This window comes from Hoplias malabaricus, chromosome 1, assembly GCF_029633855.1.
Source record: "Hoplias malabaricus isolate fHopMal1 chromosome 1, fHopMal1.hap1, whole genome shotgun sequence".
In the NCBI taxonomy this organism is placed as follows: domain Eukaryota; kingdom Metazoa; phylum Chordata; class Actinopteri; order Characiformes; family Erythrinidae; genus Hoplias; species Hoplias malabaricus.
Window position 1 is genome coordinate 87091902 of NC_089800.1, and position 62500 is coordinate 87154401.

Here is a 62500-nt window from a genome sequence, read left to right on the forward strand (position 1 = left end):
ACTGCTGGATTTTATATCATTTTATATCATTTAAATAAAATAAAATAAAATCAGAACTACAAACACCATAACATGTCTCAGATTCTACATAAGCTCACCAGATAGCAACCAGAGTTACAATTCTCTGCAAGAACTTCACATCACCCCCACCCTCAATAAGTAAAACTTAACATTGTAAAGGAATTCTCCATTAATTGTCCATATATTGCTACTGATGGGGGAAGGTGGGGGGCACATGACAAAACACCAAAATTAATACAAATATTCCATGTCATTAACATTTGAAATCAAATAATACTGAAATCTATAAAGAATCAGAACGTAATAAATGACTGGAAGCAAGACTCAGGAAACCACATGTTTGTGTGAAGATAAGTGAACAAAATACGCTCTCGTGTCTAGGTTTCATTTCTACCTTGACTTACCTCCTGAACTAGCGTGGCTGAAAGATTCAGATTCAGATTAATGATGTGAGCGCTGCTGTGTAAAATGAACAATGACATACTTCTAGCTAACAACCAAGCGGAGATGACTACACATCACTGATATTGCGATTTACTCCTTATCTTTATGAGGTCTGCCATTTTGTAAGTGTGAATCTATAAAGGAAAGAGCAGCCACATTTAACCAAAACGACTGGCCGTGGAAGCCAAACATAGTTGGTTTCTCCTACTGTGAACAGTGACAGACGTTGAACAAAAGCCCTAAAGCGCTAACAGGTGTGAAAACATACGTACATTATGTGGATAAAAGTTTTGAACACAGTTCATAATCATTGAATTTAAGTATTTTGTTAATTCCCTTGTCAAATGTGTGTATATTATTATTAATAAATAGTGTGCAACTGTAAGATGATGCCACTATTGCAACTAATCAGTTTATGAAATTTCTTTGATATTCCACAATCAACTGTGAATGGTATTACTGAAAAGTGGAAGCATTTAGCAACCACAGCAACTCGGCTACAAAATAGACAACATAAGGTTACGGGTTGGGGGTTGGGTCATCAAGTGCTGAGGCACAAATTCTGACTCAATAACTGCAGAATTCAAACATCCACTGGCATTAACATCAGAACAAATATGTGTGCAAGGGGCTTCATGACATGGTTGTCCAAGCAGGTAAATAAAAGCCTTAGGTCACCAAGCACAATTGCAAGCATTGGATGGAGTGGTGTAAACTCCCCACCACTGGACCCTGGAACAGTGAAAACATTTTTGTGGCAGAATGAATCACACTTCTCTGTCTGGCAGTCTGAAGGATGAGTCTGGGTATGGTGGATGCCAGGAGAAAGTTACCTGTCCGGCTGCACTGTGCCAAATATCAAGGTTGGTGGAAGAGGTATAAAACTATGGGATTGATTTTAGGGGTTGGCCTATACCCCTTAGTTTCAGTGAAGGGAAATGTTAAAGCTTCAATATACAATTGTCCAAGATGTCTTGGTATGTTTCTAACATTGTGTAACAGTTTGGGGAAGGCCCTTTCCTGTTCCAGCAGGACTATGCCCCAGTGCACAAAGCAAGGTCCATCTCCGGTAGATGTAATATATAGGCGTCTCGTATTTTGTAAATATATTGTCCATAAGTGGAAAAACTACTGCTCATCTTACTTATAGTACATGAGAATTGGTCCTTGGCAAACGACATGAACAGCAGTCAGTGCACTGTGAACTTTGCTAGCATTGTATATGCTTTCTGTATATAAGTTTATAGTAAAGAAAACATCTGATCAGAAGATGAGATGATGTCACTTAGCAAAATAGTTTTAGTCAAATAGCCTAAAAAGTATTTCTACTGCATTTTTTAAATATGCAAATTAGTGGGTGGGGCTTTATCAAAGACAAACTAGACAAGCGAGAGAGAGGATGTAAATACTTGTGGTTATGGGGTACTGACATTTGAAATTTGAACACCCACACATCGGTAGAGAGAAAGTTCCACACTGTATCATCATGAATTGAGGTGTAGCTACAAATTCAGCTCCAATAAATTTCAGTGTTTGCAGGAAAACAAACGTTTGTTGCTGTATTATTTTTTAATTAGTAGCTCCACAGTGCCTCCTCCAAAATCACCATTCAGGCAAGATTAGGAACTTCAGGTAGGTGGATTTAAAAGGGACAAAGTGCCTCAGCTGTAGACGTAAGGAATCACTAAATTGCAGCAAAAATTGCACAAAATCGAGCCCAGAGACTCACCTTCTTAGTTTGGACGCATGCTCAGTGAGTAAAGACAGAAACAGACCGGCAAGCTGTGTCCACATTTTCAAAAAGCTGTTCACACAACCGCAGTGGAAACAGGTTTCAAAAGACACTCTCCACTGAGCTCCTAAAAACACCATCTTCATGTGGATGGGAGACCAGAACAATGATGATAAAAATATCCACATTGGTGTTGATGGGGACGGCTTAAACTGCTGCAGGCCAAAAAGGTTGATATATAAATAAATGTGGTTTTATGACATCACAACACCAAATTCAAAACAGGATGTTTTTGCAGCTTAGAACATCTCTACCTCATAGCTCTCCATCACTCCAGAGAATGCAGTTCTATGGTTCCACAACCTAACGTCCAGGCATTTTATACACCTCTAGCCCACTCTTGGCACTGGTCATTAGGAACAAACGCTCATGTGCAGCTGCTCCAGAGCCTCCCATCTCATGCATTTCTATGGAGATTACACAAATTGTGTAAAGGGCTCTCTACGAACTTTGGTCCTTTTTGTGTACAATTTGGAACGTCCCACTAAAGCATGAATGTATTTTCAGCTTGTGACTGCTTTTACTCAACACAGGAAGCATGTTACACCCTGCAGTGAACAAAAAAAAAAAAGACACCTGTGTACATCTCACAGAAAAGAAACCACAAACACCTCCACCCTCACGGTTTAACTTTTATCACACCCTAAAAACCTCGCTGAAATCAGGGAAATTACATCTCGATTTAGACTGTGATAAAACGTCTGTTTAACACCATGGATTTAATGCCATCAAAATGTAATGAGGGACTGAGGGAAGAGTGAGCTCCTGAAACTGCAGACAAATAAAACCAGATTATTTAGAACGAATACTCTTCGAAACACAGCTCTAAACCTCTCGACATTCGAGGTCTCCACTCCCATCTCTCATTTCAAATCAATATCACTGCTGCTCATATTACTGACTGCACACTTGATACAACCCGAGGAGAACAGTCTTGGGTTAATCAGTTACAGGGCAACTCCATCCAATATTTTAAAATAATCTGCATGATTTAAACATTGAGATTATTTAAACATTAAACATGGTGAGAAATGTGCTATTCCTGATAAACTGGCTGCAATTTCTTTATATCGGTGGCGATATGAACCAGACATCTACATGTCTACATCACAAATATCCTCCAAAATGTCCCGAGTGTTATTGATATAATGCTGAAGATTGTAAAACATGGGTAATACGGTAGAAAATTTATTTCATACATTGAAAACAATGTGGCAGATATGGCAGGAATGGCTCAGATACCAGGCGACACATTTATAATCGTTTCATTCATTCATTGTCTGTAACCCTTATTCAGTTTAGGGTCACGGTGGGTCCAGGGCCTACCTGGAATCATTGGGTGCAAGGCAGGAACACACCCTGGAGGGTGCGCCAGTCCTTCACAGGGTGACACACACACTCACACCAACGGACACTTTTGAGTCGCCAATCCACCTACCAACATGTGTTTTTGGACTGTGGGAGGAAACCGGAGCACCCGGAGGAAACCCACACAGACACAGGGAGAACACACCACACTCCTCACAGACAGTCACCCGGAGGAAACCCACGCAGACACAGGGAGAACACACCACACTCCTCACAGACAGTCACCCGGAGGAAACCCACGCAGACACAGAGAGAACACACCACACTCCTCACAGACAGTCACCCGGAGGAAACCCACGTGGACACAGGGAGAACACACCACACTCCTCACAGACAGTCACCCGGAGGAAACCCACGTGGACACAGGGAGAACACACCACACTCCTCACAGACAGTCACCCGGAGGAAACCCACGCAGACACAGGGAGAACACACCACACTCCTCACAGACAGTCACCTGAAGCGGGACTCGCACCCACAACCTCCAGCTCCCTGGAGCTGTGTGACTACGACACCTACCTGCTGCACCACCGTTCGGGCCCTTAATCATTTCATATCACACTTTTTTGTTGTGATGACCTTGTATAAATATTACAATCCTCACGTGTGGTTCCTATTATAACTGTGAATGGAAACTGAACTGCAATAAAAGACAGAGTTTTGCACACCCAACTCTCAATGACTTGGTATTTTACACAGACATTGTGCATAATCAGTGGGATTCCCCTTGAAGGCCTTTAATACGTGGCGTTATACATTTTAGATTACAGTGATGTTCCATATGAAACTAAAAAAATCCACTATATAACATTTTCAGTATGAGACAGCAGAACTTCCCCAGGACAGTAAAATAGTTCTGGCCCACATCCCTGATTTTCACTGGCCCACTTGCCACTTAGACTGAGAGCACTTGAGCAGACAGCTACCATTCACCACAAGGGCCACACAGCCCCAGATTCGGGACACATTTACAGAAGTCAGTCTTTGGGACAGTTTCAGCTGACATCAGCAATGATAGTTTTGTGACACGCAGTGCTGGGCGATATGAGCGCAAATCAATTTCACGATTAATTGTACATTTGTCCATGATTACAATTAATGAGCAATTATTTTGTTGTTGTATTTGTGACCCTCGTCGTTCAGTGACGAGGCTTGTGCTGTAAATATGCTCCAGTGTTAAAGCTGGGATATTTTTTCTAATGTCACTGGGAGCTCGTTCCCCTCTTGATCACTAAAACTGATTTTTCTCAGCGTTTACATTTGACTTCTGTTTGTTCGGTGTCGTCTTAATTAAAGTCAAAACGCAGCACGTCCAAACCACAGACGCTGTGTTTATCTTTGGTACGAGCTCGAGTCGCTCGGTCGGCCTCAGTGTTTAGGTTCTCCTCCATGTGGCAGATAGGGGGCAGAATCACGTGACTACAGCTTGGTAGCGTGGTTTTAAAGAGACAGTACATGAACACACAGTGGGGACATAACAGAATAAAAATAGTCGATATAGACAAGATTATGTAGAATAGAAGTTCGGAATTTTGATTCATTTTCAATTAATTGCCCAGCCCTATGCTCCAGAATAAAAGGATATTAGCTTCTAATGTTGCTGTTGGGAGTCTCTTTTTTTTCTGAGCAAAGCACTGTTCATATTTGGTGTGATTGTGCGTCACATGTTGACACAGACAGGTGGGATTGGTCACTGAAACTGTTGTCAGTGTTTACATTTGACTTCTTTATGTTCAGTGTCATGTTCTCTCTGTGTCTGTGTAGGTTTCCTCCGGGTGACTGTCTGTGAGGAGTGTGGTGTGTTCTCTCTGTGTCTGTGAGGGTTTCCTCTGGGTGACTGTCTGTGAGGAGTGTTGTGTGTTCTCCCTGTGTCTGCGTGGGTTTCCTCCGGGTGACTGTCTGTTAGGAGTGTGGTGTGTTCTCCCTGTGTCTGCGTGGGTTTCCTCCGGGTGCTCCGGTTTCCTCCCACAGTCCAAAAACACACATTGGTAGGTGGATTGCCGACTCAAAAGTGTCCATAAGTGTGAATGTGTGAGTGTGTGTGTGAGTGTGTGTGTTGCCCTGTGAAGGACTGGCGCCCCCTCCAGGGTGTATTACTGCCTTGCGCTCAAGGATTCTAGGCATTCTCTGGACCCACCTCGACCCTGAACTGGATAAGCGGTTACAGACAATGAATGAATGAACAGAATTAAAAGAAATACCAATATAACTCTTATAGGTAAAATTAAGTTGATTAGAAGTTCTGAACGTCACATTGTATATAATGTCTGACCTGTGGCTCAAGTAATGTGTCCAATACGACCAGCACCTCGGCTGTTTGTGTGTAATTATTATAAACCTTGCCTGGTACCAGCAAAGTATAAGCAGATAAGTGCTAAGTGCTGAAAGGCATGTTTATACGAGCCGTTTCTTTGATGAGTGCATGCATTAATAAATCAGCTCAAACTATGTGGATTAGCTTCAACATCATTTCCCACTTAATTCCTTTAAAATATGGCGAGACTGGTGCAAGAACTTCCCCATGAAGTGTTTCTGAAGATGCAGCAGACATAACAATCCACATAATTAGAGAAATTAAACAACCCAATTAAGTAACTCCACTCAAATCACTACCTATCAGACAAGCAGCGACGTTTCTCAGAACTACCATTTACAGTTTATTAACACAGGAAATGAAGTAAATTAAGCAAAGCACACAATGATTGGAGACAACACTCACTGATGAAGGACTAGAGGACGAGCGACACACACTGTGCAGCGACAGATGAGCTACTGTCTCTGACTCTACATCTACAAGGTGGACCAACGAGGGAGGAGTGTCTCACAGAGTGGACAGAGAGTGGACACAGGGTTTAAAAACTCCAGCAGCACTGCTGTGTCTGATCCACTCTACACCAGCACAACACACACTAACACACCACCACCACAGCTCTGAGAATGATGCACTGCCCAAATAATAGGCTGCCTGCGCCATGTGGGTCCTGACCATTCAACAACAGGGTGAAAAGCAGCTAATAAACGTATGCAGAACAACAGATGGACCACAGTCTGTAACTATAGAGTTATTCCCGTACGGTCAGTGGAGCTATAAAAGCAAGGAGCTCATCTTTAATTTGAGGTGTGCAGGTGTTATTTACACGATCAGTTTAAACGATGTAGGAATGACACTCTCCTCAATGCCTTCAACTTGTGGCACAGTCAAATTCGCATTAGCACAGACCTACGCCAGAAAACTGTTGTCCATTTAACATCAGAGATGTCAAGGGTTTCCCAAAGGATCTAAGGACGTTTTCTGAACTCCTGCAAATCTTTTTAAATTCACATTTACACGCGTTTCATCTCAATACGTCTCTGAAAATGTCCTTAGACACCAGAGGGCTAAAAAAGAGAGAGATTTCCAAACAACAAACCAATGCAGACCGTAATAACAGACACAGAAAGAGGAACGTTTAGCAGCTTGGTTACAACACCCCCATTCAGTTCAATCATTCTCAAGAAAAGAGTGGACAACGAGACAATATTGGTGCATGGGTGTCTTCAGAAATGATTTCCAAGCCATTAAAATAATAATAATAATAAGGAAAGCATTAAGCAAAACACACAAATCTAGCCTTTCTAGGAAACATTGACCCTGTAATCAGTGACCACACATGGGTGTGTGACCTGTGGCTCCACTAATGTGACCATTATGACCTTCTACTCCTCTGTGGGTAATAATAGTCAGCCTTCAGTCCTCAGTGTTACTGAAGCATGAAGGAGAAGTGGAGAATTCAGTACATATTCAGCATGCATTAACTGCTCTCTGTGTAAACAGTCTGCCTCTGCTCCTGAACCGCACTGAGAGCATGAAGAGCACAAAAGCTCACTCACCCAAACTTTCTCTTCTTCCCACACGGTCGAGGCTCAGGCAGCTGCCTTCACATGGTGTGTGTGTGTGTGTGTGTGTGTGTGGGAGAGAGAGAGAGAGAGTGAGTGGGTGTTTCTCTTTTTCTTTCTTTCTCTCTCTCTCTCTCTCTGTATGTCTTTATCCTGTTAGTGTGTGAGAAGCAGCTGTGTCTCTATGTTCTCTCTCTCTCTCTCTGTGTGTGTGTGTGTGTGTGTATGAATCTCTCACTCACATAAAGCTAAGCTCTACTCTGCAGCGCCTTCACACCGCTAAGTGTTGACACTGGCGGGTGACGTCACCAGAGCCATGCAGGAGAAGGGAAAAAAAACAAGCCATTCACCTTTATATAAACCTCTCAGCCACAAAATTAAAACCACGGACAGGTGGCGTGTATAACGCTGTTGTGTCTTGAAGGTGATGTTGGACACATTAGAAATTGTCAGCGTGAATACTGTGATGGTCATGATGTTTTGGTCAGAACATGTCTTGTGGAGTGTTCCCGGTGCAGTGGCTATAACCTGCCAAAAGTGGTCCAAGGAAGGACAAAGGGTGAATCAGCCACAGGGCCATGGGCGCCCGAGGCTCACTGATCCAGAGAGTAGCAGCTTGGGTCCCAACCCAGAGAAGGGCTACTAGCATAAGCTGAGATGCACATTATGGTCTGACACCTATTGTTCGGAAGAGGAAGAAGGAAGTCAGGAAAAATGGATATTGTCCAGAGAACAATGTGTAAAATGTTTTAAAAGTAATTTTAGAGGAGAAGGAAAAAAAACTTTATTTAATTTATTGAAATTGCTTCCATCATCATGATATTTTCAGTGTGAAAGACACCTGCTGTGTTCAGATGATGTGGTGTGTTCTCTCTGTGTCTGCGTGGGTTTCCTCCGGGTGACTGTCTGTGAGGAGTGTGGTGTGTTCTCCCTGTGTCCGCGTGGGTTTCCTCCGGGTGACTGTCTGTGAGGAGTGTGGTGTGTTCTCCCTGTGTCCGCGTGGGTTTCCTCCTTGTGACTGTCTGTGAGGAGTGTGGTGTGTTCTCCCTGTGTCCGCGTGGGTTTCCTCCGGGTGACTGTCTGTGAGGGGTTTGGTGTGTTCTCCCTGTGTCTGCATGGATTTCCTCCGGGTGACAGTCTGTGAGGAGTGTGGTGTGTTCTTCCTGTGTCTGCGTGGGTTTCCTCCGGGTGCTCCGGTTTCCTCCCACGCTCCAAAAACACACGTTGGGAGGTGATTGGAGACTCAAAAGTGTCCGTAGGATGTGAGTGTGTGAGTGAATGTGTGTGTGTGTGTGTTGCCCTGTATGGGACTGGCGCCCCCTCCAGGGTGTGTTCCCACCTTGCGCCCAGTGATTCCGGGTAGGCTCCGGACCCACCGCCGCCCTGAACTGGATAAGGGTTACAGACAATGAATGAATGAATGGTGAGTTTACATGAGATAGCAAAAACGTTTTTCAGCTGTCTAAACTTGAATATGAAGGGTTTTACTCTGAGTTGTTTTAGAGAACAGCAGCTGATTTTTCAGGTGACTGTAGAAAGAGTAAACAAATGAAGACACGTGGTTTTCTTTGGACATCGATGATATTCAATATACATGAGTTTAAATGAGTAAAACGGAGGGTGCTGTACATAAAATAAATAATCATTTTTAAAAACCCCATATAAAAAGCAGCCTTAGTCTGACAGCAGTTAATCTGTAACATAGCACTTTAGCCCAGAGGAGTTGGCAAGAAATTATGAATTATCAGGTTGTCACAGGCATGTGCTGAACAGGCCCTAATCTCAGCGTGTGCTTTAAAAATAACCGAGACTGATTCTCTGAGAGGAACTGACATCAAAGTCCTCTTTACAGCACAAAATGAAATATGAAAACCTTATAAATCTGCACAGAGAAAATGTCTCAATCCCAAAGCCATGCACTGTGACAGAGGAAGCAGAGACCAAAAACACACATCCACCGTGGAGGGTTTTCTACTGTTATTTTACAGCTTATTCATAATTTTTTAAGGACAGGAAATGTAAAACGGCATGTTTCTCGTAGCACAGCAAGTGATGGAGTAATTCATTTGGTTTTCACATAAAAAGAGTTAAAATGCCTCTTTATTTCATTTTCCTTCAAAACAGATGCAAATTCATTCATAAGGACACTTTGAGTCGCCAGTCCACCTACCAATGTGTGTTTTTGGACTGTGGGAGGAAACCGGAGCACCTGAAGGAAACCCACGCAGACACAGGGACAGCACACCACACTCCTCACAGACAGTCACCCGGAGGAAACCCACGCAGACACAGGGAGAACACACCACACTCCTCACAGAGAGTCACCCGGAGGAAACCCACGCAGACACAGGGAGAACACACCACACTCCTCACAGACAGTCACCCGGAGGAAACCCACGCAGACACAGGGAGAACACACCACACTCCTCACAGAGAGTCACCCGGAGGAAACCCACGCAGACACAAGGAGAACACACCACACTCCTCACAGACAGTCACCCAGAGGAAACCCACGCAGACACAGGGAGAACACACCACACTCCTCACAGACAGTCACCCAGAGGAAACCCACGCAGACACAGGGAGAACACACCACACTCCTCACAGACAGTCACCCGGAGGAAACCCATGCAGACACAGAGAGAACACACCACACTCCTCACAGACAGTCACCCGGAGGAAACCCACGCAGACACAGGGAGAACACACCACACTCCTCACAGACAGTCACCCGGAGGAAACCCACACAGACACAGGCAGAAGACACCACACTCCTCACAGACAGTCACCCGGAGGAAACCCACGCAGACACAGAGAGAACACACCACACTCCTCACAGACAGTCACCCGGAGGAAACCCACGCAGACACAGAGAGAACACACCACACTCCTCACAGACAGTCTGGAGCTGGAGCTGGAGCTGTGTGACATAGACACTACCTGCTGCACCACCGTACCTCCCAGATGCAAATTCCAAGTGATTTATTTTTCAGAATTAGGAAAAATACTAGAAAATATGTATTTAACAGAAGCCTCAAGAAATAAATATAAAGCGTTACACTTTTTCATCATTAATGTTTGGGTTTTTACGTTTCAATGTATAGCCATGGTTCTTGTCTTGTTTACAGTCTCATTGTAGTCTCTCTATTGTGTTTTGGAGCCCCCCCCCCAATCTGAGGAAATCACAAGCACATTTAGTGGTGTTGCTGTTGAAGCCTGGGCTCTGGGGCGACCCGTTCGTTATCTGGAGAACAGCAGCAGCTTCTTTGTTCATTCTCATTAACACAGATGGTCCTTTAAGGAAACATCAGTTGAAAGGTTATCTGGGAAACGAGAGCATGTTTTTTTTCATATAACCTTTATTTTTTGAGCAAGTCAGAACTACAGACTCTTTTCCTCGGCTTGGACACTGTTTCTAATGAATCTGGAGCATGCCCTACATCCTTAAAATGGGAATTCTCAAGGGCATTTTTCATTACCCCACTACGGCATTTATCATTTCATCATGTCCTCAGTTTAAGCTCAGTTTGAGCTCGGGCAAAGTTGAGTTCATGTTCATTTTGTGCACAATTTAATCAAAGACTTTGAGCCTTACAGATAATCACTGAACCATGGGGAAGCTCACAGCTGGAAGAGATAAAAATCAATACTGCACTTCATTTCTGATTATAAATATCTAGTTTTTCGCAGTAATGTCTGCAGTAAAAACCCTTCGTTTCCCCTCGTTTCTGTGAGGGAACACAGGGCGCTATGATACGGCATCCCACAAAATATGTAATGAATAATCAGTGAAATTACAACAGCTTTTCTTTGATGTCATTTTACAGTATACATTTACAGTACAAACAAAAAAGTAATTTAACAGTGGGTATACTTATATCTGTTTAAAATAAACATACGATACATTATTATATGTAAAAAATAATAATTTAAGTGCTCATACAACCCAGTATTTGTTTTAAAAATAACACTGAGCACAAGTATTTGCTAGAGATTAAGGCATTTTTAAACTCCTGAAAGGCTATCAGCGCCTCACAGCGGCAGAACTAGGGAAATACACCAGAGATGTTAAGACAAGGCAAGAAAATAAATGTAATGCAATAAAAGCATGGTTCAAGTTAAGAAATAAAAGCTTTAGGAGGAAAATATAAACAATAAAATAAGCCACTTTGTCATGTCAGTATATTAATTAAAATATTAACACAGGGAACACACTTCTGCACATTTTAACACACGATTGCTGTTTATTGATTAATGTAATATGTTATTACAAACTAACAATTTTATTGATTAATAAACTACTAATTTTAATAATTTGACGGTTATTTTTTGTTACCCATATATACAGAATACATGTTCTATTAGTTTATCTTTAATCTGTTTCCAGTAGGTGATGTAGGCACATATTTTTCACTTCGCCGTATTTTTAAGACAAAATTAAATAAACGTCGTTTAAAAACTACATTTCCCAGCAGCACTGTGTCGCGCTCAATAGTGACGTCAACGTTATTCAGCTCGTATTCAAATAGAGTCGACTTCGTACCCAAATGTTGAATGCTGATTGGTGGATAATTTGTGAGTGCCACATTTTAGCCAATCACATCGCTTAGCCAAACAACCACCTTCGTCCAGCAGAGAGCAGTGTAGCGCCTTTACAGTGGAAACAGCACGATAGCATGCTAGCAAAAAAAACACAGATCTACAAATGATACGGGGAATAAATTATATAAACATGTGATTTATAGATCAGCGACAAACATGAACGTCTCCACAAAGCTATGTACACGTCCACTGACATTTCCTGGTGCTCATATTTAAGTTGAATGTCATTTATATCTTGTGTTTATTGTAAAATGTAACTTTTCTGACGATGCAAATCACATTTTGAATCATCTTATCAAAGGTAGGCTCTCTACTGTTATTATTAAATGCTTTTTAATATCATTAATATTGACTGTTCTTGCCAGACATCATCTTACATTATTTCAGCATTAATAGGTGTTTAGTCTTCTCATTAATCTTCGTTTTGTCGCAAACGTTCCCCTTCAAATACATTATATGTTCAAAGGTTTGTTTACATCTTATAATTACAGCATTCAGCTTTAAATGTGAGTTGCAGACACACACTAGTTATTTAATCTCCAATTAAAACACATGGACGTGTAGAAGGTGACTCTGGAGTAGCTGCACATGAGCTTAAAGTCAACAAACTCAGTACCAAGCCTTTGTCAGTTCCAGAAAACTTTGATACTGCAGCAACGACGGACAAACTCCCTATTAATACCCTTCATATCAGATGAAATGGTGAATGAGCAGGTGTCCGCAAATATTTGGACAAATAGTGTGTATAATACTGATCCTGGACTGCACTCTGTATCCATTCCATGAGAAGGTAATAATTAACTTGTGTCCGTGAGCTTTGCCTTCCACCTCATTGCCTCGATTTAAATTATTTACCATTTAAAAACATTCTTCTACAGCATATAATAATTTAAAGAGTTATTTACATATTTATTAGGGTTAAATATATTAAATGTATTAAATTTAACATAAAAAATTCATAAACACCTAGAATATGGCCTCGTTTCTAATATGTTATATCTATTCTCTCAGCTCCACCGACCACACAGAAGCACTGTGCTGTGCATACTTTGTTAGCCCCTTTTCCCCGTTTCTCAATGGTGAGGATCCCCGCAGTGATGTGGTGGTGGTGGTGGTGTGTTAGTGTGTGTTGTGCTGGTGCGAGTGGATCAGACACAGCAGCTGCTCCTGGAGTTTTTAAACCCTGTGTCTACAGATAATGTGTGTAGAAACCAGGAGGTAGTTTTAATGCCTGAATGTTTATTGTTCATCTGTGGCTTGCAGAGAAGGTTGTTATATTCATTCATTCATTATCTGTAACCCTTATCCAGTTCAGGGTTACGGTGGGTCCAGAGCCTACCTGGAATCATTGGGCGTAAGGCGGGAATACACCCTGGAGGGGGCGCCAGTCCTTCACAGGGCGACACACACACATTCACTTTCACACTCACACCTACGGACACTTTTGAGTCGCCAGTCCACCTACCAACGTGTGTTTTTGGACTGTGGGAGGAAACCGGAGCACCCGGAGGAAACCCATGCAGGCACAGGGAGAACATACTACACTCCTCACAGACAGTCACCCGGAGAAAACCCACGCAGACACAGGGAGAACACACCACACTCCACACAGACAGTCACCCAGAGGAAACCCACGCAGACACAGGGAGAACACACCGCACTCCTCACAGACAGTCACCCGGAGGAAACCCACGCAGACACAGGGAGAACACACCGCACTCCACACAGACAGTCACCCGGAGGAAACCCACGCAGACACAGAGAGAACACACCACACTCCTCACATACAGTCACCCGGAGGAAACCCACGCAGACACAGGGAGAACACACCACACTCCACACAGACAGTCACCCGGAGGAAACCCACGCCGACACAGGGAGAACACACCACACTCCTCACAGACAGTCACCCGGAGGAAACCCACGCAGACACAGGGAGAACACACCACACTCCACACAGACAGTCACCCGGAGGAAACCCACGCCGACACAGGGAGAACACACCACACTCCTCACATACAGTCACCCGGAGGAAACCCACGCAGACACAGGGAGAACACACCACACTCCACACAGACAGTCACCCGGAGGAAACCCACGCAGACACAGGGAGAACACACCACACTCCTCACAGACAGTCACCCGGAGGAAACCCACGCAGACACAGGGAGAACACACCACACTCCTCACAGACAGTCACCCGGAGCGGGAAACGAACCCACAACCTCCAGGTCCCTGGAGCTGAGTGACTGCGACACCTACCTAGATTGTTATATTATTTAGAACTATTTTCTCTTAGTTCCACAAAGCATGTAGACAGAGTGTATATGAGCATGCATACGAGTTATTTACAAAACTGACTGACTACAATGCTCTTGTTTTTGACAGTGGAAAGGAACAACATGATCCAGAAAAGGCATCAAGTGACTAGAGTCCTGCTCACTGTGGAATGGACCAGATTCCAGGAGAATGGCGAGGTTTAGGCGGAAATCCTTCATCACCGCCTCTGCCGTGGCCCTGCTCATCTTTGTGATTACAGTCATCCTGAAATCCCTGACCCCTGAGGACAACGGCTCAGGGGGAGGCTTTGGGCTCGCTGTGTTTGCTCAGAAAAAAGGGGGAGAGGAAAATATTCAGAGGCAAAGTAATGTGGAGAGTCAGACCAGAGCAGAAACCATTATGAACCAAAAAGCCATGGAAGAAAAGAAACAGAGCTTTGACAGTGAAGCTGGAGATTTCCCTCCTCCAAACTACAACGTACACATTTTCTACTACATCTGGTACGGAAACCCGCAGTTTGATGGTAAATACATTCACTGGAATCACCCTCTTCTCCCTCACTGGGACCCTAAAGTGGCCGCAGGTTACCCACAAGGAAGACACCATCCTCCAGATGACATTGGAGCCAATTTCTACCCTGCTCTGGGGGCTTACAGCTCTAAAGACCCCTCTGTTATAGAAGCTCATATGCAGCAGCTACGAACAGCCGCCGTGGGTAAGATGCCACTTGTTATTAAAGGGGAACTGCTGAAATGCTCATAGGTAAAGATAGTGATTGAGGGTGGGTTTGGTTTGGTGTGAAATGCTTCGTCCTGGAGAAACCCACACAGTCATCAACGCTAACAGCGACGGGGAGTGGAACTAGACGTTCGATCCGTTAAAGCTTCTCACAGAATGTTATTGATATCTGAGAAAGTCTTGCAATATTTTTGCAAAGCTTTAAAAAATAATTTAAACTTCCTCATTGTGGATATGATAAGATTAGATGTGGATTTTCTTCATCATCATCTTTCCATATAAAGCCCCTTAGGAGGTGGAGGTCACAGATGGTGGTAGAGAGGAAATAAAATGCTGGATCTGTGCTGTAGACATAGAGATGTCCGGCTCCATTCACTGCCACTCTCTCAATTACTTTAGAATTCTGCTAACCACCGAAAATAAGAACACGGAATTTAGAGAACTGAGCAAAAGCTGAGCTTCTGTGTGCTACACTTCTCATTGCGTTGCACTGTGTGTGGCTCATTCTTATTAAAGGAACAGGCCCTGAAGCGGGCTATTTAAACAGGGGGAGAACGCTGCTGTGGTGTTTGATCCTTGTGGTATTTTAACCATTTCTTCCCATGTCTATGTGGGTTTCCTTGCACACTCCAAACACACATTATTAGGTGCATTGACTGTGTGTCGTTGCCCTTGTGTGTGAGTGTGAGTGACTGGGTGAGTGTGTAAAATTGTCCGAGGTCATGTAATAGGATGCCTGTTTCTGGTTGTCAGGGGTTCTTGTAGTGTCTTGGTACCCCCCAGGAATGAAGGATGATAACGGAGAACCCATTGATGACATCGTGCCTCTGATCCTAGAGGTAGCTAATAAATACCAAGTGAAGGTATGATGTTTACTTTCATTTTACTCAGCTTCTGTGTGGAGATGCTTCACAGCTCTGTGTTTATTATAATAATTTTCCCTTCTACAGGTGGCCTTTCATATTGAGCCCTACAAAGTTCGAGACGACTCCAGCATGCTTGAAAATATCAAATACATTGTGGAAAAGTAAGTATTGTGTTATACCTGCACCTGCTGTATTGTATTGTATTACTGTATTGAGCCTGTGTGAATATTGTAAGTCGAGATGTCATTTATTTTCTGTTTATTTCCTCTTTGAGAGTCATGTTTATCTATAGTTCTACAGTTATTTGAGGATAGAAATTAAAGTATTCTATTAAAAAATCATTACGAACACTGGGTTCTGTTATAAGCAAGGCAAGTTTATTTATAGAGCACCTTTCATACAAAAGCAATTCAAAGTGCTTTACAGAAGGAACAGTTAAATTAAAAGCAAGAAATAATAATCATAAAAGTTCAATAAAACAATTAAAATATTGCAGTAAAAAGGAAATACATAAAAAGAGTAAAATGATTGAAAATGATTAAAACAATTTAAAATGATACAATAAAAGAAAAGAACTAAAGTGCTGTTACAGAATAAATGTGCGGATTATTTTAGACTGAGCTGTAAGCCTGCTCAAACCGGAATGTTTTTTTATTCAGTTGTGTTGCATATACTCATTATTAAAGAGAGAAACATAAACATAATTAAAACTTCTGCTCAAATATGTTTGTTTAGAAAGAAAACTAATTTCAACTACTTTCAGTTCGACTGCTGCGGTCAATTGACCGGTGCTCTGTTCTTCTAGTGAGATGTCACAGTCTCTTGCTCCGGCTTCTTTCCCCTCACCCTCCACATGTGGAGTCAGAGTCTCTACATCTGCAGAAACAACCCTGAAACATGTATCAGGTGTAGCAAAGCTTCAGGCTCATATTTTTACTGCCAAAAAGAAAAAATATATAACATAAAAATTAATGTACTGTACATTTATTGACAGTTTATTATTTGTCAAGCCATTTTTTTCCATAGATTGAAATCAACATTAAAATCACATATAGGCAAACAACAAGAAAGCTGTTCAAACCTTAAAACAGGATTAGTACTGGATTATTTAAATGAAGTGATGGTTAAAGCCTTTTTACAACTTAATGAGTGCTTTGGAGAACAGCAGAAATGGTTACGTGTGACATGGTGTGGAAATACCATAATCTGACTCGTTTAGCAGGTGTTGAGGGCTCAGAGTGTGTACACATTGCCTCCGAAGTTTTTACCTGAAAACCATTAGGACAAAGTATGGAAAATTTTCAGTCATTTTTTTTTTGCTTGAAGTCCTGCACAGAATTGCTGGGGTTAGTTTGTTTGTGTGTGTGTGTGTGTGTGTGTGTGTGTGTGTGTGTGTGTGTGTTCACTGCTCCCAAATGAATGTGTTTAGTGCAACAGATGGATAAAATTTATTCATTCATTGTCTGTAAGCACTTATCCAGTTCAGGCGGGAACACACCCTGGAGGGGGGGCCAGTCCTTCACAGGGTGACATACACTCACACTTTCACTCACACCTATGGACACATCTGAGTCGCCAATCCAATCCAAACGTGTTTTTTTGGACTGTGGGAGGAAACCGGAGCACCCGGAGGAGAACCCACGCAGACACAGGGAGAACACACCACACTCCTCACAGACAGTCACCCGGAGGAAACCCACGCAGACACAGGGAGAACACACCACACTCCTCACAGACAGTCACCCGGAGGAAACCCACGCAGACACAGGCAAGGCAAGGCAAGGCAAGTTTATTTATAGAGCACCTTTCATACAGAAGCAATTCAAAGTGCTTTACAGAAAAAGAAATTACATTAAAGGGAGAACACACCACACTCCTCACAGACAGTCACCCAGAGGAAACCCATGCAGACACAGGGAGAACACACCACACTCCTCACAGACAGTCACCCGGAGGAGAACCCACGCAGACACAGGGAGAACACACCACACTCCTCACAGACAGTCAACCAGAGGAAACCCATGCAGACACAGGGAGAACACACCACACTCCTCACAGACAGTCACCCGGAGGAAACTCATGCAGACACAGAAAGAACACACCACACTCCTCACAGACAGTCACCCGGAGGAAACCCACGCAGACACAGAGAGAACACACCACACTCCTCACAGACACTCACCCGGAGGAAACCCACGCAGACACAGGGAGAACACACCACACTCCTCACAGACAGTCACCCAGAGGAAACCCATGCAGACACAGGGAGAACACACCACACTCCTCACAGACAGTCACCCGGAGGAAACCCATGCAGACACAGGGAGAACACACCACACTCCTCACAGACAGTCACCCGGAGGAAACCCACGCAGACACAGAGAGAACACACCACACTCCTCACAGACAGTCACCCGGAGGAAACCCATGCAGACACAGGGAGAACACACCACACTCCTCACAGACAGTCACCCGGAGGAAACCCACGCAGACACAGGGAGAACACACCACACTCCTCACAGACACTCACCCGGAGGAAACCCACGCAGACACAGGGAGAACACACCACACTCCTCACAGACAGTTACCCGGAGGAAACCCACGCAGAAACAGAGAGAACACACCACACTCCTCACAGACAGTTACCCGGAGGAAACCCACGCAGACACAGGGAGAACACACCACACTCCTCACAGACAGTTACCCGGAGGAAACCCACGCAGAAACAGAGAGAACACACCACACTCCTCACAGACAGTCACCCGGAGGAAACCCACGCAGACACAGAAAGAATGCACCACACTCCTCAGAGTCCAGTTTCAGTGTACTGCTGTGCACTGCTGATAAAATCATGTGTCTTGTGTCGCACCACTGACTTTACCGACAAGAATGATCCAAAAAGAGTAGACGTCAGTTCTGTGCTGAGAGATGCTGAATATTTCACTGCAAATTTAAACACTGCATAATCCTTTAGTAGTTTTTTTGGGCTGCTACTTTGTACATCTACCCACTCACTCAACAAAACTCTGTGCCCAAGCGCTTGATAATGAACTGTTGTAGTGGATCAGGTGTGTTGGATGAACAGTTGCTGTGAAATTGTCCTGGACACCACTAGTGCTATTAGAGCTAATATAGATGTTGGTGCTTTGCGCCATTGACACTTTGTTCTTCTTTTCCCTCAGGTATGGAAGACATCCTGCCTTCTTCAGATACAAATCGAGCTCTGGGAAGCTCCTCCCTCTGTTCTACATATACGACTCCTATTTACAGAGTGCCGAAATCTGGGCTAAGTTACTGAAGACCACAGGTAAGAAGAGCATCAGAAACACACCATATGATGGCATCTTCATCGCTCTGCTGGTGGAGGAGAAACACAGGAAGGAAATACTGGCTGCTGGCTTCGACGGACTCTACACTTACTTCGCGACGAACGGCTTCTCCTACGGCTCCTCTCACCACAACTGGAAGTCCATTAAAGACTTCTGTGATGGAAACAACCTGATTTTCATCCCCAGCATAGGTCCAGGCTATGTGGACACTAGCATCCGACCCTGGAACTTCCAGAACACGAGGAACCGCATCAAGGGGAAATATTATGAGATTTCTCTGAGCGCAGCGCTATCCTCAAGGCCAAAGATCATCTCAATAACGTCGTTTAACGAATGGCATGAGGGCACTCAGATTGAAACAGCCATCCCTAAAACAGGAGGCCAGATGGCTTATCTGGACTATCTCCCCCATAGGCCTTCGGTTTATCTAGAGATCACACGCAAATGGGCAGTGAAATTCAAAGAGGAGCAGGAGAAGTGGCTAGAATGACTAAATAAACTGTGATTCAGCTGATTACAATGAAATAGATACTGATAAATATCTATAGCCTTTTATGGATTGTAATAAAGGGGTTTGTATGTACCCATAAATTAATTGTCAGTTTCTTATTAGTTACCGAGCAGTTATTCAGAAGTCTTTGTAGAATCAGCTGCTTTACTCACTGTGACTGAGTGTTTTACACTAAATCCATATAATTTCAGCAGAACGTCTGCCCTGTGTTTGATGTCATGACTCACTCACTACAGCTGCAGCTACTGAAGTATTATTTGAATCTTGAATGTACTCACATCGAGGGAACTGACATTTTATTTATGGCTAAATACAACCTCAAAAACAACCTATGAATAAAAGATACCTTACATGGTGATTGAGACTTAATTCGGCTGCTGTGTTTATTGATGGTGACTGCAGGAGACTTGTTACAGGATCAACAACTCATCAGATGCCTTCAGCTGGTCAACGTTACAGTTGTGTTTATATTGGAACGGTGACCTAGACGCAGACCTAGCAGAAAAGTTCTTCGTTTTACTGGTAATAAATCAGAGGTCCTCAAACCAGGAGGCCACAAGAGGGCGCTAAGGGACACAGAAATTCCTCTGGAGTTACAGGCTTCTATCTGCTCACTAGGTTTTGATATTGTCAGTTTATGAAATTAGCAGCAGCAGTCATTGGTAAAGATGTGGTAGTTTTTTTTTTAAATGGTGTTTATTTTTAGTATTAAATGCACACTGTGCCACTTTAATATGATTAGTAATAATAATAATAATAATAATGATAATAATACACACAGCTCCAGGGACCTGGTTCGAATCCCGCTTCGGGTGACTGTCTGTGAGGAGTATGGTGTGTTCTCTCTGTGTCTGTGTGGGTTTCCACCGGGTGACTGTCTGTGAGGAGTATGGTGTGTTCTCTCTGTGTCTGTGTGGGTTTCCACCGGGTGACTGTCTGTGAGGAGTGTGGTGTGTTCTTTCTGTGTCTGTGTGGGTTTCCTCCGGGTGACTGTCTGTGAGGAGTGTGGTGTGTTCTCTCTGTGTCTGTGTGGGTTTCCACCGGGTGACTGTCTGTGAGGAGTGTGGTGTGTTCTTTCTGTGTCTGTGTGGGTTTCCTCCGGGTGACTGTCTGTGAGGAGTGTGGTGTGTTCTCCCTGTGTCTGTGTGGGTTTCCTCTGGGTGACTGTGAGGAGTTTGCTGTGTTCTCTCTGTGTCTGTGTGGGTTTCCTCCGGGTGACTGTCTGTGAGGAGTGTGGTGTGTTCTCTCTGTGTCTGCGTGGGTTTCCTCCGGGTGACTGTCTGTGAGGAGTGTGGTGTGTTCTCCCTGTGTCTGCGTGGGTTTCCTCAGGGTGACTGTCTGTGAGGAGTGTGCTGTGTTCTCTCTGTGTCTGTGTGGGTTTCCTCCGGGTGACTGTCTGTGAGGAGTGTGGTGTGTTCCCTCTGTGTCTGCGTGGGTTTCCTCCGGGTGACTGTCTGTGAGGAGTGTGGTGTGTTCCCTCTGTGTCTGCATGGGTTTCCTCTGGGTGCTCCGGTTTCCTCCCATGCTCCAAAAACACACGTTGGTAGGTGGATTGGCGACTGAAAAGTGTCCGTAGGTGTGAGTGAATGTGAGTGTGTGTTGCCCTGTGAAGGACTGGCGCTCCCTCCAGGGTGTATTCCCGTCTTGTGCCCAGTGATTCCAGGTAGGCTCTGGACCCACCGCGACACTGAACTGGATAAGGGTTACAGATAATGAATGAATGAATGAATGACACCAACAGTCACAGTCCTTTATGTTTTAATATCATATATATCAAATATATATATATATATATATATATATATATATATATATATATATACATATAATCAATTCTAAAACTAACAGGTAAGTGACTGGAGTGCAGGATTTATATTTTTCTCTTTCACCTCTTTCTCTTGCACGTCAGATCCCCTGGCAGCATCGTACTGGACTCACTATAGGGGTGTAATTTGGCTTGTTGTGAGAGCAGATAAAACAGCCCTACAGTAATCTCAATGTGATGAACACGTGGACAAGTTTCTCACTATTTGCAGGAGAGAGAAGGTTTTGGATCTATCTTAGTTGCAAAAAATGCTGTCAGACATTCACCCCTGTATATCACCTGCACACATATACAGTGAGCTTATTGATTCCAGGGCTTCTGTGTCTAAGGAAACATACAGCTGAGTGTCATCTCTGTATTGATAATAACCAATGTCATGTTGCTTAACGGTATGAGGTAACAGAAGCATTTAAAATATAACAGTATTGGCCCAGGAATTGATCCTAGGGGGACCCCACAAGTTTCATGATGTTTGGTGGAAGAAGTGCCTATTACAACCTAGGAGTCACGCCAATGTCGATAAGATCCCAACCAGTCTAAGCCTCTCCCAAGGAGAACTACCCAATTCTGGAGTCGACTGCCATGAGCAACGTTGGCAAAAGCAGCACTTAAGGGTAATGTAGATGATTCTGGAGAACGACTGTTCATTCAAAAGCTCCTCACCTTTTAATGTGGCTTGGTGTATTTGTGTAAGAAATCAACTCTGATTGTTGAAGTTTAACTTATCTCTAGGTTTTATTCACTGTTTGACTTACCACAGAAACTCATTTGTAACTTGAGCTGTTTTATTGAACTGAACAGACAATTGATTATCGATTTTTTGGGTGTCGTTAAACAACGAGCTCAGTAACTGTCACAATTGAGGCAGGAAGTGGACGTACACGCACGGAATATTTAATTAAACTAAACCAATAACAAACAGAAAACAAACACAAGCATGGAGTCAAGAATACAAACTAGAACTTACTAGAACATAACAACTGTGAACTGGTGGTAACGTGTAAGACAACTGACCAAGAAACACATCTACACACACAAGAACTGACCAGGGAACACTGAAACAAAGGGACTATATATATACACCGAGCACTGACAAGGAACACCTGGGGACAATAACGAGAGGGCAGGACTACAAAGGAGACTCTGACGAGAGGGCGGGGCTAGGGCGGAGACAGGAAGAATAAACAGAGCCATGTGCTAAATGAGCACATGGTGGGGAAAACAAACACAGGCAGTAACTGCTTTAAAATGTTGCTTGGTAAAAGGTCAAGTGAACACATAGACGTCTTTAGTGGTTAAATAACATTTAAAGGTATTTCCAAGTCAATCACAAGTCAAACACAAGACATTTTACTATCAGGGTGATAAACTGGTGTTAAACTTGATGGTGCAGTGCAACTGGATGCTATGTTCTGCCTAGCACTGGTGATGTCACTAAAATATGTTACAAACTCATTTGTCATTTCAGACCATTTCAGATGAGACATTAAAGGTGTGTTTTACCAGCCAGTCTGTACTTCTAAAGAGGACGTTTGAGTTATTTTTAGATGAATAAATTAAAGTTACAATGTCCTTGCCTGGGTTAGATAGGAAAATAAATTAGAGTGGGAAAAGAGAAATAGAGGAAAAAGATAGAAGCAGTAGGATGAGTGCCCTCACAGTCTCAAAGCAGAAAGCAAAAGCATTAATGTTATAAAGAAGTACTATTATAAAGCAGCGTCCGCGTGGGGGTTTCCTCCGGGTGACTGTCTGTGAGGTGTGTGGTGTGTTCGCCCTGTGTCCGCGTGGGTTTCCTCCGGGTGACTGTCTGTGAGGAGTGTGGTGTGTTCTCTCTGTGTCTGCGTGGGTTTCCTCCGGGTGACTGTCTGTGAGGAGTGTGGTGTGTTCTCCCTGTGTCTGCGCGGGTTTCCTCCGGGTGACTGTCTGTGAGGAGTGTGGTGTGTTCTCTCTGTGTCTGTGTGGGTTTCCTCCGGGTGACTGTCTGTGAGGAGTGTGGTGTGTTCTCCCTGTGTCCGCGTGGGTTTCCTCCGGGTGACTGTCTGTGAGGAGTGTGGTGTGTTCTCCCTGTGTCCGCGTGGGTTTCCTCCGGGTGACTGTCTGTGAGGAGTGTGGTGTGTTCTTCCTGTGTCCGCGTGGGTTTCCTCCGGGTGACTGTCTGTGAGGAGTGTGGTGTGTTCTCCCTGTGTCCGCGTGGGTTTCCTCCGGGTGACTGTCTGTGAGGAGTGTGGTGTGTTCTCCCTGTGTCCGCGTGGGTTTCCTCCGGGTGACTGTCTGTGAGGAGTGTGGTGTGTTCTCCCTGTGTCCGCGTGGGTTTCCTCCGGGTGACTGTCTGTGAGGAGTGTGGTGTGTTCTCCCTGTGTCCGCGTGGGTTTCTTCCGGGTGACTGACTGTGAGGAGTGTGGTGTGTTCTCTCTGTGTCTGTGTGGGTTTCCTCCGGGTGCTCCGGTGTCCTCCCATGCTCCAAAACCACACGTTGGTAGGTGGATTGGTGACTCAAAAGTGTCTGTAGGTGTGAGTGAATGTGAGAGTGTGTGTCACCCTGTGAAGAACTGGCGCCCCCTCCAGGGTGTATTCCCACCTTGCGCCCAGTGATTCCGAGGTGGCTCCGGACCCACCGCTGCCCTGAACTGGATAAGCGCTTACATACAATGAAAGAACGATTGAACATACTCACACACTCACTCACATAAAATGGTTCCTTAATTTAATATATTCAACGGGTTTTCAATCAGAGAGGAGAACCACTTAACCAGGAAATGAACTGAATGTACTCAAATGGGTCTTGGGAGTATTCGTGGTTCAATAACTATTGCCTTAATGAACCCTTAAATAACTGTTATTTTAAGAGTGTAGAACTGCATCCATTTATCCTTTTTTCAGGTTTAAAGTGGTTTTCTATGCATGCATAACACCTTTAATGACATCCTCAGGTTATCTCATGAATTATGAATGGGGAAAAAGTTTAATACAAAACCATTATTTTCCTGATAGGTTGATAATGAGTTTTCTGTGCCGGTGTTTCTCAGCCTGAGAGAGAAGGAAAGCAGCGAGGCACAGAAACACATCACGATTCGTTCACACTAGTGTGGAGCAGTGATCACATTTACCCAAGTGAGATATACTAATGTTTTCCTCCCCTTTTCAAAGACCTGCAATTAGATCTAAATGATTATTTAATGCTTTAGCAATCTCAACATTTCATCTGTTTCTCCGTATATCGTTAGCCTTTTTTTTTCACCCTGTGAAACCCCCACAGAACAGGTGTTATTGGGAATGTTGGTCATTCTTATCACTGCAGTGACACTGGTACGGCGGTGTCCTAGTGTGCGCTTGGCTCGTAGAAGTGGAACGGACACGGCGGCTCCTGGAGTTTTTAAACACCTTAGTGAGGGGTTTGTTGTGTTCTCTTCGTTTATGTGTGGGCTCCCGGTGCTCCAGTTTCCTCCCACGACCCAAAAACACATGGGTAAGTGGACAGGCTGGGCGTAACTGTGGGTGAGTGGGTGAGTGTGTGATTCCCTGTGATGAACTGGCGTCTGTCCTGGGCGTGTTCCTTCCTTGTGGCCAATGATTCAGGGTAGGATTAGGACCCACACCAGGGCGAAGTGGTTACAGAGAATGAATGAATGAATGATGACATTAATATTTGATTAGAGCTAATAAATACACCATGCTTAATTAAATGAAGGTGTTTAGTGCACTTTAGTTATTGATCTTAACCCCTTTGCAGATTAATTCATAAAGATTATTAAAATTATATATATATTTTCATCATTTTAGCAGAAGACACCACAGAGGGAATGGACTCTGGCTTTGAATGACGCTATTGGATAATGTGTTTGAAAACGTTTAAAATATAGCTTATATACCTTTAATATACGTTTTCAAGAGCGTTCGTCCAAAATATATCCAGGCATCAAACATAATCCCAGGATCGCACTGCTTCATTGGAGTGCAGATCAATCCACGCTTCACAGAGCCGCATTGGAAGGCGTTTTTTTTTTTATTCTCACCCGTATTCCGCATTGTGACGTTGTGATTTGTGGGCACATTGCAAGTAGCCAATTAGAATGCGAGAAGCGCGATCCCAATAACCAATCGCAACGCAGAAGAGGCGGGACCTGCCGGAATAGCAGTGTGAAAAAAACGCATCATAGCGTCAACGGTAAACAGTGGAAAGGTAACTGGGCAGCAGAGATTGGAAAACGTAGAAACGCACACTGTCGACGTATTTGTTCTTTGCTGGATTATGTGTCAATAGCAGTGATACCTGAGGGATTTAACGACGCCAAATCAAGTTGAAAAACGCGTCATGGGTTAAAAATGCCACAGAAATAGCTAGGAGTATCAGATATTAAGATATTAACGGTCTTAAACCCCAAAGTGAGGATTTCTCCAGATGTGGCTGAATGAAACTCACCGTTAACGGGGCGATGAAGGCGAAGAAGCGATAAAACGACGAACATTTCCTTCAAATAAAGGAATGGTGAGTGAAAAACATCGTTTCCCTCTATTTCTCTTCTCTTTTTAAGTCGTTTGACGTTTCTACTTGGCGTAACCCATGCGAAAAATGGATGAATATTCACCTCGTACGCTTGATTTTGCTTCTTTATCTGGAATTTTCCGTTCCACCTTAAGTGGTGCAGCAGTTACATTCTTTACATTCTGGCGCCCGGCGTTAACTGCTGCACTATTTAAGGTGGAACGGAAAATATCAAATGAGGCAAACTTAAAGGCAATTTAGGTCATTTTTACAATTATTATTATTATTATTTGCCATTTTCCTTTATCAGACGAACCTTAAAATCTAAACAGAAAAACGTCAGCTCACAGTGGCCACTTTTGGAGCAGGATTTGACACTATTTGGCACAAAATGAGTCATAAATGTGAGGGTATTTCACAAAAAATCATATTCCTGTTTATTTTCAGCTGCAGGGGGATGTCAGACATTTGTCAGCAACGTTAATAAAATGACCTTCAGTAGCAGCTGTAGAAAATTAATTCTCACCTTGGGTACAAAGACTAGAAACAACGTTTTTAGAGCAAATATAAGCAAGAATTTGTGATTTCCGAGTCCTCCTGGTGTGATATTAATGTTCATAATGTTAATGTAATGAATTGTATGATGCTTATAGGTCTCCTTATCTTGTCTCCTCTACTAAACACGTGAGCTCTCCAGCCTACTACCATCCTGCATGCCCTAAATACATCACAATATATTCCAAATGAAATGGTTGAGCTTTTCCTTTTTTTCTGAGAAACGCCAACATCCTGCTGCTCTCTTCTGTCTTTATTTCACGGCACAAATGCAGCATACACAGCCAAAACATGTGTCACCTACAGTTATGACCTGTCCCTGATGGAACCAGAACAACAAATAGACACACTATGCCATTACAGACATATTTCTTCTGAAATCAGTGGTATTTGGAGGTTTATCCATCTATGGAAGCTATAAGGAAGGCTTTAGAAGCTGTAGTATTGCTGAGAGGAGTCCTGAGAGCAGGCACAAAAACAGTAGAGAGGTCAGGTACCGTTGTAGGACGATTAGTTCTGGATCACAAACACCGCGCCAACACATCCCAGAGGTAATGCAGGGAGCTCCATCACCCCCAGAGAACACAGCATCACAGCCCCACAGCCTTGTGCTGGGAGGCTTTATGACCCTCTAGCTGGCGCATGGTGTTTGGCGCGGTGATCTCATGTGCAGTTGAATAAGAGCATCCCGTTTTCTGTCATGTGTGGATCGTGTGTATTTTAGAACACATGCAAGTATTTGAAATTGAAAGCATATTCAGATTTATTCAGAATTCAAATTAGAATGCAGGCGTATCCACTGTGAGGTGCACCATCTCTGGACACACACACTCAGGTGTGCACACAGATCCCACCGAATATGAATATATTTAGAAGCATATGAAGCAGTGAAATGGGATGATATGGAGTAGCGGTACATCAGTGGAGCTGTGTTCTTTGAGTGATGGCGCAACAGCGAGATTTATACTTGTGAACCAAAGCGATTGACCTGTCAGCAGCACTTGACTTAACTCTATGCTCAGGAGTAGAAGCTGTTGCTGAAGCAAAGAGGGGAATAAACTCTTTTAATAAACAGTTGTCGATAGACGTCGGTCGTGTGGTGCGTATTTGTAAATAATAAGACACCTTTGATATCTTACTGTGAAGTCTTATTATGGGGATTGGTGGATTGAAGAGAACAGTAGCAAACATTGCATTACAGTTGGTGCTTGGGTCTGCCGCTATATTTTAGTGCATTTCAGTGGCAGAGCCATCCATATTTGTCTGGTCAAATCAGTATTTTCTGGTGACATATGTTAGCCCTTCCAGCCATAAGCTGAACGCTGTGATTTTGACCATCGTTTAAGAGGATTTGGTGTGAATAGCATTGATAAGCCTTTTAAACAGCTGTCACATTTTGCCAACGCATGCCTTAACGGCAGATAAGAGTTCACTAAAAATGATCCATCAGTGCTGAGATCTCAGCTGCAGACACTAGCGCAGGAAATGAATAGCCTAAAAGTGTATCCGCTCCATTAGAAAGACACAACAGCAGCTTTAATGGCTGACCCCTCATCTGCAGCACATTGAACTTTGGAGCGGATGTTCCTGACCGAATGTAACGCAGACCTGCGGCAGGACAGAGGAAATATTAGCACAGTGTCGTGTGTGTTGTTGTTTGGGTACATCTTCATGCAATATGCATCTCTGCAAGTCCTGCAGGGGCTCATCTTAAACCTCTCCTGAAGATGGCAGTGTTCCCATGCTCAGAGTTTACTTGTTAAAAAACACTCAGGAGCGTAATTTGCAGTCTGTTATAATGTAGGACGATTTCATAAGTGGACTAATTTATAGTTTCACACGTCGGTTTTTAAGTGTAACATCACAGCACCTCTTTCGCCAGGTTTTCTGTGCTTTGTTTGGCAAGAAATAATGAGATAATTGTTGTTTCATCTTTCCTGAAGGGACCCACGCTGAGAAGACCCGCCTTTCCAAGACTGGACCACCTGGAGTTTCAAATCTGTGCAGCTCTTTGTAGCTATATTCTGCTTTATTACCATTAAAAGTAGCACCTGCTTTGCAAGACCATTTCTCTGCCTGCAACAGCAAACCTACCAGGTAAAAGTGCTGTGGATTAATGATCCCAGTGAAAACAAACACACACAAATAACTTACAGAGCTGTAGTTATGATTCCAGCACCCATGAGCCGAGGAGCTGACGTCTTTAGAGCTCAAATTTTCTCTTTGTGAATTCTCATGGTCTGTAATAAAGTGATAAACACAACATGTGAAAGCTGTGCCAGTCACACTGCGCATAAATAAATATATATAGACCATTCTGGACTAGAAAGTAAATATCCTTCCCAGAAATGTGTTTCCATTGACGTGAGACACCTCCGAGGCTGGTTTGAGATGATTAGAAATGTCAGATGTTTAAATTGAAATCCTGGAGAAGGTTTAACTTTCTACTTTCTACTTTTACCGCCTCTGACACCACTTCAAATATTCGGCGGATATTTGGCTTTTCATATTGTTCATCCCTGTATTAATGTTATATCTTCTTTCCTGTAATACCTTTAAAGGCCAGAGTATGCCATCTGCACCAACCCACAGGATCCTACGACCCCTTTTGCTTGGTACCTTTTTACTGGGCTGCTTCGTGACTTTGTTTTTGATGTACCTCAAGCCATCCACCAGCTGGTTGTCAGGTCCTGTCGAGTCTGAAACATCCACTGCCCGAGTGAAGAGTCTGCTGTCCAACCAGAGCGAACAGAACCAGACCACGGTGCTTGTCTGGCTCTGGCCCTTTGGGGAAACCTACGACCTGAATGTGTGCAGTTCGCTGTTCAACATCGATGGCTGCTTCATCACCGCTGACCGGAACCTTTATAACAAGTCTGACGCTGTCGTCATCCATCACAGGGACATCAGCACCGACCTGTCCAACATGCCACCAGCCTATCGGCCTCCCTTCCAGAAATGGATTTGGATGAACCTGGAGTCGCCATCCCATTCGTCTCAGTTACCTGGGATCGAAAACTTATTTAATCTGACTCTGAACTATCGGCAGGATGCTGATATCGAAGTGCCTTACGGAGCAATCGTCTTAGACAAAGGAGAGGATGATTTCGTGCCACCGAGCAAGAATAAGCTGATTTGTTGGATCGTAAGCAACTGGAACCCTGATCATGTGAGAGTCAAGTACTATAATGAACTGTACAAACACATTGAGATTCATGCGTACGGCCAAGCTTTCGGTGAGTATATATCTGACCAGGACTACTTCCCCACCATCGCCAGCTGTAAGTTCTACTTGGCCTTCGAGAACTCCATTCACAAAGACTACATCACGGAGAAACTCTACAACCCTCTCTCCGTTGGCACAGTGCCCGTGGTGCTGGGCCCACCGAGGGAGAACTATCAGAATTTCGTGGAGGGCGATGCCTTCATCCATGTGGATGACTTCTCCTCCCCGAAGGAGCTGGCCGAGTATCTCCTGTTTCTGGACAAGAACGAGGGACTGTACCTGAGGTACTTTGACTGGCGCAAGCACTTCAAGGTCAAGAAAGCCTATTTCTGGGCAGAACACACATGCCTTGCTTGTGATTACATCAGAAGGCACAATGAGTACAAGGCGTTTAATAATCTCGACAAATGGTATTGGGGTTAATCCACGTGCAGATATCATCTGCAGAGATCTGGAGTTCAGACGAATGAAACGAGGGCTTGATTTAACTCGATTCGGACGAGGGTCTGCCATGAGCCACATAGATTGCCTGTTTTTATTTTTGTAAAATGTAGATGTTAATTTATTTTGGTAGTCTTCGTTTACACCATCCTTCATATTTATTGATTTGAATGCAAAGGACAAATTTTATGATGTGACTGTACTTTTTCTTACTGCCTTCTTATTATTTAACGTACGGTTTCATTAGAGACGGGATTTAAAGTGGCTTTCCACGTGCACACGCTTTTACGTCCATTACAGAGAGTGACTACACTGCAACAGAAAAAAAATAATGATGTAATCGTTGACTATGATGTAATTGTGTGTTATTTATTTTGCTCTGATATTGTGTAGATGTTAGTACGTGTCGATCATCTATGCAGTGTTTACAGAACTGAAATTGAGCGTATAGTCCATCTGCTGTAATTTGTGCAATGTCTGTTTTGTTTTGTTTTTTTTCATCTTGGCTTTTGTTTTGACAAAAATCTGCCTTTCGTTTATTTTATAAATGGTTCTGTATTTTTGTATAGACTTCACTTGCACAGACACCGTGAAAGGCTCATGTTTGGCCAAGCAGAAGCACTGCTGCAGTGATATGTAATGCAACACTGTCATTACTTTTTAATTGACCACAAAACGAGTTTTCATTGCCAGCAAGAGCGTTTCATCGCTCTCAGACGGTGGCGAAACACAGCGCACCCTCGTACACGGCCTGGGAATGCATCGCAGTACTGTAAATTTTACCTTTTGAAATATTTAAACGTTAGGTTATCTTTTGTCTGACAGATGGTTAAATGTTGAATCGAGAGCACAAGTCCAGGATGCATATGGCAGTGTGTGGGTCTGCAGCATTCACACAGCATACAGATAATCTTTCAGCAAATGTTACCATATGGGTTTTGGCCAAATGCATGATCAGTCCATGTTTTCACTGCGGAGAAACTGTCACTCGTTATACGGTAGTTAACAGGGGGGCTTCAGTCCTGTTGTAGTGAATTTATCTGGTGCCAAAGGATTCTTTCTTAAAGGAGTATTTTTTGGAAGTGATAGAATGATCAAAGTAAAGTGGACAGCTATATAAAGAATTCACCGAGGGATGATATTATGAAATATTGACTGGCAGAAGGTGTACGCATCATTCAGCTGAGAAATCATCTTTGCTCACCGATAGTGCTCATTAAATGTGATTCAGAAAGCCACCCCAGGTCAGTGCAGTTGTAAGAAGCTAGTTTTTTTGGACGTTTATTTTCTGTCTGCGGTTACAGTGCATACCGAGTCCTTCATGGATTCATCTGTCTCTTGTTTCTTCAGTGAGGAGATGCTGCGACAGGCCTGTGTTTACTTTCCTTTCTTTCACTAGTGCTTTGTGTTTAATGAGTCAAACATGACACATCCACACATTTCTTCCCATAAAGAATAAACTGAAGAACAGCAGTTGTGCTGCTGCAACGTGTTTAATTCACGTGCAAACGTATGGACACTTTCGAATCAAAGAAGGAAACATGAAGCACCGCGTTAATCTGTAATAGTGACTTTTTTGAAGGTGATGTTGGTTGCTGTCCACAATTTTCTGTAACGCTCTTGTGATCAAATGTGAATTCAGCACAGAACTGGACCTCTTTTTTTATTTCAGAGAAACACACTGGTGTTGTTTCACACTAATTGTACATGATTACTACACAACGGAAAAATCTTTAATGTTTGTTCAACAAGAATCAGCTGTGATCTCGCTGTACGTACTGTAAATAGTCGTTTGATGATTTTCTAACCTGAAGCTGTTGGATACTGTGAGGACAAAATGAATGCACTGAAATGTGATGAATAAAGCAGGCCTTCGGCGAGGGCCCGTCTCAGAGGACGCTAAAACAGGGGAGAAGAAGAGTCTAGTGTGGAAGACAAAGCTGACAGTGCAATAGAGGGGCCATTCTCCTCTGGCAAAGGCAGCGTTCCCAAGGAAAATGTGAATAGTTGGAGGATTAGTGCTAATCCTTTTTGCGCTATCAGACTGATGCCTTCCAGAGGAAATTTATCGGGGAGTTGATATTTAAACCTATTCTGGAGTGTGTGTGTGTGTGTGTGTGGGATCAATCGCAACACTGGCTGCTGTGGTACTGACTCAAAAGTCTCGGGAATGACGTGACGAAAAAATGTGAAGAAAACAAGGACAAGGAGAAACTTTTCTTTCTGGTTCTGTGTTTGTATGCGTTTCTTTTGTGGAACAGCTTATTGACTATGTTCATGGAGCACATCGTTATGGCATCATTGTCCTCTATCTCTTTATTCCTCTCTGTCTTTTTTTCTCTCTGCACAAACTTTCGCCGTGAGCTCTCCATTCCCTTTAACGAGCCGTCTTCGCATTTCGACTACGTTAGTGCTGTGTGTTTCTGACTCAGTGCCCCGCTGGACGGTTCGTGTAGGCCGGTGACAAGGAGTATTATCTCTATGCATTATGGACTCCCATCGGAAATGACCTACATTCCCCCACGTGCAAACGGACTGGAGCGTCTACTGAGCCGATCGTTGCGAAATACTCTGCCAAAACATTGTTTGCCAAATGATTTACTGTAGTTGTCTGTTAGTGTCATGGAAATAAAGTGACTGAATTAAATTGCACTTGTGTGACACTGTGCTGTCAATAAATGCTAACATTGTCAACAAATAAAATACTAACGGCTGGTCCTCTAATGGAATTACAGTGGATACAGTGGGTTATTAGATAATCATCTCAAACTGGCCACATTAACAGAAACCCCTTCTTTTTAACCCTGTCCTATTTGTCACTAGGAAGCATTAAGGCCCAAGCACAGCTTTGTCTGTGGCCCTACCCCCAGTACACACTGGGAAATGTATTTTCAATTCATTTTTACACCAATCCCTCGCACAAGGATGAGTGAACATTATGTGCGGTCATTGTTAGGCTTTAACTGATTTTTATGACTAAGTGCCATTACTGGCCCACTACTGTCCATTGGCTCTCCGTCATTATTGGCCTGAGGATCACCAGAGGGTGTTTGTGGCCCACTTGTGGTCCACAGCCAATTGGTTCAGAAACACTGCTGTAGCCCATCTGTTGATGCATATAAGAAGTGGTCAGAAACTTATCGATGAGGAATAACAGAGCTAGAGAATGGCTGGTGAACTGTGGAGCAGCAGATGGGCGACAGTCTGTAATGGTTCACATACACTGTGGTCCTACGTGGAGAGATCTCATAAATTGGCCAGGGATTTGAAGAAAAAGTTAGTGTTTCGTACAAAGTGTAAAGCCAGCAAGGGTAAAGACAAAGCCTGGATCTGTAAAGTGAATTGAAGGCAGAAATACAGAGTGGGGTTTTTCCAATGAAGTGGCCAGTGAATTTAAATACAAGGGTGAAGGTTATAATTAAGTGGCTGGAGACTCAGTATAAAGTAGGTGTTTCTAATAAAATGGCCAGTGGGTGTAGTACAAAGTAGGTGTTTCTAATTAAATTAACACTGAGTGTATTTTCCACACTCCTTTCTCTACTTTAGCCCTTCCACATAAAGCCGTGCCAGCACAGCGTCCAAACTATTGTACCTCCATGACTCAGAGATGGCTGGGAAGTTTTAGACACCTCCAAAATAGGTCTTAGGGCTTTAAGAGCAAGGAATAATAGGCTCTGAACATCCGCGAGCTTCCAGCCTTCACCACAGTCCCAGCCTTGTGAGCCGTGTGCCTTTCCAGCCGGTATAAATAGCCCACCACATGTACTGTACAGTGATTGATGACACCAAGGGGACAATATTGCCATGCTGACCATCAAATCCTCCGGCTGTTGCTGGCGACCCCGCTGGCCGCTGATACTCTGGCATTTTGAAGTTATGCTCCTGAACCCACTGTTTATTCAGCCTCCTCTCAGGCCTCAGTCGCATCACCGCTGACAGCTGCTTAGAGCAAAGAGAGCCGGGAGTATATCTACTGCCCAGGACACAGAGTTACATCACATCTCAGTGCAGGATAACACCACAGTGTGTGGGTGTGCAAGAGTCCTCAACAAATGTCTTGATTAACCAAAGAAACAACCGAGAAATGGGCTAGAGGATGATTCGGACTTTAGGGACTGTTTAAATTGAGATTTAAATTGAGGCACCAACATTGACGTTTTTAAACTCGGTCCCATTGATCAGAGAGGTGCACTTTGTAGTTCTACAATTACACACTGTATAATGCATACTTTGTCTAATTTTACCCTGTTCTTCATAGTTCAGGACCCCCACAGAGCGGTGGATCACTCAGCGCTGCAATGACACTGACGTGGTGGTGTGTTAGTGTGTGTTGTACAGGTACATGTTGATGAGACATAGGTACTTGAGGTTTTAAACACTGTCCATTCAATTATGGCAGTTTTCCAATGCATGGTTCCTACTCTACCTGACTCCGCTCCCTATTTGGTTCCTGGTGCCTGGTTTTCGACTATCACAGCTCCTCGAAGTCTGTAACAGGAACAACGGCGGTGGTAACGTTAAGCGGTGTTTACTCATGGTGTAACGGCGTGTTGTTGTTGTTTGGGACTGAACACAGCTCCGTCATCAGTTCAGACAGATCAGTAGAGTTTGTTCCTTCCTTGTTGCAGCGTCCAGCTCTCGCTGGATTCTTTCGTCGGCCACCGATCCAAGGAGCGTTTGAACCTCTTCAAAAGACCACGGCGTCATTTTACGAGCTGCCGTCGTGAGTCGGATAAAAACAAACGTGATCTCTGCTGCAGCTGGAGATTTTACAGATGGAGAGTTGGTGCTGGTCGTCTGCGTCGCGTGGCGTAGAGTGACGACTCTCTCTGGACGATCAGCGCTCTGCAAGGTTTACACGCCACGGTTAGTCCCTACTCGACTCGCTCTGAACCACGAGAGAACAGACACTAAACAAGAACCCGCTTCCAGAACCAGGACCTGATTCACCTGGTGGAAAAGCAGATAGCCGAGTAGAGTAGGTACCATGCAGTGAAAAACTATTAGACACACTTTATAGTTCTGTCAGTGACAGTAACTCATCTGTTTCTGCACATTTTGTGTTTGTCATCCTCTAATCATTCCTCAGTGGACACAGGTCTCTGTCCAGCAGTGACACAGAGGGGTTTAAAAGCTCCAGCAGCGCAGCTGTGTCTGTTCCACAAGTACCAGTGCAACACATGATCCACCACTCAAATCACTTCTCTGTGGAAGTACAGAATTAACACTAGTTACAAAGAAAATGAGACAGTAAAACAGTGCAAGCTGAGGATTTCACCACATTTTATTACCATGGGTCGAAAAGAAAGAGGAGCTGTACAGTCTTCAAAGGGAAATAAACATAGACATAAAGGAAGAGCATGTACAAATCAAACTGGGCCTCCTTTGCTCAACAAAGCTTTTGGGAAACCCAGCCCACGTGTTCATCTGAGCTATGGACTGGCCGCTCCAGAGCCCAGACCCCACACATCGTTAAAAGTGTTTGGGATTACTTTGATCATGACAGAATATGCAACTCTTGAGACTGAATCTTGGAGGTGCAGAAACATCTGTGTCTTCTGTGTGGTATAAAGGAACGGTGGTCTCTGACTTTTGCCTGATGCTGTATAATATATTAATATACATAGTGCCTGACCCCAAGCCTGGACATGATAAGTGTGTGTGTGTGCAGATATGATAACGACTGGATTACTTTGTATGTACAACCACATAAATGTCTGGAATTAAGGATGCCTTGATGTTCTGCTACATTATCTTTAGGCTCTGTTTTCCGGACGCAGATTAAGGTCCTCATGGGTTCTCCAGTGTTTATAAATCCTTTTTAGCGTCAGGGATAGCCCGTCTGGCATTTCGAATTCATGATGAAAGGCAAGGCACATAAATAAAACATGCATTCGCCTTTGTTTTTCAGTCTGGGAATTATCCGAGGTCTAGACTCCCTGAAGAAACTCCACCGAACCCAGCGCTCTTTTCATTTGGGGTCAGTGGAGTTTCTGAGAGAAGCCGTGTTATTGGTGCAGAATGGCAGTGAGCATTATTTAACTGTGGCCTGATGAATTTGATTCTCCTGCAGGCAAAAGCGTGCAGGCTTTATGTTCATCTCCGAGGGGGGCCTGGATGAGACAAACTCTTTGGCCGCTCTCTACAGCAGTGTACAGTTCTGCGGGATCATACGATTTCTCGACTGTGCCTCCTTTTCTCCATCTCTCCTGAGCCGTATCCTGTTCCTGCCGAGAGATCACCAGACCCAGATTGACCGGATTGTGAGAGGTCAGTCATTACACTGATGGCCAGCCAACGACTCCACTTATGCTGTCAGCACCAGGTTAAGCAGCTGTCTAGCCTGGGAAACATGGCTCCGTTTGTCAAAGCAAAGAGCCCGAAGCCTCCCGCTTCTCTCGGCTGTCATCGGAAAGGGGTTAATTCATCTGATTTCTTTATCCAGGCACGACAGCCACTGACACCTCACTCTCACAGGTAAAAGCTTCCAGATAAGACCAGTGAGAAGCAGAGCCGCTCTTTAGGTGATGATAAGATTAGCTGAAAAGCTCAAACGGCAGGAAAATAAATAAATAAAGTCTCTCTCTCCATCTCAGGCTTCCAAAAAAAAAAAACGGTCGAAATCAGCAAGATGTTGCTTTGCATCTCACTCACGGCGAACCCCACCTGTCTGGGATCATTGATATTTTTAGGCCAGTCAGAAGAGATTTCTCTCTCTTTCTCTCTCTCTCTCTGTTTTGATGCAGACATTTGCTCCTGGGCTCCTGTATTTCACTGTATTTGGACCATCTCTGTTGGTTCCATGCATCATGATATTATAACATGATTTAAAGGAGTGTTGGTGTCATTCATTAATTAATTCATTCATTATCTGTAACCCTTATCCAGTTCAGGGTCACGGTGGGTCCGGAGCCTACCTGGAATCATTGGGCACAAGGCGGGAATACACCCTGGAGGGGGCGCCAGTCCTTCACAGGGTGACACACATTTACTCACACACTCACACCCACGGAAACTTTTGAGTCGCCAATCCACCTACCAACGTGTGTTTTTGGACTGTGGGAGGAAACCGGAGCACCCGGAGGAAACCCACGCAGACACAGGGAGAACACACCACACTCCTCACAGACAGTCACCCGGAGGAAACCCACGCAGACACAGGGAGAACACACCACACTCCTCACAGACAGTCACCCGGAGGAAACCCACGCAGACACAGGGAAAACACACCACACTCCTCACAGACAGTCACCCAGAGGAAACCCACGCAGACACAGAGAGAACACACCACACTTCTCACAGACAGTCACCCGGAGGAAACCCATACAGACACAGAGAGAACACACCACACTCCTCACAGACAGTCACCTGGAGGAAACCCACGCAGACACAGAGAGAACACACCACACTCTTCACAGACAGTCACCAGGAGGAAACCCACACGGACACAGGGAGAACACACCACACTCCTCACAGACAGTCACCTGGAGGAAACCCACGCAGACACAGAGAGAACACACCACACTCTTCACAGACAGTCACCAGGAGGAAACCCACACAGACACAGAGAGAACACACCACACTCTTCACAGACAGTCACCAGGAGGAAACCCACACGGACACAGGGAGAAGACACCACACTCTTCACAGACAGTCACCCAGAGGAAACCCACGCAGACACAGAGAGAACACACCACACTCCTCACAGACAGTCACCCGGAGGAAACCCACGCAGACACAGGGAGAACACACCACACTCCTCACAGACAGTCACCCGGAGGAAACCCACGCAGACACAGGGAGAACACACCACACTCCTCACAGACAGTCACCCGGAGGAAACCCACGCAGACACAGAGAGAACACACCACACTCCTCACAGACAGTCACCCGGAGGAAACCCACGCAGACACAGGGAGAACACACCACACTCCTCACAGACAGTCACCTGGAGCAGGACTCAAACCCACAACCTCCAGGACCCTGGAGCTGTGACAGAGACACTACCTGCTTCTTATGTTAATGAAAACATATGCCAAATGGAGATACAAGGTTTTGGTTTGAAACTCACCATGCACACATTCAGGCTTTCATTTATACAGTTTCACATCTCACATAAATACAGTATACACTCACACAAACATTACCACCTTTTTTCCACAGCTATCCACTTGTAATTATAAAATGTCTCTTATGAATTTCATAAATATGCAAATACCTCTTTGTAGTGAATATGATCTAAGCTTAATCCATAACATAACCTTCCCTAAATCCATCCTGACATTTTAGACATACCCACACACACACATACAACAACATTCACACACACAAATACACACAGAAACAATACTCTAAGCCTTAAGATCTTATTAGTGATGCCTAGCAACTCCCTCTGTTTGTTTGTTTGTTTGTTTGCTGTGGGAGGAGCCATAACCCAGCCTTCCAGATTAATCGCCTGGGAGCCATGTGATTGGTCGTAGCTGAGATATATGTCCACTCATAAACACGGTGGGTCATGTTGACATATGTATGTGCATCAGGATGAAAGGACGTGAACTCTGGGAAACCATAAGGCAGCAGAGAGCCATGTTATAAGCAGCAGTGCAGCAGTACTCTGTTTTCTCTGGGAGAGACTCATGATAGATTAAGCTGCTGAAGAGCTGCTGCTGAACTGAGCTATTTTTGCCTGTGCATCTGGCTGAAAAATGATACGACTGCATGCTCAAAGATTCACTTTTAAAAGAACTGGATTCGCCCCACACTTCACTCATCAGAGCAACAGCAAAAACTCTCAAACAGATTAACTGTGCAGTCAATCACTTACACCACAGAAGAATAGCAAAAAAGAATCAAAATGATTAAAGGCTAAGCACCACTTAATGGACCTCCATGAATATTCCACATTATTGTAGTTACTGACAGATATAAGTATGAATTAAAATGAAAATAGCTGCTTAATTTACTTTAAAACTGACAATTTTATTAAATTGACGGAAAAACCCGAGCTCTCTACGGAAATTCTCGAACGCGACCGTGACGTCACTGGTGGACAACAGCTGAACAACGCCGCGGTAAAACACCGTTATGACTGACTGTTATGACAGTATCTAGCTAAATAACCAACATTATTCATGACAATAGCCTAGCAATAAGCTAAACTCAAATGTAGAGGCACCGTTATTCTTGTAAATGTGATCGAAGTCGAACTCGAATTCATCCGACACTATAAACCTCCGTAATGCAGCTACGTAGCCGAGTATAATCTGAGCCACCGAGTTTAGCGAGTCAAGCTAACGTTAACTAACACCAACTAAAACAGGCGAAGTGAGTGTCCTTACCCTGTTTACCTCCATGTTACAGAGGCTCTTGAACACCTTTCGTTGGTGTCCTTACATGCCCATATTGTTGGAAAAGCGCCAGTGAAATGAGCTACAGATAACAGAGTGAGCGGAGGGTCCTTTCCAAAGTGCCCGTTTAAAGTGGACAAAACTCACACAAGATGAAAATCCGAATCGTCGTCCCTGAATGAACCAGGTTATGCTCCATAGAGTGGGTTCCCCACATGGGGACGGCCATATTTGAAGGGGACATATTATGAAACTACTCAATATTTTCAGTGTATTTTCACATTAATTTGAGTATCTGGAGTGCCTACCAACCAACTCCCAGTCAATATGACTTGCCTAATTTTGAAACATCTGCAATAAAAAAGCTGTTCTGACTTTGCTCCACTTCTGATGTAATACAGGGAATCATCAGAAACACTATCAAGTGTCTCCAACCACACAGCAGGAGCCAATTACATTTAAGAGCACAGATATGGGGTTAAATTGCTTAACACAAGGACGGATAAATAAAAGAGCTCATTATCATTTAAAGGAACAGGCGCTGAAAAATGCTGTTTAGACAGGGGAGAACACTGCTGTGGTGTTTGATCCTTGTGGTATTTAGACTAAAGCAGATCACAGATATTTCATTAAGACCCAGAACAGTGTTCCCTGGTGGAATAATGGTAGCTGTGGTACCGAATCCACCACATCCAGGCCTTTTGGTGTCAGTATAATGGCTTTACAAAGTGAAAAAGGATTATAGGAGAAAATGACTACTTGCTTCTCCCCACGAGCTGAATTCTCCTCACAACTCACTCCAGAACACAGCACAAGCTGAAAGCTTAAAAGCCACCGTTAGCAATAAGCTCCGAGTTTTGGTGCGATATAATGAACTGAGCAGTTAGCAGAGAAGGTTTTTTTTACTAGATCAGTGTCATGTTTATTCCTCCATGGTGGGATAAACCCAAAGAAAGCTCCTCACTAGGAAGTGTGGCTGCGGAGAATCGGTTCACAGCTCTTTCAGCTGATGCTCAGCCAAGCCAAGGCAATGTCAGTGGTTACTAAGACACTTGGCATCCGGTGAGTCTTTGGCAGTGGCTCCGTCTAAAGCTTTCAGCAACAGCCTGCAGGCCCTCGCACACATAGACACACACACACACACAAATGCACCGCCAGGCATTGAGTGTCTGAGGACTGCCACAATCAAAATGTCAGATATCTGAGGCAAACAGAGTGGTAACTGAGCAACTAATATGTTCACAAGCCAAAATATTGACACCATGTCACACACAGCTTTGACATCTGTATGGATTTGGACTCTCACCTTGGATTTCCAAGAACAAAAGGGAAGAGAATGGAGTCCATGCATTAATACTGACGTAACAACAACCTAAAACGGCTGCTAGAGGAGAACACAGTACGTAAAGTGGCATAATCCCATTACTCTTTCACGAGGGAACACACTTGGGGTCTTACTAAAATGTTTGTGACCTGCTTTGGCGTAAATTCCACAAAGATCAAACACGACAGCAGCGTTCTCCCCCGTTTAACCAGTCCTGTTCAGAACAGCAGGTTTCAGCTCTCGATCGTTTAAATACGAGAAACTCATCTTTTCTGTTTTTGTTTGGGTCTTTTTTTTTCTCTTAGTTGTAGTAGTTCACCACTCATTTTCCCTGTTACTGCTCTGCTCTGTTATTTCTCAGCTCTTATTTTCACAGTTCTCTCAGTTCTCTGCTCGTTTTCAACATTTCTGCTCTCGTCGTGTCTGTTTTACATGAATTAAACCTGTTTTTGTGCTCTCACATGAAGACGGAGCTGCTGCTGTGATTGGAGATACTCGGATAAGGGGATGATACAAGACTTCTAAAGTATTACATCAGAGGGAGCAGTATCAGAACGGCTCATTTCAGCCCATGTTTTCTGAATTAGGAAACAAACAAGATACTCCAGCTGTTCATCTTTTGGGGAATGTTTAGGGGGGTTTGCGTGATGGTTACGAGTCTGTGTTTTCCTGTGTGTGTGTGTGTGTGTGTGTGAATTTTTAATGTTTTGGAAAAGAAACCTTTGTTCTATTCACTTCAGAAATATGCCCTTTAACAGTTTTAGATGCATATGAATGAGATAATGTGCCAGGCAATTGAGATCTCTGTGTGTGTGTGTGTGTGTGTGTGTGTGTGTGTGTGTCTGTTTGAAGGGGAATTTAATGTCAGTGAGGGAGTCTTTTGTTGGACTCAGCTGTATTTCAGTGTTTTTTTTTTTCTTATTTGACAGATGGAAGACTTAAAGTGACAGTGGATGGAGAAAGCTGATGTTCTACTTTGTGTTTGAGGCGTCTGTGTAAAGTTCTGTTACCTCGGTGGTGGACTCCCATAAAAGGTGCAGATATGTGCAGTGTGGTCAACTCCCTGGGGATTTCAGCTAATAAGAGCGATAGTATTTATAGATAGACTTTTCAGTGCATCCCCTAAGCTCTGGCCATCCCACCCCTCTGCCGGACCACCGCCGGGTGAATATCCACTCTGAGAACATCTCAGCAGCACTGAAGGTACTCTCTTAGCCAAAGTGAGGTACAGTAAGTTATTGTGAGTTGCAGTGAGGTTGACTGGTGTAGTGACCTATAGTGAGCTGTAGTTAAGCACAGTAAATACAGTTAAATGTGATGAGGTATAACAAGGTATAGTGAGGTATATTTAATTGTAGTGAGGAATAATGAGTTGTAATGAGGTACAGTAAGATGTAGAGAGTTGCAGTGAGGTGTAATTGTGTAGTGACCTATAGTCCGCTGTAGTGGAGTACAGTAAATACAGTTAAATGTGATGAGGTATAACGAGGTATAGTGAGGTATACTGAAGCTTAGAGAGGAATAATGAGTTGTAATGAGGTACAGTAAGATGTAGAGAGTTGCCGTGAGGTATTCTTGTGTAGTGACTTACAGTGGGTTGTAGTGAAGTACAGTAAATACAGTTAAATGTGATTAGGTATAACGAGGTATAATGAGGTATAATGAAGTTTAGTGAGGTAAAAAAGTGAAACGTTGTATACTGAAATGTAATAATGTGTAATAAAGGTTAGTGATGTATAATGAGATGCATTAAGGCATAATGAGTATTGTGGTCTAATGAAGTACAATGTGATGTAGTGAAGCATTTTGGGGTGTAATGAGGTATTCTGAGGTTTAGTGAAGTATAGTGAGGAATGCTGGGGTATTTTGAGGTTTAGTAAGGTATGCTGATGTGCACTGGTGTTTAGTGAGATATTGAGGTGTAATGAGAAGTGAAATATTACGAGGTATAATGAGGTATTCTGAGCTACAGCGAGGTAGGGATGTTTTATGTGATCACTGCTATTCTACAGCAGGTTGGAAACAGCCATGTCAAGCGAACGCTTCGACTGCCACTACTGCAAAGACTCTCTGCTTGGAAAGAAATACATCCTGAAAGAGGACACACAATACTGCACAAAATGCTATGAGAACCTTTTCGCCAACTGCTGTGAGGAGTGCTCTACTCCCATTGGCTGCAACAGCAAGGTAGTGTTAACACCCTCATTATTATGTATACGTATACGTATCATTTCATATCTGTAATTATTGTTTAAATGTAACTAATGAGTCATTTCTGTGGAGAAAGAATATGAAGCTGAAAATGTAAATTACAGCGGAAAAAAACATTAGAAAAGAAAGACAAACCTTAATAGTGTTTATATTGTGTGTGTAAACTGCAGGATCTGTCCTATAAGGACCGTCACTGGCATGAGAACTGCTTTAAGTGCGCTAAATGCAGCCGCTCATTGGTGGAGAAAGCGTTTGCTGCTAAAGACGAGCTGCTGCTGTGTACAGAGTGTTACTCCCACGAGTATTCCTCAAAGTGCAGCACCTGCAAGAAGACCATCATGCCAGGTACCCACCACGCCTCCACACTGACCCACACTGACATCAGTCACTTAAACCCCGGACCCCGGTCTCTGTCCCATCGGAGCATGCAGAGTTAGTCTGGGAGGTGACATGTTACACACAAAGCTCTAATCTTTTGAATGTACAACATTCAGTTCAATATATTACAGCACTATATAATGTATCTATACTCACCTCTGGCTGTAATTACAGTGCCTGCAAGGCAAACATTCTACTGTAACACTTATTATTCACTTTGTATTCATGAAACATCATTTATTTATGCAAGAATCTTGCACATTTCTGTTTGTGCTGTAATTATTACCATTGAAACATTACAGTTCAGTGATCTCAGGGAGTGAATTGTTGCAATATTGATTCATTCATTTGATTTGCACTTTATTTGATTTCAGTGTCATGTTCACATTAATTAGTACATTACTGCATCTTATCCAGGTCCAGATTTGCCACTTTAACAAAGATATGCCATTATATCTTATATATGTTACTATATAAGGTAAACATGACATGTCCTATATGGTATACACAGTACAAATGTGATTAAATAAAGGTATCTCCAAAACAATGACGTTTTCCAGTGTTTTTAAGAGAAAACCTTGACTGATTCGACAGGAAAACCTCTTTAGTTTCCACAAAGAACCATTTTTGCTAATAACTTTATCAAAGTTATGATGATATTTATCATAAATACTCATCATCTTCATGTTCAGCCAGACCTCGCAGTGGTTATGAGACAAAGCCTTAATGGGAGTTCTTGAACCCAAAGAGTGTCCAGCGTTTCTGCTCCTCTGTCCATTTTCATTTGTGTCAGGATCCAGAAAGATGGAGTACAAGGGGAACAGCTGGCATGAGACATGCTTTCTGTGTCAGCGCTGTCAGCAGCCAGTAGGAACCAAGTCCTTCATCCCCAAAGATAACAGCTATTTCTGCGTCCCCTGCTTCGAGAAGCAGTTCGCCTACCAGTGCTGCTCCTGTAAAAAAGTGAGTCTCTCTCTCTCTCTCTCTCTGTGTGTGTATTGTATATTTTATTTTATTCCTATAATTAACTGACCAAATTCAGTAGGAAAGTATATATATCTGGGACATGTTTTCTGAAGGCCATTACCACTGGAGGGGTCACCTATCAGGATAAACCATGGCACCGTGAGTGTTTCACTTGCATCGGCTGCAAGAGACAGCTGGCTGGTCAGCGCTTCACCTCCAGAGAGAATTACCCTTACTGCCTGGAATGCTTCAGCAACCTCTACGCCAAGAAGTGTGTGGGCTGCACCAAGCCCATCACCAGTAAGAGACCAGCTCTTAATTACACACACATTCTTCTCTTCTGAGCCACAGGTGGAAATCTCTGACCCCACACCTATTCCATTCATTTCTTTAAAGCCCCAGCGAACACAAAACCATGTGTAATTAGGCTAATCTACTCTTATGAGGACACGAGTATATATGGTTTAACCCAGTATTATGTTTAAGTGTCCAGTAAATGACCAATGTGCTACTTTTAATTGTAAATGTGCCATTTTTTTTAATGGAAATAAGGTGGTCCTAATATTGGGACTTGACTTTGCACATGCAGATACCATGTTGATAACAACTGGGTAATCATATGGTTATAGTATGGGAAGAAATAATACCCTAAAATATTCTAGTTGTTCCTAAATAGTTATTCAGTAACTCCACCTTTAAAGGAACACTACATAATATTTCTCCATTAAAATTACAGCTTCAAAATCATTATGATGCTCCACGGACCTGTAATAGGGAGAATAGAGCATCTGTCATTGCTATTCTGGGTTCCACACTGCAGAAACTGCACTATGTAACTTTTGAAGAATGTTAGTATACTGTGCTCAGGTAAAGCACAAATCAATTAGAAGTGATGAGTATTGTTAGATTCTCTGCTCATTTAAAGAAGTTTTAAATGCAGTGGGCAGTTCAGAGAGGCTGTAAATGCAGTGGGCAGTTGAGAGAGGCTGTAAATGCAGTGGGCAGATCAGAGAGGCTGTAAATGTAGTGGGCAGATCTGAGAGGCTGTAAATGCAGTGGGCAGTTGAGAGAGGCTGTAAATGCAGTGGGCAGATCAGAGAGGCTGTAAATGCAGTGGACAGTTCAGAGAGGCTGTTAATGCAGTGGACAGTTCAGAGAGGCTGTTAATGCAGTGGGCAGATCAGAGAGGCTGTAAATGCAGTGGGCAGATCAGAGAGGCTGTAAATGCAGTGGGCAGTTCAGAGAGGCTGTAAATGCAGTGGACAGTTCAGAGAGGCTGTAAATGCAGTGGGCAGTCGAGAGAGGCTGTAAATGCAGTGGGCAGTTCAGAGAGGCTGTAAATGCAGTGGGCAGTTCAGAGAGGCTGTAAATGTAGTGGGCAGATCTGAGAGGCTGTAAATGCAGTGGGCAGTTCAGAGAGGCTGTAAATGCAGTGGGCAGATCAGAGAGGCTGTAAATGCAGTGGGCAGATCAAAGAGGCTGTAAATGCAGTGGGCAGTTCAGAGAGGCTGTAAATGCAGTGGGCAGTTCAGAGAGGCTGTAAATGCAGTGGGCAGTTCAGAGAGGCTGTAAATGCAGTGGGCAGATCAGAGAGGCTGTAAATGCAGTGGGCAGTTCAGAGAGGCTGTAAATGCAGTGGGCAGTTCAGAGAGGCTGTAAATGCAGTGGGCAGATCAGAGAGGCTGTAAATGCAGTGGGCAGTTCAGAGAGGCTGTAAATGCAGTGGGCAGTTCAGAGAGGCTGTAAATGCAGTGGGCAGTTGGGAGAGGCTGTAAATGCAGTGGGCAGTTGGGAGAGGCTGTAAATGCAGTGGGCAGATCTGAGAGGCTGTAAATGCAGTGGGCAGATCAGAGAGGCTGTAAATGCAGTGGGCAGTTCAGAGAGGCTGTAAATGCAGTGGGCAGATCAGAGAGGCTGTAAATGCAGTGGGCAGTTCAGAGAGGCTGTAAATGCAGTGGACAGTTCAGAGAGGCTGTAAATGCAGTGGGCATTTCAGAGAGGCTGTAAATGCAGTGGGCAGTTCAGAGAGGCTGTAAATGCAGTGGGCAGTTGGTAGAGGCTGTAAATGCAGTGGGCAGATCTGAGAGGCTGTAAATGCAGTGGACAGTTCAGAGAGGCTGTAAATGCAGTGGGCAGTTGGGAGAGGCTGTAAATGCAGTGGGCAGTTCAGAGAGGCTGTAAATGCAGTGGGCAGTTGGTAGAGGCTGTAAATGCAGTGGGCAGATCTGAGAGGCTGTAAATGCAGTGGACAGTTCAGAGAGGCTGTAAATGCAGTGGGCAGTTGGGAGAGGCTGTAAATGCAGTGGGCAGTTCAGAGAGGCTGTAAATGCAGTGGGCAGTTGGGAGAGGCTGTAAATGCAGTGGGCAGATCAGAGAGGCTGTAAATGCAGTGGGCAGATCAGAGAGGCTGTAAATGCAGTGGGCAGTTCAGAGAGGCTGTAAATGCAGTGGGCAGTTCAGAGAGGCTGTAAATGCAGTGGGCAGTTGGGAGAGGCTGTAAATGCAGTGGGCAGATCTGAGAGGCTGTAAATGCAGTGGGCAGATCAGAGAGGCTGTAAATGCAGTGGGCAGTTCAGAGAGGCTGTAAATGCAGTGGGCAGATCAGAGAGGCTGTAAATGCAGTGGGCAGTTCAGAGAGGCTGTAAATGCAGTGGACAGTTCAGAGAGGCTGTAAATGCAGTGGGCAGTTCAGAGAGGCTGTAAATGCAGTGGGCAGTTCAGAGAGGCTGTAAATGCAGTGGGCAGTTGGTAGAGGCTGTAAATGCAGTGGGCAGATCTGAGAGGCTGTAAATGCAGTGGACAGTTCAGAGAGGCTGTAAATGCAGTGGGCAGTTGGGAGAGGCTGTAAATGCAGTGGGCAGTTCAGAGAGGCTGTAAATGCAGTGGGCAGTTGGTAGAGGCTGTAAATGCAGTGGGCAGATCTGAGAGGCTGTAAATGCAGTGGACAGTTCAGAGAGGCTGTAAATGCAGTGGGCAGTTGGGAGAGGCTGTAAATGCAGTGGGCAGTTCAGAGAGGCTGTAAATGCAGTGGGCAGTTGGTAGAGGCTGTAAATGCAGTGGGCAGATCTGAGAGGCTGTAAATGCAGTGGGCAGTTCAGAGAGGCTGTAAATGCAGTGGGCAGTTGGTAGAGGCTGTAAATGCAGTGGGCAGATCTGAGAGGCTGTAAATGCAGTGGACAGTTCAGAGAGGCTGTAAATGCAGTGGGCAGTTCAGAGAGGCTGTAAATGCAGTGGGCAGATCAGAGAGGCTGTAAATGCAGTGGGCAGATCAGAGAGGCTGTAAATGCAGTGGGCAGTTGGTAGAGGCTGTAAATGCAGTGGGCAGATCTGAGAGGCTGTAAATGCAGTGGGCAGTTCAGAGAGGCTGTAAATGCAGTGGGCAGTTGGTAGAGGCTGTAAATGCAGTGGGCAGATCTGAGAGGCTGTAAATGCAGTGGACAGTTCAGAGAGGCTGTAAATGCAGTGGACAGTTCAGAGAGGCTGTAAATGCAGTGGGCAGTTGGGAGAGGCTGTAAATGCAGTGGGCAGTTCAGAGAGGCTGTAAATGCAGTGGGCAGTTGGTAGAGGCTGTAAATGCAGTGGGCAGATCTGAGAGGCTGTAAATGCAGTGGACAGTTCAGAGAGGCTGTAAATGCAGTGGGCAGTTGGGAGAGGCTGTAAATGCAGTGGGCAGTTCAGAGAGGCTGTAAATGCAGTGGGCAGTTGGGAGAGGCTGTAAATGCAGTGGGCAGATCAGAGAGGCTGTAAATGCAGTGGGCAGATCAGAGAGGCTGTAAATGCAGTGGGCAGTTCAGAGAGGCTGTAAATGCAGTGGGCAGTTCAGAGAGGCTGTAAATGCAGTGGGCAGTTGGGAGAGGCTGTAAATGCAGTGGGCAGATCTGAGAGGCTGTAAATGCAGTGGGCAGATCAGAGAGGCTGTAAATGCAGTGGGCAGTTCAGAGAGGCTGTAAATGCAGTGGGCAGATCAGAGAGGCTGTAAATGCAGTGGGCAGTTCAGAGAGGCTGTAAATGCAGTGGACAGTTCAGAGAGGCTGTAAATGCAGTGGGCAGTTCAGAGAGGCTGTAAATGCAGTGGGCAGTTCAGAGAGGCTGTAAATGCAGTGGGCAGTTGGTAGAGGCTGTAAATGCAGTGGGCAGATCTGAGAGGCTGTAAATGCAGTGGACAGTTCAGAGAGGCTGTAAATGCAGTGGGCAGTTGGGAGAGGCTGTAAATGCAGTGGGCAGTTCAGAGAGGCTGTAAATGCAGTGGGCAGTTGGTAGAGGCTGTAAATGCAGTGGGCAGATCTGAGAGGCTGTAAATGCAGTGGACAGTTCAGAGAGGCTGTAAATGCAGTGGGCAGTTGGGAGAGGCTGTAAATGCAGTGGGCAGTTCAGAGAGGCTGTAAATGCAGTGGGCAGTTGGTAGAGGCTGTAAATGCAGTGGGCAGATCTGAGAGGCTGTAAATGCAGTGGGCAGTTCAGAGAGGCTGTAAATGCAGTGGGCAGTTGGTAGAGGCTGTAAATGCAGTGGGCAGATCTGAGAGGCTGTAAATGCAGTGGACAGTTCAGAGAGGCTGTAAATGCAGTGGGCAGTTCAGAGAGGCTGTAAATGCAGTGGGCAGATCAGAGAGGCTGTAAATGCAGTGGGCAGATCAGAGAGGCTGTAAATGCAGTGGGCAGTTGGTAGAGGCTGTAAATGCAGTGGGCAGATCTGAGAGGCTGTAAATGCAGTGGGCAGTTCAGAGAGGCTGTAAATGCAGTGGGCAGTTGGTAGAGGCTGTAAATGCAGTGGGCAGATCTGAGAGGCTGTAAATGCAGTGGACAGTTCAGAGAGGCTGTAAATGCAGTGGGCAGTTGGGAGAGGCTGTAAATGCAGTGGGCAGATCCGAGAGTTCCATGTAGTAACAGTGAGTGTGTTTCAGGTCTGTCTGGATCAAAGTACGTGTCGTTTGAGGAGCGTCAGTGGCACAGCGAGTGTTTCACCTGTATGCAGTGCTCTGTGTCTCTGGTGGGACGTGGCTTCCTCACGCAGCGAGATGACGTCCTGTGTACCGACTGTGGACGAGAGAAATAAAGAAGTCAGGCAAAAAACACAGTCCTGAGAAATCTTCTAACAGGCCTTTCTCTCACAGCCGGATTACAGTGCTACTCTTCACAAAGCAACTTATTCAAACACAGTTTCATTTCATGAGTGACTTACAAACCAGGCCCTTGAGGTGTTTTGCATCTAAAAAGGTTACTGCACTTTGCTTCAAATTCTGTCAAATGAACCTCTAATGATAAACAATAAATATCTGTGTCTTAACTCACTCAGCTGATCATTAGAAGTTTATTTACCTCAGAATATTTAAAGCAGCCTAGTAACTAATGATTTTACATTAAAACACCCTCTTTTTTACAGTGCATTTACAAGCAGTATAACCAGTGTACTTAGTGTGTGTGGATACAGTATACTGTGGGTTGTGTGCGATAATTAAGAAGGCTGCTTTAGGCAGATTACCACTGAAGTATCTTAAATAAAACTATGATAAATGTGCTCTGATGGATCTTAATCTGCAAAATAAAAATACTTCTGTCTGCAGTTTTAACCGGAGCTTTATTTTCTCACTGTCAGATGTGAATGTGCTCCCCTTAAGCACATTAGATCCTGTTCATAAATATTGTACAAACAAAACAAGTGCAAATTTGGACACTGTGAATAATATCCAAACACCTCCGCCTCAGGAGCCTCTGATTCTGGAGCTGGACAACACTGAATCCACAATGAATCAGCGTCAGAGTGTGGAAACAAGCACCAGTAGGAGCAGTGTATAAAAAGCCCATGCAATTTACAGTAAATTACAGCTTGGCCTACTGTTAATGTGTCTGTTGCTGTCATGTTTTCTCCTTCTATAACATTAAAATCACAGTAAGAGCCAGCAACCACTTCTACTAGACAGAGACCCAGCTCACACATCAAGAATCACTGACTCCACAGCTAATACACTTAGTAGAGGATGAAGAAGAAGAATCACCTTTGGGAAACCGATTTTCTACATTTGACTCACCCGTGGTAGTGAACACACACTCAGCAGAGAGCACACACACACACACGAACGGAGCAGTGGTCTACCAGCCACATCAGCGCAGTGCCTTACTTCTGTCTCAAGCTCACTGCTCTAACCTTAGGGCCACGCCTGCCCCTCTAGAACATGTCAAATAAACACCATCAGACACAGCAATCCAATTCTATAGATACTGTAGCTGTAGCTCCACACATAACACCACCCAACACATTCACTGAGTCCACCTCTTATAAAATAATAATAATAATAATATACTTAAAGGAACCCTCTGTATTATCTTTATCCTAAAAATTACAGCTACCATATCATTGTGATGCTCCATTGTGCTGTAATAGGGAGAATAAGACCTCTGTCATTTCTACTTCGAGCTCAGCGCTGCAGAAACTGCACTGTGTAACTTTTAAACAAGGGTAGGAAACCACCACCCCTCCCTCCCACGACCTATTTATTTTAGTACAGTGCTGTACTAGTGTTAGTGTTCCTTTAAGGTGTTGATCAGAGTAATAGGATAAGAAGAAGAAGCAGAAGAAGGGATTTACTAGTCCCATTTCCTACCCTCCTCCAAAAGTTACATAGTGCAGTTTCTGCAGTGCTGAGCATGGAGTAGCAATGACAGAAGCTCTATACTCCTTATCACTGTTCAGTGAAGCATCTCAATCATTTTGAAGCTGTAATTTTATGGTAAAAATACTACCTAGAGTTCCTTTAAGGTCTGTTGATAACTGCTGCTGTAGCTCCACCCACAACTCCACTCTACAGATTCACTGACTCCACCCCTAATGTAAACACCATCAGAGACATATCAATCTATTTCTGTCTATAGATACCGCAGCTGTGGGTCCACCCACAATGACATTTTGACTGTCCCTGAGGTGCCAGTTTGCCCCCTTGGCACAGCTCCCCCAAGAGGTTTGGGCCTTTCCTCATGGCCATGTGGTGGCTGAAAAAACACCTTTTAGTAAAACATGCGCTTTGGCTTGTTTTAGTCTTTGCCAGCCCGTAAACTACGCTTCTGCTGTATCCCACAGTGTCTGTAGTTAATGTACAGGCACGATCCCATTCTCTGTGTGTGTTTACACAGAGAGGGAGTAAAGTGCTGAGTCTGACTTTAACTTCCTCACAGGATGAGAGTCACATGGCCAGGTCAAAATACACTTTTTGAAGAAAGCTCCGTTTACTGAAGCAGGACCTTCACACCACCACAGAGGTGAGGATTTATACACTGCCCTTGTTTAGAGCAATGTTAGTTCATTATTAATATAGAAGTGATACATATTCTGTGTAATGTCAACATAGAAAAACAGTGTCATGATTTTAACACAGGGTTAAGGTACTGTACGTTTTATTTACTCCTAACAAACTGGTTTTGCTTTTAGTTCTTGGATAAACGGGATCTATACAATAAAAAAGGTCATTTCGTATTTGATAATCACTATCTATAATTAAATATCAATCTTTTAGTGAGAAATATTGAATAATTGTCACGCCTTCGTCCTGTCAGTTTGTTGTCCCCGCCATGTGCTTTATTTGCACATGGCTCTGTTTTGTTTATGTTCGAGTCTCCGCCTTTGTTCCGCCTCCTCGTCCGTGTTATGTGTTACCCGTCCTCGTTATCTGTCCAGGTGTGTCTCGTTTGTGTTGGTATTTAAGCTCTCTTGTCTCGTGTCCTGTTTGTCGTTCATTTCACATTCTCATTTATCCTTTCTCATGTCAGTCATGTTATCTGTCTGTCTCCGTAGTTTCTCTCGTCGTCGTTTCGCTCCCCAGTCTAGTCTGTCTAAGTGTTAGTTTAGTTTCATTTCGTGTTGTGTTGTAACTACTGTTTCCTGTCATTGTTTTGTTATTTCTTTCATTATAATTAAAATACCGTGTTTTAGCAAATGCGTCCGCCTCCGTCAGTCCGCTCCGTGAATCCTGACAGAATGAACGACCCTCAGGACGCAGCTAGCACGGACTATTACATCAAAGGTTGTGCCGTTCGCCGGACTCCATTCCGCACAGGCCACAAAGATCCTGTGGAGGAGGCTTTGAAAGCGGCCTCGGAATGGAGTCGCCGGCTCCAGCTCCTGCCTGGCGCTGTTCCGGATCCTATAGCGGTGGAGTCGACTCGGGAATCGAGTCGTTGCGCCAGCGGGAGTCGAAAGAGTCGGCGGAAGAACCGTGCTGGAGTTCCCCCCTCGCTGGAGGATTACCCCCTCAGGTCCGGGGAAATTTTTGGGGGGGCGTTAAGGGTAGGGGCTGTTAGCCTCACCTCCGTACCTCTGAGGCCTGAGGCTAACAGGGGCGCACCTCGAGGTGATCTAATGGGTGCGCCTGTGAAACCCCCTAAACCCTTTACAGCTCCAGCGCGAGCCCGGCGAGCAGCACAAACCCCTGTCCTCGAGAGCGCGGCGCGCGGCTCTCCTGTCTTCGTGAGCGCGACGCGCGCCTCTCCTGCCTCCGTGGACGTCGTCGCAGGTCCCCCTGCCTCCGTGGACGACGTCGCAGGTTCCCCTGCCTCCGTGGACGACGTCGCAGGTTCCCCTGCCTCCGAGGACGACGTCGCTGCAGGTTCCCCTGCCTCCGAGGACGACGTCGCTGCAGGTTCCCCTGCCTCCGAGGACGACGTCGCTGCAGGTTCCCCTGCCTCCGAGGACGACGTCGCTGCAGGTTCCCCTGCCTCCGAGGACGACGTCGCTGCAGGTTCCCCTGCCTCCGAGGACGACGTCGCTGCAGGTTCCCCTGCCTCCGAGGACGACGTCGCTGCAGGTTCCCCTGCCTCCGAGGACGACGTCGCTGCAGGTTCCCCTGCCTCCGAGGACGACGTCGTTGCAGGCTCCCCTGCCTCCGAGGACGACGTCGTTGCAGGCTCCCCTGCCTCCGAGGACGACGTCGCTGCAGGCTCCCCTGCCTCCGAGGACGACGTCGCTGCAGGCTCCCCCGCCTCCGAGGACGACGTCGCTGCAGGCTCCCCCGCCTCCGAGGACGACGTCGCTGCAGGCTCCCCTGCCTCCGAGGACGACGTCGCTGCAGGCTCCCCTGCCTCCGAGGACGACGTCGCTGCAGGCTCCCCTGCCTCCGAGGACGACGTCGCTGCAGGCTCCCCTGCCTCCGAGGACGACGTCGCTGCAGGTTCCCCTGCCTCCGAGGAGGACGTTGCAGGTTCTCCTGTCTCAGTGATGGCGGCACCCGCCGCTCCAGTGTCCGTGATGGCGGCACCCGCCGCTCCTGTCTCGGTGATGGCGGCACCCGCCGCTCCAGTGTCCGTGATGGCGGCACCCGCCGCTCCAGTGTCCGTGATGGCGGCACCCGCCGCTCCAGTGTCCGTGATGGCGGCACCCGCCGCTCCAGTGTCCGTGATGGCGGCACCCGCCGCTCCAGTGTCCGTGATGGCGGCACCCGCCGCTCCAGTGTCCGTGATGGCGGCACCCGCCGCTCCTGTCCCGGTGATGGCGGCACCCGCCGCTCCAGTGTCCGTGACGGCGGCACCCGCCGCTCCAGTGTCCGTGACGGCGGCACCCGCCGCTCCTGTCCCCGTGACTATGGCGGCTCCCGCCGCTCCTGTCCCCGTGACTATGGCGGCTCCCGCCGCTCCTGTCCCCGTGACTATGGCGGCTCCCGCCGCTCCTGTCCCCGTGACTATGGCGGCTCCCGCCGCTCCTGTCCCCGTGACTATGGCGGCTCCCGCCGCTCCTGTCCCCGTGACTGTGGCTACGGCCTCTCCTGTCCCCGTGACTGTGGCTACGGCCTCTCCTGTACCCGTGACTGTGGCTACGGCCTCTCCTGTCCCCGTGACTGTGGCTACGGCCTCTCCTGTCCCCGTGACTGTGGCTACGGCCTCTCCTGTACCCGTGACTGTGGCTACGGCCTCTCCTGTACCCGTGACTGTGGCTACGGCCTCTCCTGTACCCGTGACTGTGGCTACGGCCTCTCCTGTACCCGTGACTGTGGCTACGGCCGCTCCTGTCCCCGTGACTGTGGCTACGGCCTCCCCTGTCCATGTCCGTAGGTCGGCCCGAAGGACTTCAGGGCCGATCCCCAGAACTGTGCCCAGGCTGGTTCCTCAGACTGCCACACAGACATTAGCCAGTCCTGGGCACCCCCCTGTTACTTTGGTTCCATTGTCTGTCCCTGTCCTGGTTCCCGTCTCTGTCCTTGTCCCTGTACCCGTTTCTGCCTTTGTGTCTGTCCCGGTCCCTGTCACTGTGTTTGTGTCTGTCCCCCTGAATGTCTTGGTCCCTGTTCCCCTACCTAGTCCAGTCCAGTTTCCTGTGAGTCCTGTCCAGTTCCCTGTCAGCCCTGTCCAGTCTATGTTTCAACCCCCTGTCCAGTCTCAAGTCTCGTCTCCTCTCCAGTCCCCGTTTCAACCCTCGGTCCTGTCTCCATTCCAGTCCCCTGTCCTGTCTCCTGCCCATGTCCAGTCTTTGGTCCCCAAACATGTCCAGTCCCCTGTTAGTCCTGTCCAGGCCCCATTTCAACCCTATGTCCCGTCTCCTGTCCAGTCCTTGTTTCAACCCTCTGTCTCGTCTCCTGTCCAGTCCACTGTCCCCAAACATGTCAAGTCACGGTATCCATCCCGCGTTCAGTCACCTGTCCCGTCTCCTGTCCAGTCTCATGTCCAGTCCCCTGTTAGTCCTGTCCAGTCTCTGTTTCAGACCCCTGTCCAGTCTCATGTCCAGTCCCCTATTAGTCCTGTCCAGTCCCCGTTTCAACCCTCTGTCCTGTCTCATGTCCAGTCTCCGTATCCGTCTAGTGTCATGTCACCTGTCCTGTCTTCTGTCCAGTCACATACCCCTGTCCAGTCTAATGTTCCTATCCTGTCCAGTGTCTTGTCACCAGTCTCTGCTCCCGTCCAGTCCCAGCACCCGGTCCTGTCATCAGTCCCGTCTCCATTCCAGTCCCCTGTTCATGTCCAGTCTTCTGTCCCCAAATGTGTCCAGTCTCCGTATCCGTCCCACGTTCAGTCCCCTGTCTTGTCTCCAGTCCAGTCTCCCGTCAATTCCCATGTGTCCACTCCTGTCCTGTCCAGTCCGTTCTCGTCTCTTGTGGCCCCCCTTTGTCAGTCTCCTGTCATGTCCCATGTCCCGTCTAGTATATTCGGTCCTGTCGTGTCCCCAGCTCCTGTGTCTGTTCCCGTCCTGTCCTGAGTCCTGTCACCCGTTGGTTTGTTGTCCTGTCTTGTTTTCCGTGCCCTCTCCTGTGCCAGCTCCTGGGGGGTTTAGGAGTACGCGCCCAGGAGTTGCGCGTTCTTGGGGGGGGCATCTGTCACGCCTTCGTCCTGTCAGTTTGTTGTCCCCGCCATGTGCTTTATTTGCACATGGCTCTGTTTTGTTTATGTTCGAGTCTCCGCCTTTGTTCCGCCTCCTCGTCCGTGTTATGTGTTACCCGTCCTCGTTATCTGTCCAGGTGTGTCTCGTTTGTGTTGGTATTTAAGCTCTCTTGTCTCGTGTCCTGTTTGTCGTTCATTTCACATTCTCATTTATCCTTTCTCATGTCAGTCATGTTATCTGTCTGTCTCCGTAGTTTCTCTCGTCGTCGTTTCGCTCCCCAGTCTAGTCTGTCTAAGTGTTAGTTTAGTTTCATTTCGTGTTGTGTTGTAACTACTGTTTCCTGTCATTGTTTTGTTATTTCTTTCATTATAATTAAAATACCGTGTTTTAGCAAATGCGTCCGCCTCCGTCAGTCCGCTCCGTGAATCCTGACAATAATCCATACTTTAAAAAAGGTTATTACTCTTTGCAGGTGTACACTAATTGCCCACTTTAAATCAGAGATATATTGAGATCAGAATTATATAAATAGGTTCATATTTATTATATCCATTATTTTTTACATTGATTTGGACAGTGATTGTATTTAACTTTTAATGTGAGAACTGGATAGGTCCAGGAAATAAGGATAAATACACTGCATGCCGGGGCGGCATGGTGGCGCTGCAGGTAGTGTTGCAGTCACACAGCTCTAGGGGTCTGGTTGTGGGTTCGATTCCCACTCAGGGTGTCTGTCTGTGAGGAGTGTGGTGTGTTCTCCCTGTGTCTGTGTGGGTTTCCTCCGGGTGACTGTCTGTGAGGAGTGTGGTGTGTTCTCTCTGTGTCTGCGTGGGTTTCCTCCGGGTGACTGTCTGTGAGGAGTGTGGTGTGTTCTCTCTGTGTCTGCATGGGTTTCCTCCGGGTGACTGTCTGTGAGAGTGTTGTGTGTTCTCCCTGTGTCTGCGTGGGTTTCCTCCAGGTGATGGTCTGTGAGGAGTGTAATGTGTTCTCCCTGTGTCTGTGTGGGTTTCCTCCGGGTGCTCCGGTTTCCTCCCACAGTCCAAAAACACACGTTGGTAGGTGGATTGGCGACTCAATCGAGGTTCATGTTATACAATCTCATTTTAGCAGATGGAGGAAACGTGCATCTTTAGATCTGCGCTGCTCTTTGAGAAGGTGCCCACTGGCAGAAGCAAAGACAAGTCCACATTTGAGTGCATGGAGTGGTTCTGCAATAATCTTTACATCGGATTAAAAGATGGCGTGGTTCTGTATCTGAATGTGGGGAGGTGGAGTGGTGGAGAACAGCCTGAACGAGTCCGAGAGGTGGGCAGGAGGCAGATGGGCCGGGGAGGAGCCGTTATCCAGCTGAAGGTTCTGCCAGTTCTCAACCATCTTCTGGTTTTCTGGGACAGCTCCATCACAGTGTTAAATATGTTCTCTCTGGAGCCCATCCCAGGCCTGAAGAAGATCCAGAATATCTCTGTGTTCGGTGTCAGCGAAACTGACACCCTCTTGCAGCCAGAGGTGGGTAGCGACTTGTTACATTTACTCAAGTAAAGTACAAACACTGAAAAGAGCAGCTGACGTGAAAGACGAGCAGTCAAACATTTTCTCCATTGAGTTTTCCTTCACATTCTGAAACATTATTTTAAACATGACTGCCCCCATGTGGGGGACCCACTCTATGGAGCAAAAGGTGGTTACAGAGCCTTCATCTTGTGTAGGCAAAAATAGTTGTTGACCTGATACAAGTAATGGAAGCCACACTTATCCATTCTTCCACCCAAATATAAATACTTTAACTTAAAAACGTCTTGGATTTAGGCTTCTCACCTCGCCTCTGCTTTCTCTCAGCCTGTGTTCGTGAGCCTCATCACAGCCTCGTCCAGACGCCGAGCTCTGAGCGTGCACCACATATATGTGGACAGATGGGAGACAGTGGGCCATGTGGCTCTGCCTCAGGACCCTGTGGCTCTGGGTGTGTGTGAGAGCTGTGTGTGTGTGGCCACGAGCGACAGATACATCCTCCATGACCACGTAATTCAGAACACACTCCACCTGTTCACACACAACCACGGCAAACGCAACATCATCGTGAAGGAAAGCGGGAAAAGAGAGTTCCTCCTTAATGGGCCTGGGAATCTGGGTGAGGCCTGTTCTCAAACACACAAACATTACTTTTATTTTTTTAAGTTTCACAGCATGCATCTTTGTCTGAACTCTCTTTTGTCTGGCAAAAATCACCTGGTTTTTAGGTATAGTTTTGTATTATTCTGAAAGCTTTTAGACTATTCATATTTAGCCCCACAAATTATTCAGTATCTACTATGAATTATTCAGAAACAAATATGAATTAAGTACCTAAAATGAATTATTCACTATCTAATATAAATTATTCAGTATCTAATATGAATTATCAAGTACATGATATTATTAATTCAGTATCTAATATGAATTATTCAGTATCTAATATGAATTATCAAGTACGTTATATCATTAATTCAGTATTGACTATAAATTATTCAGTATCTAATATGATTTATTAAGTACATTATATTATTAATTCAGTATTGACTATAAATTATTCAGCTTCTACTAAGAATTATTCAGAAACAAATATGAATTATGTACCTAATATGAATTATTCAGTATCTACTATGAATTATTAAGTACATGATATTATTAATTCAGTATTGACTATCAATTATTAAGTACATTATATTATTAATTCAGTATTGACTATCAATTATTAAGTACATTATATTATTAATTCAGTATTGACTAAATTATTCAGTATCTTATATGAATTATCAAGTACATGATATTATTAATTCAGTATTGACTATGAATTATTCAGAAACAAATGTGAATTATTAAGTGCATAATATTATTAATTCAGTATTCGCTATGAATTATTCAGTATCTAGTACTGAATATTATGCATCTATTATGAATTATTCAGAACCTACTATGAGTTAATCAATGGCTCAAATGAAATACCTAAACATTCAGATTAGATACTGACTGTAAATTCTGTTTTATTCACATTAGACCCTGAATTATCCAGCACCTGCTATGAATTATTCAGTTTGTAATATGAATGACACAGTAACTACTGTAGTTACTCAATAATTCATTATGAATTTTGAATAGAGGCAAAATAACTAAATGAAACAAAATCAGAAAAAAACCCATAGCCTTTTATTATCCTCTGGCTTATAGTAGTGCTTGTAAATATAAATTGAGGCCTTACACTCCCAAATCCACCCACCAAGACACTGTCACCACAGTATACACCCTCAGTCAAAACCCTACATGGATTTATAAACCAGCTGACATTTGTCCAGGGATGTTTGTGACGAAGGATGGTGTATCTGAGCATCCTCCTGTCCAGTGGCCTGAAGGAGTTCTGGACGCAGCAGTACATTTCCCTTATGTCCTGGCACTGCAGAGTCAGATGGTTTTTATCTACAGCATTCTGGACCAGAAGCTCAAACAGAGTGTTTCCGTACACAACGCCAAAGCTCTCCTCTCCTCCACAGGTAAATCTGCTCAATGGTCAGCGTGGCCAACTGGCTTAAAGGAACATTCAGTTATTTTTACCTAGAAGTAAATGTAGTAAACACTATTTATGCCAGTGATTCTGTTTATTTATTTTGGTATAAAGTGTAGCTCATATGAGGTGGAGAACCACATTGCTTTGTTGTCCCTGAATGAACTAGTTTACAGTTTCATAGAGTGGGTCCTCCACATGGGGGCGGCCATGTCTATATAGGAATTGTACAGAACTGTACAGAACACATCAAGGACACAAAGGATCAGTATAAAAGCTGTTTCAAAAAGGGAAGTAGAAACTGGAGGAGTGACTGGTGATTATATAAAAATAAATACATTAAGATTTATTAATAAATAAATAAATAAAATAATAAAAAAAGATACAGCAGGGTCTTAAAAATGTCCAATATTCTTTAAATAGGTTTAGGTTCAGTGTTGTATTTTTTCAGTTCTTTGTGAGGTTTAATCTCAGACATTTGGACCTCACTGCAGGTGTACGGTAACAGATTTTAACCCATCTGTTACTGTACCGTGTATAAGCCTCCCTCTATATCACTCATCACTGATCAGAACTGCTGTTGACCAGTGTCACTGTAATGTGGAGTTCCACCTAAAAATCTTCAGGGCAAATATAAGAGCCACTCTATGGTCAGAAACTTGTCAAACTGCACATTCAAAGGTATTTACAGTACAACAGCAAAGTGGAGCTACCAGGGAAGTGTTTCCGATAAAGTGGCCACTATGTGTTAAAAGTTAAAACTGATGACTGTTGTTTGCTCCTGTGTAGAAGGTGTGTTTGTAGTGTGTGAGAGGGAGATCCACTGTCTGACTCAGAGCCCTCTGGAGGACCAGGTTGAAGGCCTTCTGGCGAACGAGCGACTGGACGAGGCTCTGACTCTGCTGGACGGCGTCCAAACACGTCTGCCTCCGGACTCTTATGAGGTAGGAAAGAGATTTAATCCTGATCCTCTTTGGATATGTAAGTAAAGCATAATCCACTGCACGGCAGGGCACGCACCTCACAATTATCACCTCCTCCGTGGCTTCGGATGAACACTTCCTTCATATTAATGAGCAGCGAAGCCCTAAAAACATTTGAGGATCTCCATTTATAGTTATGTTGAATATACGGTGTCTCTAAAGGACGTGATGTCATCAGATCAGCGGGGTTAAGCAGCTGGCTTTTTGAGCTGATTATAAACACATCACAGGAGCCATTTGGCGACAGATGCCGATTTAATTCCACCATTACCAGCTCTTAAAGTAACAGCCCAAGATTTCATTTGCAGTTGTTCATCTGTTACTTAAATCATCTTACTGTTTTGTTGTTATTAATAGAGGATCTCTTTTTATGTTTTCTAATGTTTCTCATTTAGAACATGCACAGGAACATTATCTGCACGTCCGGATGGATACATTTCTACAGAGAAGCTTTTCCTGAAGCCGAAGAGCTTTTCATGTAATGTCTTCATGCCATTTTTAATGATTATTTTGCATAAGAAAGGTATCACACTCTCAGATCTTCTTCCACTGGACCTCTCACCATTCCCTCCGCAAATCTCCACCGCTTGTGTGTCCAAGCTTTCTCCATGCCTCTGGAAATGTCTCCCGTTATACATCCCAGACACAAACTCCCTGTCTCTGCTCAAACCAATCTTAAAACACGCCTGATTTCTCTTGTAAATACCCTGTCTGTGTCCTTAATCCACTGCACTATAACTCATCTAGAGGAAGCTGGTCATGTAGCATATCAAAACATAAAAGGGTGTCCTGTGGTAACCTATATATATATATATATATGAATACCATAAGTGGACCTTTACCATAATACAACAAATATAGTGCCCCCTAGTGGAGCAAACAATCAATGTGAGTGAGTATGTGGGAAAATATAGAAAATATAGTGCAGTTCCTACCATCGATAGATAGATGTATAGATGTATAGATAGATAGACAGATGTATAGATAGACAGATGTAAAGATAGATAGATGTATAGATAGATAGACAGATAGATAGAGACAGACAGATAGATAGATAGATAGATAGATAGATAGATAGATATATAGACAGACAGATGTATAGACAGATGTATAGATATATAGACAGACAGACAGACAGACAGACAGACAGATAGATAGATAGATAGATAGATAGACAGATGTATAGACAGATGTATAGATATATAGACAGACAGACAGACAGACAGATAGATAGATAGACAGATAGACAGATAGATGTATAGATAGATATATAGACAGACAGACAGATAGATAGATGTATGTATAGATAGATAGACAGAGACAGACAGACAGACAGATAGATGTATAGATAGACAGACAGACAGACAGACAGACAGACAGACAGACAGACAGACAGACAGACAGACAGACAGACAGACAGACAGACAGACAGACAGACAGACAGACAGACAGACAGACAGACAGACAGACAGACAGACAGATGTATAGATAGATAGACAGAGACAGACAGACAGACAGATAGATGTATAGACAGACAGACAGATAGATAGATGTATAGACAGACAGACAGATAGATAGACAGACAGACAGACAGACAGACAGACAGACAGACAGACAGACAGACAGACAGACAGACAGACAGACAGACAGACAGACAGATAGATAGACAGATAGACAGACAGACAGATATGCAAAAATATAACAGAGAAACAAAGTAAATAATATAATTAATAAGTAAATATATGAATGTATAATAATATATAAAGTGACCGTGTAATTGAGGTACAACCAATTCCATGAAGTGCTTCACATCTAAATGTGCAGGATATGGACCCTTTAAAGATATTTCTAAAATAAACATGTACACATGTGGACTGTTTACAGTAAAAGTGGCCTGGACCCGAGGGAAATCATCAGCCTTTACCCCGAGATGACTGTGCTCAGTTCTGACTTTAAATCCCAGCGTCCACTGGTGAGTAATGCTAAAGATCTGTGGACACTGAGCAAGGAGGACTGGACAACCTTTCAGCAGTACCTCAGCTTCCTCTGTCATTTCCTAAGAGAGATTCGGGGGACCACCCAGGGCCAGGTCTGTCCTCAGGACAT

The 62500-nt window shown here is 44.6% G+C and overlaps 4 protein-coding genes across 4 annotated transcripts in view; all 4 read left to right on the plus strand.

The window, feature by feature from the left end:
• The first annotated feature begins 12268 nt into the window (after positions 1 to 12268).
• Positions 12269 to 20186, plus strand: manea (mannosidase, endo-alpha). The gene is made up of 5 exons (XM_066685719.1): positions 12269 to 12404; positions 14492 to 15098; positions 15875 to 15984; positions 16072 to 16148; positions 19170 to 20186. Exons 2-5 carry the CDS (start codon positions 14573 to 14575, stop codon positions 19804 to 19806), a joined length of 1350 nt encoding a protein of 449 aa, XP_066541816.1. The 5' UTR covers positions 12269 to 12404; positions 14492 to 14572; the 3' UTR covers positions 19807 to 20186.
• Positions 20187 to 25837: 5651 nt separating this feature from the next.
• Positions 25838 to 33004, plus strand: fut9a (fucosyltransferase 9a). The gene is made up of 3 exons (XM_066675923.1): positions 25838 to 26138; positions 28634 to 28787; positions 29252 to 33004. Exon 3 carries the CDS (start codon positions 29260 to 29262, stop codon positions 30337 to 30339), a length of 1080 nt encoding a protein of 359 aa, XP_066532020.1. The 5' UTR covers positions 25838 to 26138; positions 28634 to 28787; positions 29252 to 29259; the 3' UTR covers positions 30340 to 33004.
• Positions 33005 to 43056: 10052 nt separating this feature from the next.
• Positions 43057 to 50016, plus strand: fhl5 (four and a half LIM domains 5). The gene is made up of 5 exons (XM_066685731.1): positions 43057 to 43215; positions 43410 to 43584; positions 44411 to 44580; positions 44697 to 44883; positions 49485 to 50016. Exons 1-5 carry the CDS (start codon positions 43057 to 43059, stop codon positions 49634 to 49636), a joined length of 843 nt encoding a protein of 280 aa, XP_066541828.1. The 3' UTR covers positions 49637 to 50016.
• Positions 50017 to 56986: 6970 nt separating this feature from the next.
• Positions 56987 to 62500, plus strand: part of si:ch211-266g18.9 (transforming growth factor-beta receptor-associated protein 1) — an 11365-nt gene continuing 5851 nt past the window's right edge. Inside the window, exons 1-6 of the mRNA XM_066644259.1 lie at positions 56987 to 57349; positions 57683 to 58004; positions 59206 to 59400; positions 60201 to 60355; positions 60790 to 60872; positions 62279 to 62500. The exon at positions 62279 to 62500 is cut by the window's right edge and continues 123 nt beyond it. Coding sequence (XP_066500356.1) covers positions 56987 to 57349; positions 57683 to 58004; positions 59206 to 59400; positions 60201 to 60355; positions 60790 to 60872; positions 62279 to 62500 — 1340 coding nt within the window. The remainder of the gene's footprint in view (positions 57350 to 57682; positions 58005 to 59205; positions 59401 to 60200; positions 60356 to 60789; positions 60873 to 62278) is intronic.

What these genes read in the sequence shown, in the direction of transcription:
- manea (XM_066685719.1), top strand. Translation starts at nt 14,573, where the DNA reads ATGGCGAGGTTTAGGCGGAAATCCTTCATCACCGCCTCTGCCGTGGCC. An exon ending in CTAATAAATACCAAGTGAAG is followed by an intron (nt 15,985 to 16,071) that starts GTATGATGTTTA and finishes TCCCTTCTACAG; the next exon opens with GTGGCCTTTCATATTGAGCC. An exon ending in ATCAAATACATTGTGGAAAA is followed by an intron (nt 16,149 to 19,169) that starts GTAAGTATTGTG and finishes CTTTTCCCTCAG; the next exon opens with GTATGGAAGACATCCTGCCT.
- fut9a (XM_066675923.1), top strand. Translation starts at nt 29,260, where the DNA reads ATGCCATCTGCACCAACCCACAGGATCCTACGACCCCTTTTGCTTGGT.
- fhl5 (XM_066685731.1), top strand. Translation starts at nt 43,057, where the DNA reads ATGTCAAGCGAACGCTTCGACTGCCACTACTGCAAAGACTCTCTGCTT. An exon ending in AGTGCTGCTCCTGTAAAAAA is followed by an intron (nt 44,581 to 44,696) that starts GTGAGTCTCTCT and finishes TGTTTTCTGAAG; the next exon opens with GCCATTACCACTGGAGGGGT. An exon ending in CTGCACCAAGCCCATCACCA is followed by an intron (nt 44,884 to 49,484) that starts GTAAGAGACCAG and finishes AGTGTGTTTCAG; the next exon opens with GTCTGTCTGGATCAAAGTAC.